Genomic DNA, 72,089 nt, shown 5'->3' with positions numbered 1-72,089 from the left:
GGGACGACAGAGGATGAGATGGCTGGATGGCATCACTGACTCGATGGACATGAGTCTGAGTCAACTCTGGGAGTTGGTGATGGACAGGAAGGTCTGGCGTGCTGTGATTCATGGGGTCGCAAAGAGTCGGACATGACTGAGCGACTGAACTGAACTGAACTGAACTGAAACTTTCCTGCTAGGCCTTTATTTTAAATGACTCTATCATTATTTTCAGTTGTTATTATATTATACAAATATAGGATTATATCACCATCTGATGTTTAGAGTTTCTGAACATTAGCACTAAATGAATTTGGCATTCCATATCTGGTTATTATTGTGCCTTTTAAAAGGGAATAATTTGGGATGTGCATTTGATATCTGTGGGTTTCTGATCATTATCTTAAATATTCAAATGTTTTGAGAAGTCTCATTAAGACTTGGTTATATTACTAAGACAGTTTGATGAAGACACAGAGTAGTTTAATAATTATATATTTGATATTCTCTAACAAATTAGCTATTTACCACTTAAAATCTAGGTCATACTCATTCTGAAGAAATGAGCACATTTTGATCTGCACATGTTGATCAAAGAACTTTATTATTTTTTTTTGTCATGACTCACTCAGACTAGATGATAGAATGAGAAACGTCAGTCTAAATGTAGTTTTAAATTTTATTCCTTTAAAATTTCTTGGAAAAATAATTGTATTAATTAAATACAAATGATTATTGGGAAAACAAATTCCTTACTGGGAAGAAAAAGTCTGTTTTTAGTTCTGAAGAACTCTTCATTCAGCTGTCTCTAGAAAGGACCTTGTGAACTGATGAAAATTGGATTAAGTGAAGTCTGGTTAGTGAGAGTGAGGGTGGGCAATGGAGAAAAAGATTCAGACGTCTGGATAAATGCCTCTGGGAAATGAGAGATGAGAGAAAATAAAATAACAACAGTAATTCCAGGGTCAAAACCAAGAGCAAATATTTTAAAACTGATTTATATTGTCACCCTGCTTATTTAACTTATATGCAGAATATATCATGTGAAATGCCCAGCTGGATGAATCACAAACTGGAATCAAGATTGTCAGGAGAAATATCAACAACCTCAGATACACAGATGATACCACTCTAATGGCAGAAAGCCAAGAGAAACTCAAGAGCCTCTTGATGAGGTGAAAGAGGAGAGTGAAAAAAAGAGGACTGTTGGCTAAAAACTCAACATTCAAAAAATGAAGAGCATGGCATCCAACCCCATCATGTCATGGCAAATAGAAGGGGAAGAAGTGTTAGCAGTGACAGATTTTATTTTCTTGGACTCCAGAATCACTAAGGATGGTGACTGCAGCCACCATATTAAAAGATGCTTGCTCCTTGGAGGAAAGCTATGACAAACCTAGACACTATGCTAACCCTAGACACTAAAGCTGTGGTAAAAGTAGACACTTGGAATTTGCCCAAGTTCATGTCCGTTGAGTCAGTGATGCTATCCAACCATCTCATCCACTGCTGCCTCCTTCTCCTTTTGCCTTCAGAATATACCTTTGTTGGTATGCAGGAACTTAAAAGTTTCAGGAAGTTAAAAAATGTAGAGAAATCGTATGAAGGATTAAATGAATAATCATCCTCTTACAGAATTACATTTACTTAGTTTACAAGTTTAATTTAAAGAAGTAAAGGGAAGAGGAAGAGTGAAATAACTTCCCTTGAACACAAAATCAACTTGGTTTGTTCAAGTTCCCAAATTATCTTAGCTACTTTGGCAGCGTTTAAGGAGCAAAGGGTGCCATTTGCCTCTGCAAATCAGGAAAGGACTTGTTATGTCCGTATCACTTTCATTGTGTTGAAATGCCTCCACTAAACAACTGAGTTTGTATTTATGATTTGAGTAAGAGACCCTTGGAAGGTGTAAATCTGTCTATATACCTGGGACTGCTAACTATTAAGTGCCAGCAAAGAATCTGCTTGCAATGCAGAGACCTGGGTTTGATCCCTGGGTTGGGAAGATACCCTGCAGAAGGAAATGGCAACCCCCTCCAGTATTCTTGCCTGGGAAATTCCATGGACAGCAGAGCCTGGTGGGTATAGTCCATGCAGTCTCAAAAGAGTTGGACAGGACGTGGCAACTAAGCAACAATAACAACAACAACAACATCTAGCGTTGGTTGGATCTGTTGTAAAGTGAAGTCAAGTTTGTTTTTTGTTTTTTAAATTAAAGCACCCGTTTGGTAAAAATGGTTGAGGTAATTTTGGACAAACAGAGATTACAATATACACTTAGCATCTGTCTGATTTATATGACAAGCAAATTCCTCCAACATTTCTCAGGAAATTGAGCACAATGATTATATTTTGGTACGTAGTGTTTATCTGTATGCATTTTTATTGCAGTTAAGACATAAATGCTTTCTAGTGTAATTTATACTCTTTTCAAAAATGCTTTCTCCTAATACAATTTTTCTTTTGATAATAGGACAAATATTTTCTTTATACAGTGCACTCGGTACATCTGACTTACTTAGGATGAACTTTGTTCCTTGAAACCAAGATATATGTATTTTCATAACTGTAGCTATCAGTTAGCATTTTCCTTGATTTCAGATATCAAGAGCCTGTACTGTGAGACAAATGATAACTCCATGGTTTCATAGTTTACAAGTCTCTGTGGCAGACACGGAAAAGTCTCGTTTTCTGTCTCACAGCAGGGTTCAGGCCACTTCTGAAGGTCTTCATTTCTATCATTTACCTGCCTGCCCTTTAGCTAGACTCAAGACGGGAGGACGTCTTTTTCCACTCCCACCTTTCCCTTTATACCTGCAACCCGAGTCTGATGAGAGATGCTCCATTTTATTCCTGTGCTTCCCCTCATTACACAGTGCAAAAATATCTCCTCATCTCCTGCAATTGCTCTCTGCCAGTCTTGCCTTATTTTGCACTCACAGCCAGCAGACCAATTTTTCTGAGCACCAGTGCATAGCCCCCAAAGGCCCTGGGGGCTTCCTATTTCCTGAAGAAAACTTTAGATTTCAAGTTCACTCCTGTTATCATTTGTAGCCATCTTCTCCTTTAATGATTATTGCACAGCCCCTGTGCTGGTGCCTCAGGGGTCAGTTCCTGCTCTGTGTTCTGTTTCCAGGTTGATGCCATCCTCCTCCTTCCTTCCAGGATGTCGACATCCTTCAGCATTCGGGGTCGGGTTAACTCTTCCAGAAAGTCCTCCAAGACTTCCACAGTCCAGAATGATTTATTTTTCCCGATTCCCATTTGTTCTAAATACTGGAAAACTTAACTGTTCCCGCCACTAAGTTGGCAACTGGCATTTGAGAGGGAGAGGGCAGAGGGAGAACAAGCATTTATTGAACATCTGTCAGAAAGCCCTGTGCTGAACCCATCCATACGTGTCAGCTAAAGGTCCCCATCTGTGGAAACAGAGGCTAAGGGAGATCAAGTGATTTCTATGCAGACAAAGAGCTGAAGTGCTTTGAATCCACCAAAGTTCATATTCTTTTTATATATCATGGGAGCCAATCACCTCATGAACAGAAAATGGAACATAGGTATGGTGTCTTTGATTTGGAATCCTCACTTATAATTCATTCGGCCTGTACCCACTTGATGAGCACCTATTACGTGCTAGACGTGACTGTATGTGCTTTGAAGGGATTCAAAAGATGATGATAGAGGTAGTGGTGTTAGCATATATATTTTACTGTCTCTGTGCCAGGCACTATTCTGAACAATTTACATATTATATCTAATTTATTCTTTGCAATGATTCTGTGGGGACAGTTCTAGCATTATCTTTCTTATACTCAAGAAAATAAGTATAGTGAGGTTAAGGAACTTGTTCAACATCATATAGTTGTTTTAAACCCAGGAGCCTGGTTCTTAAGCATATTACTACAGTCTTCCTCAAAGGAAGGAGACCTAGTCCCTGTCTTCAAGGTGATAAGACACATTTATGTTCCATCAGTATATTCTTGTTTCTGCACATGAACAGCTATTAGGTCAATGAGTAATAGGTATAAGTGTTTAATTTATTCTCTAAGATTTGGATTCAAGACTTTATTTATTCTTCCATATATCTTAAGTATATGACAATTTAAACAGGTGGCTTTTCCCTCAATCTGTAAAAGGCCAAACTTCAGATCTTCATTTCAAAGCAAACTATCCCTAGGACACCATTTGTCCCACGGCCCTGTCAAGTTTTGAGTAAACATTTATTTACTGACTGACATCCAACTTCCCTCAAGTTGGCAAAATCAACAAATAATGTCAGAAGTAAGCAGTTTCACATCTAATTTGGATTAAATCTATGATATTCATGAAAACTTTTTTGAGTATGAATATGCATATTCTCCAAACTGTTTGCTTGTATTGTGTGTTTGCTCAGTCGTGTCCAGCTCTGTGACCCCATGTGCTGTAGCACGCCAGGCTCCACTTGCTGTGGAATTTCCTAGGCAAGAATGCGGAAGTGGGCTGCGGTTTCCTTCTCTAGGGGATCTTCCCAACCCAGGGATCGACCCGGGTCTGTTGCATCTCCCACACTGGCAGGCAGATTCTCTACCACTGTGCTGCCTGGGAAGCCCCTTGCTTGCAATATCCAATCCCAACTAAAGCAGATGTTGACTAACAAAGCACTTGGTGAAATAACGAATAGTGATATTTAGCAAACTTTGTAGAGATCACAACCTGGGATGTTCTTCCCCTCATGGCTTGAAAGCTATTGTTAAGGAAGAACAGAGAGATTTTCTCACAGAGGGGAAGTCTGCCCCCACTTCGATGACATGGCAGCCGGAGCACAGACTGTCACTCAGATACTGTGAGAAATGTGAAAAGGGTATTCTTGTCTTTCCAGTTGGCTTCAAAACTCCTTTCCCACCTCAAACAATGTCTGTATCTACTCTGACTCATATGTTTGGGTGAACTTTGCTTGGTACTCATCTGTATGGCAATACCAAAAAGTATTTCCAGGCAGAAAATCAGCATTTTAGTGGGTACATTGTTTTGTGTTTGGTGACCATTTTGTTCTCTGGGTTCTAGAGTTATAGGCACATTTTGAAGGCTAGGACTTCCCTGGTGGCTCAGATGGTAAAGCGTCTGTCTACAATGCGGGAGACCCGGGTTCAATCCCTGGGTCGGGGAGATCCCCTGGAGAAGGAAATGGCAATCCACTCCAGTACTATTGCCTGGAAAATCCCATGGACAGAGGAGCCTGGTAGGCTACAGTCCATGGGGTCGCAAAGAGTCGGACACGACTGAGCGACTTCACTTTCACTTTCACCTTTGAAGGCTATCTTGGCCAGATTTCGGTTAGTCTTTGGCAGTAGGGGACAACACAGAAAACCATCCCCATCTACTCTTTTCTAGAAAGAACACTTCTATCAGAAGCACCATTTTATTTCCACACCCACCATCGGGCTCAGTAAAGGAAAGGCAAGTAACAGTTACTAAGTATAAGTACCTGCCATAAATGATACTAGCTCTTAATGTGCTTGTCTTCAATTATTCATAGGCCCTTGAGATGCTATATTATTATATTCATTTTATAGAGGCACAGGAGAGGCTGAGAGAGTTAAAGTTGCCTGAAATCAGCATATCTGAGGCAATACAAACCCACGTTTGGGAGTGCCAGGGCCTGGCAGGGGAAGAGTAGAACTTAAGCACAGATTGATTCGTCATGAGTATTTCATATCACTCTCATTCCCACTTGCCCTCCCCCCTTTCCTCAGCTGCATTTTCCTCCATGAGTTGGCCCTAGTTCTTTGCAACAACCCATGGGCTTCCTCCATGAAAAGGCAGTTGATAAAGGGGATGGAGGCTAAGTTGCCGTTAACCCTCTGAGACTTTGGTTGAGAGCCCTCTGTTCTCTCAGAAGCCCCATCTGTTAGTTGCAGGGTTGGAACTGAGGTCATTCCCCTTCTCTCATTCTTAGATGTCCACCAAGGAACCATACACATCCTTCCTTCTCATCTCATCTTGTCTCTTCTCGCCTCATCTCATCTTGTCTCACTTCCATAGATGCTTCTTAATATTTTCTGATTACCCTTAGCTGTGGTCACCCAGCAGAACTGCAGTCGCTTACCTGAGTTTCTCTGTTTGAAATAAAAAAGTTAAGCTCTGAACCTGAAAGGGAAAACAAAATCACACTATGATTAAACAAAAACACTGTGGTCAAAGAGCTTGTGAATTGTTGCCCCATACATGTACTGGGGAAATGTTGAAAGAACGAAGACAAGTCACTTAATTGAACTTCGGTTGAAATTGCTGCTTATTTCCAACTGGCTTTGACATTGTGCTTTATAAGTAGAAATGACTCTCTTGGGTTATGTCCCCATTTCTAAACCCATCACTGTGTTTAGGGTCATAGGATACTGTGATTAATCAGGCCTGCGTCGGGTCAGGGGTCCCTCCTAGTGGGCTATACACATATGAAAAGGTTTTCAGGAAAATATATATAAAATTAATGCTGAAGATAATATTTGGGGCTTCAGTGATTCTTTAAACAATAGTTTTGACATGTTTCAGTAGTAATGGATAATGATCACAAAGTGTCTAAAGATAATAATTGATTTGTTATAAAAATGACTATTTAATTCCAGTCTTGTAATTCATCGCTCAAGTGAATTTTTAGAGAAAATGAGATGCCTCTTCCAGCAGATGTACTTTGGGATGTAGCATAGATCATTACAGGAAAAATTAAAACTCAAAAATTCTCCTGAGAGGTAATCCTTCTCCGATTTATAGCAAGAAAATGTTACTCTGTGACTCATTAATTACAATTAAGCAAAATAAATTTTAAATAGAGTCATTATACAGATATTTTCACAGAAACTTATTTTTCCAGTGACATTTACTTTTTGGATAGCAAGAGGACCTAAAACATTTTCAGGGGAGGGAGAATAATTTTGCATTGCAATTACTGCTATTGTTGATGCTTCTCTTGTGTAAACTTTTCAAAAATGAAAGCCTTTTCCTAAGGCTTTAGGAATTGTGGTTCAGAGCATGTCACTGAGCATGAAAAAGAGAAGGAAGGGACTAGTCCTAGACAGGCATGTCTTGAAAACAGGATTTGATAGCTTCTTAAGGTTTTTAAAAAATACAATTCTTTTTTCAAAATGAATGCCATAAATGACCAATATTATGTATTTTGAGGTGATCTCAGTGATCTGAATGCAGCATGATCTTCAGATGAAGGAGATTAGTCTGTAATGTGAAGTAACTAAAACTCCCCCCCTCGTTTTTTTGTCAAGACAGGACATTTTCCCCAAGAATAATCACTCTTCAGTCATGGTCAGGAGGGTGCTAGTAAACCAGACTCTGAAAACTCAGACTGCTCTGGAGAAATCATTAACCTCCATAGCTGTGGTCAGACTGAGGACACACGGAGAGCATGGCTTTGTCCAAGACATACATCCGGGCCATCTGACATATCCTGGCAAGCGAGGGGGTGGTTCTCTCAGACCTGAGATTTATTGCAGGCCTTGATTCTAAGCTATCTACAGGCACAAGCAAGACCAAGATGGACTCTTGGACTTAATTCTATGGCATTTTTTTCATCCAGTCTTATTACTTTAACTGCCCTCTTAGAGAACTTCCTTTACCTGGACTAGAAGGATTAGTGCCGGAGTGGGAAGAAGTGGCTGGACTCAGAATGTATTCCAAGGATAGAGCAAATGATCGCTGAGGAGTTGGGTATAGGATGCAGAGAAAGAGGGGCAAAGATAGTCTGAGGTGTGGAGTTATCATTTGCTGATATGATTAAGACTGAATGATATGATCTAGTATATGCGAGGCAGGCTGTGGAGTGGGGCTGCTACTGCTACTGCTGCTGCTAAGTCGCTTCAGTCGTGTCCAACTCTGTGCGACCCCACGGACGGCAGCCCACCAGGCTCTCCCGCCCCTGGGATTCTCCAGGCAAGAACACTGGAGTGGGTTGCCATTTCCTTCTCCAATGCATGAAAGTGGAAAGTGAAAGTGAAGTCGCTCAGTCGTGTCCAACTCTTCGCGACCCAATGGACTGCAGCCCACCAGGCTCCTCCATCCATGGGATTTTCCAGGCAAGAGTACTGGAGTAGGGTGCCATTGCCTTCTCCGAGTTCAGCTTTGGATACATTGTTCACACTCTTGTGCACACACACATGCACTTAAGTAGATAGCTGGATAGATGCATCTGATATTCAGGGAAGAAGTCCAGGTGGAGTGGGAGTTGTCAGCATATAGGTGGTGTTTAAGGCCATGGGACTACATCAGGCCACTCAGGGACTCAGAAGAGTGAAGTTTTTGTGACCTTTAGACCAATAGATTATGAGTGAAAAAGTGTGGGGGAAACACAATATCATACTGCCAGTAAGGTATTTATTTCAAATCAAAGATCATTCATTCATCCACTAACATTATTTAACAAATATATATTTGGTGCTCCGTCAGGCTATACCAGGTACCAGGGACAGGTACAGTGAGGAGAAACAGTGACATACTTGCTTGGATAATTCAATGCTATAAAACCCATCTCTAGCATACTCCAAAGTACAAAGACCATTATGATGTCAATGGTTTCCCTTTAATAGGTATTTTCTCCTTTGATGCTTATTTCTTCTTATCATATCTGTCCCTAAAGAATAGTGATACCATATTGTTAGAATTATTGGGTATATGACTATAAATGCTTTCTTTGGTTATATATGGGTGTAGTCCTAATAATTTGAGGGGAAATAAGATTTTGAATATTCAAATTTTACAACTCTGAAGGGAGTTTATTTATTTTTATTTTTTAAAATAATCTTGAAACTTTCAAATATTAGAAAATAGCACATACTTCTTTTGGTCTACCAGATATAGAATGCTGAGTTTGGAATTTTTGGCTGTCTTTACTGAAATAAAATTCAGGAGGAAAATGAATTCATTGTAGTATAGGCCAGGAATGTCTGAAAATAAGTTAACTGCACATTTTCCATATAGTTTGTAATATATGGTTTCATGGCTCATGAGACGAGGTGAGCTTTAATAAATCCACTGGGTTGAATAAACATGAGTCTAGAACAGATGGAGTTGGAGATGGAGCTCCAGGAAGTTAGCAGAAGGAAAACGTGAATGATGATGCTTATTTACGATATAAAAACCTGCCCTAGTCTGATTGAGACTCACCCGTAGCCTGATCTTTTTCTCTTGTAATTGAGGTTGTTTCCCAAGGGATACCCAAGCTTAGACCGGAGTCTCTCCAGCCAGATTTTTTTCCCTGGCTCAGAGAGACTGCCATCCACTCCATGAAACATTTGTGACTGACACTATGTGAAAGGCAATAAAATTACTAGAAAGAGAAATTGGACAGATGCTCAGGCCATTTTCAGATATTTACAAAACTGAAGTCCAGTTAAAGCTCCTTCAGCAATAGGTCTTACTAAATAGATCAGAGATGGTTGGCTTGCATCACCAGCTCAAAGGATAAGAGATTGAACAAACTCCGGGAGATGGCGGAGAGGGAAGCCTGGTGGGCTGCAGTCCATGGGGTTGCAAAGAGTTGGACATGACTGAGCAACTGAACAACAACAAATAGAGCAGAAGCCACTTCCTTCTGATTTTGGCTCTCAGCCTTTAACCCTAATTGCCTGTGATTTTAATCAGTTTGGATGGTTGTTAACCAGTCATGTCAGGAGAGGAGAGGAGAGAGGAGAGAGACACAGCATGCACATAAATAACGAAACAAACAAAACTGATTAAGAGAGTTTTTGACTCACATGATTTATTTGTTTGGAAGCTTTGTTTAAGTTCACCTGTCTGCTGCAGGAGGTTACATGTCTACCCCTGTGGGCCCTGTGGTGGAATCCAGATGGTTCTGCCGCATCCTGCCAGAATGATTATTCCAGCATGTTGTCAAACCCAAGTGGCACAATCTCTTTTGTTGTTTAGTTGCTAAGTCATGTCCGCCTCTTTGCGACCCCATAGACTGTAGCTCACCAGGCTCCTCTGTCCATGGGATTTATCAGGCAAGAATACTGGAGTGGGTTGCCATTTCCTATTTCAAGGGGATCTTTCCATTCCAGAGAACCTGGGTCTCTAGCATTGGCAGGTGGATCCTTTACCACTGAACCAGCAGGGAAGCCCAAGAAATCTTTAGTGCCTCCCCATTGCCTTTGCAATGAATTTATGCTTTATAGCCTGACATTCGAAACCTCCGTACAAGGTGGCCCCAAGTTACCTTCTGTTTATTCAACAATATTTGTCAAGTCACTACTATACACTGGGCGTCGTGCTTAGAGCTGGATATAGAAGAGTGAGCATGTAGAGTGTAGAAAGTGACATGTCCTTATGGGACCTTGTAGTCTAATGCGGCAAGGCAGGCGTTAAACAGTCATGCAAATGATTAATTACAAAGTTTAAACCAGGATACACAATGAAAACATTACGAAGGCCCTTGGCTTTGTCAGTTAGGTCATGGACACCGGTCTCTTAAGAGTGCAGTTGTGGGAGCAGAAGGCTGGTTTTAGGAGTCCAAGGAAGAATCTGGGAAACACATGGGCTTTGGAGAGAGAGGAGTGTGAATTCTGGATGCACCAGGGCCTCACCGATCTGTGGCCTAATTCTGACCATATTCCCTTACATTTGCTTTGACGTACTGCATGCCTTTCTTTCATTGTTTAGCGGTTACACTGGAGGTTAACACTTTTCCAAAAACTGTCCTCAACGTGGGACCGAAATAAATCTAAAGCTCTGCTGCTCAAGCTGGGCTGGGTGGGACTGTTATCTTCCCAGCAACTGCCAGTTCCTAGAATACTTGCGCCTCAGCATAGAATATGCTCTGACATCCCTGTAGTCGGAACACTGGGTGTGTCCTAAGTCAATACATCAAGTACTTTTGCTCATGAGTAAGGAATCCCTTTTAAATTGCTCTAATATAACTGACTAGCTAGCTATAAGATGTGTGCGTCCACATATTTTTATAGTATTTTTGAAGAAAATTTCTGACTCCTTAACAGAATCGTCAATATCATCTTCCCAGTTTGTCACTGGAGAATCTATATATCTATTGTGGGAGTGTTGGACCTCATAGTTCCTATTCTTACTCTGCCATGAGGGACCTTCTTGGGGGATTTCACCCTAATTAATACCATTATGACATTATGAAGGGATGTGAGTTTTAAAGCTGTGCATTGACTGGATACTAACAGGTGAGAGCGGACTTGCACATTAAAATAAGACATTATTAACTGCTTAGTGCAAATGAAAGGGAAATAACCAGAGAGCGGCATACACTTAGAGAAGATACTTTGCCAGACAAATTCAGTTTCTCCTCACTTGTAATTCCTACAGTGACGACCCTCTCTCAGCCAGTTACCTGATTCCCTAGGGCAGAGGGAACCTGTGGTCCTTAGAGCCGCCAGTTTATCAAACAAATTGAATGCTAGCTGCAAAAAGACGACAATGTTGTTGTTCTCACGGCTCTCCACTAAACTTGTTTTGTCAAATAACTCCTTGGCTGTGCCTGGGACTTGCCCAAGTGCTGTGATGTTTCTGGTTATTGTTAAACAATGAATGGTCCATTTCAGTGTAATCACGTTATCCCCCTCTTTAGTGCAGATTCAAGTTTTTCTCTTTCCCTGACTCAGGCACATTTCAGGCTTAGGAGAGAGCAGTTGAAGGGGGTTACTAAGGTTAGTGTCTATTCTTTTTTTTTTTTTTTTTTTTTCATTTTCTCTACTCGTTTTCCATCATTCGGTATGGCACGCAGGCTCCCCTGAGTTCTGAGCAGGAGAGGTGAAAGTGAAGTTGCTCAGTTGTGTCCGACTCTTTGCGACCCCATGGACTGTATCCTACCAGGCTCCTCTGTCCATGGGATTTTCCAGGCAATAGTACTGGAGTGGATTGCCATTTCCTTCTCCAGGGGATCTTCCCAAACCAGGGATTGAACCCAGGTCTCCCACATTGTAGACAGACACTTTACTGTCTGAGCCACCAGAGAAGTCCCTGGTGGAGCAGGAGAGGGAGGAGATGTAAATGTGGAAAGTCTTACTTGAAGTGAATCTGGTATTGATGCTCTCTGGATGTAGCTAATTCAAAATGATGATGGTTTTTATCATTTTTGATGTTGCTGTGATAATGGAGTTTTTAGGATTCTTTGGAGGACTCCCTCTCAGTTCCTTTTGACCTAGTAGATACTTCCTGTTGTTAATTGCTTGCCGTCTTCCTCCAAGATCCCTGGATACTGGTACATGGAGCTGAGCACCCCTGCTGGATCCTCCTGTGCCTCTGGGCCTTCCTCCTCAGCAACCCCGCTCAGGATGACTCAGGCCAGCTTCTTTCTGTGGAGTCCACATCCGACCCTAGGATAGCTCTCACAGCCTTGCATGTCCAGACCGCTCCCATCTCAGCCACCTCTTCTTGCTTGAATAACCCAGGGTGATTAGTTAACCCAATGCCTTTCTTTTTGGGAAAGAGACTAATTTTAGTCCCCTCATCTGTCAAACTTCAGGCAACATAAAACAAGTTATCTGAAGTTGTCCTATTCCATGCCACACCCCATTTCTTCTCTCTCAAAAGAGGAAAAGAAAAATGCACTACACCCTGACAATCTCTGCAAAGGAATTGTCACTACCACCTTACTCAAACTCTTTAAAATTTCTCAAATAAATTCATCTTCCTTATTCATTTGTGGGTCTACCTAGTAGCACAAGTGGTAAAGCATCCGCCTGCAATGCAGGAGACCCAGGTTCAATCCCTGGGTTGGGAAGATCCCCTGAAGAAGGAAATGGCAACCCACTCTAGTATTCTTGCCTGGAGAATTTCATGGGCAGAGGAGTCTCACAGGCTACAGTCCATGGGGTCACAAAGAGTCAAAGCCTGAAGGTGGGTGGTGGCTGAGGCTAGAAGAATCTGCTTTAAAATTCCACAGATCTTCCTGTATAGGTGACCCAGTTCTTTGCTTTAACAAATAAAGGTACCTTGTCTTTGAAGCTCTGAGAAGACAGAAAATATTACATTTAGCATCCATTGTCCAGGGTTGGTGGTGGTGATTTAGTTTCTAAGTTGTATCCGACTCTTGCGATGCCATGGACTGTAGCCCGCAAGGCTCCTCTGCTCATGGGATTCTCCAGGCAAGAATACTGGAGTGGGTTGCCCTTTCCTTCTCCAGAGGATCTTCCCAACCCAGGGATCGAACCTAGGTCTCCTGCACTGCAGGCAGATTCTTTACTGACTGAGCTACCAGAGAAGCTCATTTCAACACAAGTCTAGATTTCATGAAGTCCAAAGTCAAGTTTTGGGGGGGAAGCACTAGAAGAGACAGAATACCCTCTCCTGCTGATTTAAAGTCTGCCCCTGCGGTTCTGATAGTTTGCCCATGAATCTGCTTCTTCTCCATTCAGTCAGATCAGGAATGCCTTTTGTTCTGGGAGACTCCAGTACCTTTCCACATTGGTCTGTCCTTTAAAGTCTCATTAGGATAATACTAGAGTGGTTAGCCATTCCATTCTCCAGGGGAATTTTCCCAGCCCAGGGGTCAAACCTGGGTCTCCTGCACTGCAGGCAGTTTCTTTACCATCTGAGCCACCAGGTAAGCCCAAGAATAATGGGATCAGAGTACAGTGCAGTGATGCTCACAGGCAGGCAAAAGCACAATAGCAACTGGTTCTCTTGATACAAGGAATTTTGGGGATTTCCCTGGTGGCCCAGGTGTTAAGACCTCACCTTCCAATGCAGGGGGTGCAGGTTTGATCCCTGGTTGGGGAGTTAAGATTCCACTTGCCTCGTGGCCAAAAATCCAAAACATGAAACAGAAGAAATATTGTAACAAACTCGATAAAGACTTTAAGAATAGCTCATAGAGCATTTTTTTTTAAAAGAAGTCTTTTTCTTTTTCCTGTTAGCTTGTTCATCTCCATGATATTTGGCACTGATCAAGACTACAGTATATTGTCTTAGAATAGCCTGAATAAAGCTAACTGGTTCACCAGGGGATTATATCTGGCCTCATAATTCTTTAACAAACTGAGCCAGCCAGAAACAGCCTCCTCATAAGGGAATACATTATCCTTACTTCATGGTTGGATTCAAGACAAAAAAAATATTAGAAAAATTTAATTAGTTTTTAACAAATTGCCAGCATTAAAAAATGTCTCTCTTAAAAGATTAATGTTTTTGGAGATGCTTTTCAAGAAAATGGAAGCGGAAAATTCTTTCGTGGAACACATTTTGTCTCATATTCTGTAGTGTTTAACTAGTATCCTAACATTCTTGATAAGTGAAGGAATGAATCCTTCTACCTGTATATATGCAAATTTCCCAAGATAGGATTCTTCCATTGCATTGCAATTGCAATTCTTGCAAACACTGACATTGAGTGACTGCTATGTTGTGACTCTATACTGAGAAGTTTTGTCCCTAAGTCTTGAAACTTCGGCAATCAGTTGTATTCTTTCTGTTTTTCAAAGTATATGCCTCTAAATTTTGGGAGAGGAGATTGTGTATCTTCATAATGCTCACAAGCATGGATTTAACTGGGAATTTTATGCTGCAGTGCTTCAAGAATTGTTTCTATATTCATGCTAACCATACATTTTTATTTGTCTCATTTGGAGGGGGAAAAAAAAAAACCAGGTCAGATTCCATTTACTGTAACTTAGCTTTATATTTCCTGCCTTTCTTCACTTCAGTGTCTCCCGAATGGAGTCACCTGCAAGCTAAGTCTCAGCTGAATCTCCAAGTCAGTCCCACCTTGTGGTAGAGTCTGGATCCTGCAGAGTTCTGTAAAGATACCTGGTCACCTCTGTGGTTCCATTGCATTTCTCCTTCCTTTTTTTGTTTCTGTCCAGTTGATGAATGGGTGCTTTGTTGGTTCATCAGAGCCTTGATATCCTGCCTAACTTTCCAATGAGCCCTGCCTTATACCATTGCCACTGTTATTGGACCAGTGTCCTTCACAACCTTACTCACTGCTTGGAACAAAGGCCCTCCCTGTTCCCTATGTTGAGACTTATGGAACCTCTCGGACCCCCTCGACTGAATTTGATTCCATTCATATTCGTAATATGCAAAGTACGTCTGAATTCAAGCTTGCCCCAAACATCTATTCTTGGAGAGTTTATTCTCTAGTCCCTCCTTTTATTCTCTGCTCCACGCTTCTAAGATTCCAAAACACCTGTGTCTGAGCTGTGGCACTATAAAATTATCATTGGCATAGAATATCTGGAATTTCTAGGAATTTGGCAGATGTGGGGAGGGAAATCATTGAGGAAAGGGAATAAAATAGGTTGAAGAAGTATTATTTGATGGTCAGTGTGTCTTTGGAAAGAAGAGCTTTCTTGTTGAACCAATCTGGGTTTGGATTTCAACACTGCCAATTTCTAATTTAGGGAAAGTTACTTTGCTACATTGAACTCCAATTTCTTCACTTATCAAAAGGAGGTTTATAATAGTTAGCTGCTACCATGACTAATATGAGAATTAAATAGGATAACATACACCATGAAGTCATCACATTTAGTACTCATGTATACAAGATGTCTAATAAGAATTTCTTTTGATGCTGACCTGGAGTGTGGTCTCTAGTGGGGTTCTAGGAACTCAGATTGGGGTCTAATATGTTCAATATTTTTCCCAATGCCTTAAATGAAAACATGCTTGTAATATATTTAGATGACATAGAAATAGGAATATATAATATAACTAACAAAGTTAGACTGGAGTCATTAGACAAAATTTGAAAGGAATAGAGATCTTGGTTTGCAGAGGAAAAAGTAAAGCAGTTTATGTGAAAGTGACTTAATACCTATAATTAATACATTTACTGTTACTGGCTTATTGAAAGTGTTCACTATATTCTTTGGGTATAAAAGCATGAAATGGGTTTATTTCTTCTAATACTGGCTCTCAACCCTGTTATTCATCCTTTTCTCCCCTGCTAAATGTTAGGTTCCATAAGAGCATTTTGGGCACCAGCACAGGAGTATAAAAATGAATTACTCATTTGGAGAAACCAAGTTTCAGCAGACAGGATCAGGAAGGTTTTTCATCAGAAGGTGTTGAGAGGAATTATATAAACAAGGCAAATGTTGCCTCTGTGTATTGGCCCCTATGTTGTTTATTTCTTCCCTGTGGGCTGAGACCTGTTAACTCAAAAGCCCACTGATGCCAAACTCAAACTTTCCCATATCCAATTGTTTAAACAGTCGCCATGCAAGCAGATTTTTAGCCAGTTGGACTCTGCCTGTTTTGCCCACTCTGCAAAATCTGGCCGCACACAGTGGCTAGCAATAGATAAGCCCCTGCTGTTGCTGCCCTCTAGAACTCTTTGCCCTGGAGACTCCCCATCTTGTGAACATATATCTCCCAGACACAAGCTCCCTCTCTGATCTCTTTCTCCCCAAGGAGTCCCTTTGCCCTCCTTCTGCATGGGCACTCCTGCACCATACCCCCTGGACAGACTTTACTGGGAGAGGATTTCCCCCACATGCAAACCTGTTCAAGCATCGCCTAGTTAAAGCTTGTGATGGGTTACTGCCGCACATGGTCATTTTTTTTTTTTTTTCTCTTGATCAGCTCTCAAATACTTTCAGCTCCCTTATCTCTAGGCTGGGGAAGCAATAGAAGTTAGCTGGAGACATTGAGATATTATCTATAAATAGTGTAAGCAAGAGAGGATATATGCCTTTTATATTTTAGGAGGTTCTCTCTTTGAGAGTCCCTTGGATAGCAAGGAGATCAAACCAGTCAATCCTAAAGAACATGAACCTTGAGTATCATTCAAAGGACTGATACTGAATCTGAAGATCCAATACTTTGGCCACCTGATACGAAGAGCTGACTCATTGGAAAAGACCCTGATGCTGGAAAGGATTGAGGGCAGGAGGAGAAGGGGGTGACAGAGGATGAGATGGTTGGATGGCATCACTGACTCAGTGGACATGAGTTTGAACAAGCTCAGGGAGATGGTGAAGGACAAGGAAGCCTGGCATTCTAGCAGTCCATGGGGTCACAAAGAGTTAGACACAATGACTGAATAACAACTCCCACTGTAGTATGGAGGATGGGTGGAGGGGGCAGGAATGAAGGCAGAGAAACCGATGTCGTAATCAAGAAAATAATGCTAAGGACTATAGCTAAGAAGAAGCAGTGTGTAGGGTTTGGTGGCCAGCTATGGCTAGGGTTGGTGAGTAAAAGAGAATGAAGAACTGAGGTGACTCTAAGATTTCTGGCTTGGGGATATTAAAACTGGTACTGTCATTAACCCTGGGAGATCTGATGTGGGAAAGATGATTGAATCAGTTCAGGCAGTTTTCATAGGAAGAGGGGAGTTGAATCTTGGAGAAGATGAATCTTTTCAAAAGAGTGGGCAGAATGAGATGTTAAGAGGACTGAAGACAGACACTTAAGAAATGCTAGGATATAAGAAAGTAATCGCACCCCACTCCAGTACTCTTGCCTGGAAAATCCCATGGACGGAGGAGCCTAGTAGGCTATAGTCCATGGGGTCCCTAAGAGTCGGGCACGACTGAGTGACTTCACTTTCACTTTTCACTTTCATGAATTGGAGAAGGAAATGGCAATCCACTCCAGTATTCTTGCCTGGAGAATCCCAGGGACAGAGGAGCCTAGTGGGCTGCCGTCTATGGGGTCACACAGAGTCGGACACGACTGAAGCTACTTAGCAGCAGCAAGAAACCTGCAGAAGATCCAGAGTCCACAAATGAGGCTGGGAAAGAAGGATGTGAGAGGAAACTCAGAACTGAGTGCTGTGGCAGAAGCCAATGGTGGAATATTTAAAAAAAGAGCAATGATCAATCATAGGTCAGATGCCACAGAGTTCAGATCACAGACAGACTGGAACTTATCCATGGAATTTTTCCAGCCTTGAGGATATCTGGACTTGTTAGAGAGAGAATTTGTATCTCTGATTACTTCACCAGGAGATAAACAGTACATGATTAACATTCATAAACAATGATGAGAGATGTGAATAATTGTTAATATGTTATATAAATGAAGTGGTTACATCAACCATGTGAAGTAAACATCACATTCAGTTCAGTTCAGTTCAGTTGCTCAGTCATATCTGACTCTTTGCGACCCCATGGACCGCTAACTTATTAATAATAACAATCTATAATTTACTGTGGGGCTTTCCAGGTGGCGCTAGTGGTAAAGAACCTGCCTGCCAATGCAGAAGATGTAAAAGACGCAGTTTCAATCCCTGGGTTGGGAAGATCCCTTGGAGGAGGGCATGGCAACCCACTCCAGTATTCTTGCCTGGAGAATCCCACGGACAGAGGGTTGCTAAGAGTCAGACATGACTGATGCAACTTAGCACGCATGCACATAATTTACTGTATCCAAGAAAATAACACTCATGTATTGATTTATCTGAACTTTGCATTTGACCTAGAAAATTGAAAACCCCCTAGTGATATGAGACAATATGGAAAATGGTGCTCTTTTCATTCACATTAACATATGCACCTAATTATGATTATTGCCATAAAATGTGTTTGAAAGAAGAAAGAATTTTCCACAAGAGTTCGTAATGTTTTACATCAGTACACATTTAATGGTTGCTGTAGATAATTTATTTGTTTTACTAAGGTGATTTTCAAACTTGATGTTTAAGCAATAAAAATTGCAGTAATGATTTTTCTTCTTTATGCACTTACTGTATTAAAATATTTGCATATAGTCACATTATGTCAAATGTTACTATCGTTTGTATTTTCTTCCAGAAGAACAATATGTAGATACCATTCCAAAATACTACTTTATCATTATGTTCCCAACTGTTTTCCTTCACTCAGATTTTTGGCTCCAGTAAATATTTCCCTTGCACTTGAAAAAGTGCTCTGCATTGTATCTGCATGTCAGTTACAAACCACTTCTTAGTTCTGATTTTTCTTGAGGGAGGAGAATAGAATCATATAAACCAGAAAAATCAAAACTACCAGAGTTAAAAGGGACCCAGTGTGACAGTGGCAAATATTTCCAGAATCTTCCTGGAATATTCTTCCTCTCTCTTCCTCACCTCCAATCTCATTCTTTACCTTGCAAATCTTTATTTATTCTTTAAAACAATACAACCATTCTGCTTCCTCTGTTGTATCTGCTGTGTCTGAATCAGGCAATACTGGTTGCTCCCTTCTTGAGCATTTTAGTACACTTTCCACATTGTTTTGCTGACATCTATTTGTATATTTGTCTGTTTCTCTAAACTATGACCACTTTGAGTTACTTTTCAAAAAATATACGCCGACATCTGCCAAAAGTAAAGGAAAAAAATCTAACAATTATTTTAAGCAAAATCTTTTGATCTTAATTGCTTTTGTTACCCTGTACAATGACACTTGTAAATAGCAAGGAATAAAACTAAAGTTTTAAATTCTAGTGTAACAGATGGACTGTGTCCATGTATGAGCTTAGAACACAGTTTATGACCTTCATTCTGAATCTGGAAAACAGCACTTAATATTTCCTTTTATAATATTTTTGGTAATACTTATTTCCAGAAGTAGTTTTTACTACGTTTCTGTATAAGACTTGGCATGTGAAAATTTTAAAATGTTGAACTCATTATTACCATTTAAAAACTTTTAATAGGTATTTTGGGGAACTAAATGAGGCAAGATATTAGAATGACATTTAAAACTCTTCTAATACTCTTTAGCCTATGACAGTTTGTGTTCCATACTACATGTAGTTGTATTTACATAAATGAGTTTACTTGGTCCAGAAATAACCTCAGGTGTTACTTCTTACCTGGTAGGTTTCAGTATTGACTGCAGAGAATTCTTCCACTCAGAACCTTAGGGGTCAGTGCAATCCATCATTGATACAGTAGAAAGGTTGTACCATTTTGCCACCGTTGCTGCTAAAGATAAATAAAATGTAGTTTGTAAATATGTTCAAGTTTCTAAAAGTGAGAGAATTCTACAGGAATTGTCTGCTACCAATATTCAATAAGCTTAAGCTACACAGAATTGCTGAATATTTGTCCCTTAAGATCCATTTTCAGTAAGGATAATAATCTTGGGCAATAGGCTTTATGTTTTACAAACAAAGACAGCCAACTGTCCCAGTGATTCCTTTCTGTTAAGTCAATCAGTGCTGTCTGTCTTCAAAATAAAATTTGTGCATCTGTTCTCAACATGTCTGGTGACTCATGAAACATATTTCCCTTCCTCTAAGCCCTATGATTAGTAACAAAAGACTTTTTATAATTGTGTAACAGTATAGGAGTTTGTGTAAATTCTTTTTTTTTAATTTTCATTTTTTATTTATTTTTATTTTATTTTATTTTTAAATTAAATTTAATTTAATTTTTAAACTTTACATAATTGTATTAGTTTTGCCAAATATCAAAATGAATCCACCACAGGTATACATGTGTTCCCCATCCTGAACCCTCCTCCCTCCTCCCTCCCCATTCCATCCCTCTGGGTCGTGGTTTTGCCATATATCAACACGAATCCGTCACACGTGTACATGTGTTCCCCATCCTGAACCCTGCTCCCTCCTCCCTCCCCGTACCATCCCTCTGGGTCCTCCCAGTGCACCAGCCCCAAGCATCCAGTATCGTGCATCAAACCTGGACTGGTGACTCGTTTCATATATGTGTAAATTCTAAAACATGAAAAAGAACAGATTTACAAATTGTGCTTTTAAAGGCCCCAGAAACACACTCACTAGTTCAGCATGAGTTGAGGTTAGAGTCAAAAAGTGAATCTTTTAATTTCCTAAGACCTAAGTTATATTTATCATAAGCATGTGAGACAAATTCTTTCTTTTGCTGTATTCCACTAAGATAACTGATAAGGTATTTGATTTTGAATGAAAAAACAATTTCAACTTGAAACAGTGTGTGTAATTCAAGATTGAACTGAATTTAAAAAATTACAATATTGTAAAATTTAAAAAAAAATTAGTGAGGGAAAGAAGCAAGTGATCCTTTCTTACCTTAATAAGAAAGAGGAACCTCCATTAAGATGTAGGGAAATGCTTCCTTCTTTGGTACCAGCAATGGGCAGATTGACTTCCAGGCAAATTCCTTGTTTAGGAAGAAGGATGTGAACGGGAGTCAGAGCGTCAGAGCATCTCCTGCTGAATTTGGTGTCAAAAGAGGTTCCTCACAAAGCCTTTAAGGTCCCAGCTGAAAGAAACGAGTATCTTCTGTGGGAAATTTAATTAATGTTAAGAACCATCCTTTACACTGTGATTATGTTCTTCTTAGTTGTTGGTAAAATGTATGGTTTCTTACATGAAATGAGAATCATAGTGGATGGAAGGGTGTTGTATATCTAATTCCTTTATCCTCCCCCTTCTCTCTCCCCCTTTTTTTCTATCTTCTTCCTCCTTGTTTTAATTTGTTTGTTTTGTATGTCCTAGCCTTACCAAAAAAAAAAAAAAATTCTCATTCCTATCAGTGAATAACCTTGAATAAATTCTTTACCTTCTCAAAGCCTGAAATCACTGCTTAAATTGGGACAATAATAACACTCATTTATAGAAGAGACAAATAATTGAGTATGGCCAAGTCAGAACTGACTCTGTCTTTCTCTCCATCTGCAACATTAACTTAATCATATCTTCAAAACCTAATCATATCTTCAGAACCTCTGTTATCTCATAAGGTAACAGATTCACAGGTTCTGGGGTTTAGGATGTGGATTTTGGGGTAACCATTATTCAGCTTATTACACTTGTGGTTATTTTGCTCCCACATCTCTCTTAAAAATAAAATTATAGGATAGAAAACCATCTAGGATAATAATAGGGACCAACACGAACATTCCCTGAAATATATGTAACATCACAACAGACTGAAGAGTCAAAGAACATACAACCTTGTGTTCCTTCTCACTTGGTGGATGTATGCATGGCAAATACTTAGGGCTTAGCCAAACATATGCGATTTAATTTTTTTCACATAAGATGTTTATTAACTTGATGCTTTGTTGTGCAAACTGGTTAATCTTTATCTGATGTTGAAATATCACTTCTTATGTCTTTTTGTTTAACATACTCTTGGGAAAAGTCATATACTGAGAAAAAAGTCACTGACCAAAATGTAGTATACTTTTATAAGTACTGTTTAGGCAAAGAGATGTACATTGAACAGTTGTTCAAGTGTAGTCTCTATTTATTAGAAGTTTATGTTAACTAATATGTTAAGTAATCCCAGCGAAGGCAATGCCAAAGAATGCTCAAACTACTGCACAATTGCACTCATCTCACATGCCAGCAAAGTAATGCTCAAAATTCTCCAAGCCAGGCTTCAATAGTACATGAACTTTGAACTTCCAGATGTTCAAGCTGGAATTAGAAAAGGCAGAGGAATCAGAGATCAAATTGCCAACATCCTCTGGATCATCGAAAAAGCAAGTGAGCTCCAGAAAAACATCTACTTTTCCTTTATTGATTATGCCAAACCCTTTGACTGTGTGGATCACAACAAACTCTGGAAAATTCTTCAAGAGATGGGAATATCAGACCACCTGACCTGCCTCTTGAGAAATCTGTATGCAGGTCAAGAAGCTACAGTTAGAAATGGACATGGAACAGCAGACGGGTTCCAAATCGGGAAAGGAGTATATCAAGGCTGTATATTGTCACCCTGCTTGTTCAACTTATATGCAGAGTACATCATGAGAAACGCTGGGCTGGATGAAGCACAAGCTGGAATCAAGATTGCCGGGAGAAATATCAATAACCTCAGATATGCAGATGACACTACCCTTATGGCAGAAAGAAAAGAACTAAAGAGCCTCTTGATGAAAGTGAAAGTGGAGAGTGTAAAAGTTGGCTTAAAACTCAACATACAGAAAGCTAAGATCATGGCATCTGGTCCCATCACTTCATGGCAAATAGATGGGGAAACAGGGGAAACAGTGATAGACTTTATTTTGGGGGGCTCCAAAATCACTGCAGATGGTGATGCAGCCATGAAATTAAAAGATTCTTACTCCTTGGAAGAAAAGTTATGACCAACATAGACAGCATATTGAAAAGCAGAGACATTACTTTGCCAACAAAGGTCCATCTAGTCAAGGCTATGGTTTTTCCAGTAGTCATGTATGGATGTGAGAGTTGGACTATAAAGAAAGCTGAGTGCAGAAGAACTTATGCTTTTGAATTGTGGTGTTGAAGACGACTCTTGAGAGTCCCTTGGATTGCAAGGAGATCCACCCAGTCCATCCTAAAGGAAATAAGTCCTGAATATTCATTGGAAGGACTGATACTGAAGCTGAAACTCCAATACTTTGGCCACCTGATGCAAAGAACTGACTCATTGGAAAAGACCTTGATGCTGGGAAAGATTGAAGGTGGGAGAAGCCGGTGACAGAGGCTGAGATGGTTGGATGGCATCACTGACTCAATGGACGTAAGTTTGAGGAAACTCTGGGAGTTGGTGATGGACAGGGAGGCCTGGTGTGCTGCAGTCCATGGGGTAGCAAAGAGTCAGACATGACTGAGCGACTGAACTGAACTGATGTTAACTAATCCAAAATGTTAAATTTAGTACAAAAGAAATTCGAATGAGCCACAGAAGAATCATACTGATACTTACATCCAGCATTTTAAAGTACTTAAGAACATTTTCAAATCACTTGCATCTGTGGTCTCCATTTACACCTACATCATCTTTAAGAATTTTGGAGACAAATCATAGAGACACAAACCTTTTCTCCCACCACTCAATTCCTTTCCAGCCCATATTACTTTCTTAGCAAAAATTCTCTCAGTGACTCTTTGCCTCATGACTTCATCCCTTCCTGTTCTTTGCTTACAACTGGTAGGACCAAAGGGAGAAACATGACCTAAATTAGGCAATAACATTTTCTCTCCCTGGAGCTTGAATTGGAGTTTGGAAAGACTTGCTCCCTTAGTTGTGGGTGTGCTATTTGTAAGGATATATGAGTGAAGATGGTCTTATTTGGGGCTTTGTGCTGGTAAATAAACCCATGGAACCAAGAAAGAGGGAGAAAGGAGAGAAACCACACAGAAAAGAAACCCGAATGAAACATTTGGCTACACAGAGAGAAAAGTGGAAAATAAATGCCTTGGTTCCCAACAGTTTTATTTCCTGGTTCTAGTTCTTCTGTTCTTGCTGAATTTCACTCCTTTAGGTTTTGTGAGGCATCCATCTTGTCATCCAATAAATTTATTTTTTTATGTAGATTTAAGATATTTGCCTGGTGAAGGAAAAGGCAACCCACTCTAGTATTCTTGCGTAGGAAATCTGATGGACGGAGGAGCCCAGCAGGCTACAGTTCGTGGGGTCGCAAAAGAGTCAGACAGGACTTAGCGACTAACCGACAAAAGCAAGAAGTTGTTTGCATTTAGTCATCTTTTGACTAATATATGGGGGAAATCTAAAGCATGGATAGGGCAAGGATTTGGAAGGTACAAAAGCAAGTTATCAGAAAAGCTAGAACAGACTCAAGACTTGAGATCTCTGTGTTAGAATTCCATGCCAGGGAATCAATGGGCAAAATTGAGGGCAGGGAAAAGTATTCCTTCTGAGCATCCATCTGAACACTTACGTAAAGGGCTCTCTGTTTCCTTAAGAATTCTGTGAATGTTCTTTAATTTTCTGTATACATTTTCTCACATGTTTGTGTTTGGTACTCAGGTTTTTCAGGTTATTGATTCCTGAGCCGAATTCTCTTGTGGAGGCTAATATATAATTAGAAGTGGAGACAGCTCCCCTATTTAAAGTACATACATTCCTAGAACCAGCAAATTGGAGAAATGAACATCATAAAATTTAACATCACTACCATAACAGAAAAGTTTGAATGACATAAATGACATGTTTTCTGTTAATATACCATAAATTCTAGAGGTTTAGTACAGTAAAAGTAATTTACTTTCATATATGAAGTATTTGCAGTTTCCTTAGCATGCATTCCCGAGATTTTTCACATTAAAATGAATATTAAAGCAAGGAAAAGTTAAATTCTTCTATTTTTCTCCCAACTATTTATGAAAATAAACTACTGAATCTAGTTCAGAAAATATGGTTACCATTTAGATTCCTTTTTTGGAAATTTGAAAGAAGTGTTGAAAAAAAAAGCGCAATAAAATTTACTGTTAGAACTGCCAAATTGTTACATAAAGCAATCATTTATTGTGAAGCATTTTTTTTAGGATTAACTAGAAACATGCTTTTGAAAGTGGAAATTACAATCATTCATTAAGACAGTTTTGATCATTTCTTTTTCCGGAATTAGAAATTTAAAAAATTATTTATTTTCATTTGTTTTAAATTGTCAATTGTGGTAGAGTGGCTCCCCATTCAGCATAATATTTTTTCTCAACTATGTAACAGACCTATGTTTCACTCATGGAACTAAATATATGCATATACCCACCTGCATGCACAAACACACACATGTATAGATCAATGTAAAGATATATATATATATATATATGTATATTTTAATGAAATTTGAATATAATTTGATTTAACGTTAAAATGTTTTTAAGATTGAGAAAGTTTTTATGTTTTCTATTTTGCTTTCAAATTATTTTTAAAAATAACAGCTGATAATTTCTTTTTTAACTTAGTGACATTTTAGGAAGAAAACAAAAAAGTTTCACCTGTCTCACTAGTATTTTACATACATGTGGTGTTGGTAGTGATCTTAATAAATACAGGATATATAGCTACAGAATAGCAAAAGAGAAATGTGACTAAATTGAGAAACACTGATGCAGAAATGGTTTCAATGTTTGATGACATTTTGGATCTCTTCCTTTGAGGAGATGGTCTTGTACCTTTTCATTGATGTGAGGAAAGTTGCATTATGGGGAGTGAAAATATTGCTACTGTTATTTGGAAGTTTAAGTGTCAGAGTTAGTGACTCTACTGATGTAGGGTAGTCACAGGGTGGGATGTGATACATGAGGCAGTGCTTACTCACACTTCCTTGTCATGTCTTCCTGGAGAATGCAAAGACTAAAGACTGGAAAACGAAAGACAATATTTATCAGATTTCCCTTCACCTATGGTTGTACTTACGACCTAGGCTTTAGCCAAGTGGGCATTTCCATGGTGGCACTCATGAATGAAGAGATGGGATATTCTGACAAGAATGGTGACAAAAGGAGTCAGTTCTGCTTGGGTTGAAACAGTGGCCACAGTTTCCTGATTTGATTGCTTTCTAATCATTTTGTTGCTAAGTCACTTCAGTCGTGTCTGACTCTGTGCGACCCCATAGACGCCAGCCCACCAGGCTCCCCTATCCCTGGGATTCTCCAGGTAAGAACACTGGAGTGGGTTGCCATTTCCTTCTCCAACGCATGAAAGTGAAAAGTGAAAGTGAAGTCACTCAGTCGTGTCCGACTCTTCGCGACCCCATGGACTGCAGCCCACCAGGCTCCTCCATCCATGGAATTTTCCAGGCAAGAGTACTGGAGTGGGGTGCCATTGCCTTCTCCGAAAAGGAAAGTGAAAGTCGCTCAGTCGTGTCTGACTCTTTGCGACTCCATGGACTATACAGTCCATGGAATTCTCCAGGTCAGAATACTGGAGTGGGTAGCCTTTCCCTTCTCCAAGGGATCTTCTCAACCCAGGGATCGAACATAGGTCTCCTGCATTGTGGGCAGATTCTTTACCAGCTGAGCCACAAGAGAAGCCCTTCTAATCATAGGTCAGGCCATGATTTTAGCTGCTCCTGGCTGCTCCTTTACCTAGAAAATGTTACCTTGTGATTCTGGGAATTATTAAAAAGTGATTCTCTATAATTTTACTTCATTTGTACCAAAGATAAATGTCTAGTAATTTCCCTCAAATTAGCTAGAGTGGATTCTAGCTAATTTATAAGAATTAGCTGGTTAATATAATTATTCTTGCCATGTTTATCAGAATGTTGATTAACATAGATATTCTTGCCATGTTTATTGAGCAAATGTTTATTGAGCCCCTAGTATGTGCCAAGTAACACAGAAATTGTCAATAAATTTAATAAGTAAATTAGGTAATATATTAGAAAGCATTATATTATATGGAAAAAAAATTAAAAACCAAAGCAGAGAAACAAGATATGGAGATAGAGGGGAAGTAAAAGTGTGGAGAGCAGATTATAATTTTAAATTAAATCATCAGAGCAACTTTCATTGCAAAGAAGGGATTCAGTAAGCACATGGAAGAAACAAGAGATTAAATCATCCCAAGCAAAGGAAAGAGCAAGTGCAAAGGCCCTGAGGTGGGCCTACACCTAATGTGTTGAAGAAACAGCAAAGAGGCCAGTGTAAACTGAGCAAGACGATGAGATCAGAGAGGCAATGGTACATCGTTATAAGAAATTTGGCTATGTCCCTAGTGAAATTGGAAGTCTCTGGAGACCTTTAAGAAGTGGCATCTAACTTATCATCTTATTCATATTTTAAAATAAATCACCTGGTTGCTTCGCTGAGCATAGGCTCCAGTAGGATCAGGATAGAAGCAGGAGATCAATTAGGAGCTCAGCCATTAGCAATGGGAGAAGGGGAGCTAGCTGAGGAGACAGAAGGAGCAATGGGTGAGCTAAGTGAGGGGCCACTGAGAGACTCATGAAGAGTGTACTTAGGAAGAGAAATCGAGTGCTTGAGTTGGGTACTATTGAAGAAAGAGGAAACCTGAGAATGAGCTATTATGTTTAATTACTGGGAAGCCATTGGCAACCTTGAAAAAAGCAGTCAGAGTGGTGGGTGGAGTGAGTTTAAGAGAAAGTAGATGGTGAGGAATTGGAGACACTTAATATAGACAATTTCTCAGGGATTTTTTTTTAATGTTTATTTATTTATGTTTGGTTGTATTGGGTCTTAGTTGCTACACGCAGGCTCTTTGTTGGGGCATGATGGCTTTGTTACTCTGTGGCATATGGGATCTATTTCCTAGACCAGGGATTGAACACAAATCTCCTGCACTGAAAGGTGGATTCCTAATCACTGGGAAACCAGGGAAATCCCTCTCAAGAGTTTTTTGATATAAAAAGGGAAAAAATGAAATGGGTCAGTAACCCACAGGAAGGTGAGCAGTCAGAAAAAGCCCAGTGATCAGGGTTGGACACTGGATCCTGGAATAAGTCTTTTGCCTGAGTGACTTAGCAGGACTTTCTACAGGGTAGTTACACAAGATGCTGAGCAAAGCTGGAATGAATACAGGTAAGATGCTCTGCAGATGCCAACCAACTGTGTGAGACACAGGGTCACAAACAGACAGTGGCCAACTCAGTGACTTAACCCACAGGGACGTCAGGGACCATATTTGAACTGGATTAGTATGAAATTGAATGAAAAATTATCTGACAAATGTAAAGCTGTTTAAATAATCAAAGAAAAACATGGTGGTCACAAGTTATATATTTGAAGTCAAATTTAAGTGAGAACTTCACCCTGGAAGCTAGCATGTTATAAAGCTTTCACTATCCAAAAATGGGAAGCTCAGAAATTTATCAAGTATATTTATATCTTTAATCTGGCCCTGAGATTAGAGAGAAATTTTTCATGTGGATGTTTTCATAAAGAACAGAATGAGCGATAATATTTTTACAACAATTGGAGACAGCTTGTATATGAGATCAAGCATAGCATGTTCCAGTTTTGTGGTTTTATGGATTCTGGTTTAATGCAGGAATCAAGCTTGGAGACTTTAGATGAATATGGAGCTGCTACAATGATCAGATATTTGAGTTGGGCATTTACCAGAAGCAGAATGAGGTCACTGGAGATGAAAGTCGCTGGTGAGAAGCTACAGCAAGTTGATCCATGTTGGCTGTTTGATGACAGAGATGATATTTTGATGTAGAAATTCCAGACCTGGGTTCTTATCTTTATAGAGAGCTATCCCGTCTCCTTATGAAGGTGGGCCAGAGGAATGCCTGCAGCCTCTTAGGGCTTTCTCCAAAAGTAATGTTCAGTGTGTGCTCAGTCATGTTTGACCCTTTTGCGATCCCACAGACTGTAGCCGACCAGGCTCCTCTGTCCATGGGATTTCCTAGGAAAGAATATGGAAGTGGGTAGCCATTTCCTCCTCTGGTAGATCCTCCTGATGGGGATATTCTTCGCCAGTGCTTCTCCTGCATTGGTAGGTGATTTCTTTACCACTGCACCATCTGGGAAGTCCCCAAAATAGTGCTAGAGCATAATAAATGGATGAAAAGGGGGCACAGGGTTTTATATCCAAATAATCTCAAATGCTTACATCTACCATAGCAGAAACAGAAGATAACTCCTATGGCACATTGATTTCTTATTTTTTAAATTCTTAAAAATTTTATTTATGTATGGCTGTGCTGGGTCTTTGTTACTGTAGGATTTTTCTCTAGTTTTGGAGATCTGGAGCTACTCTCCAGTTGCAGTGTGCAGGCTTCTCATGGCAGTAGCTTCTCTTGTTGCGGAGCACAGGCTCTAGGGCATCTGGGCTTCAGCAGTTGTGGCTCCTGGGCTCTATAGTAAAGGCTCACTAGTTGTAGCTCATGGGCCTAGCTGCTTCATACATGTGGGATCTTCTCAGATCAGGAATTGAACCCATGTCTCCTGCATTGGCAGGCAGATTTTTTACCACCGTGACACGAGGGAAGCCTGGACACATTGATTTTGAGCTATGACTGTGTGCCATTGAGCAGAACTGCAAAGGAGTCCTCCGCATAATCAATCTCTTAACATTTGAAAAATAGATGTTTTCTATGTAGCTGCCATAGTGGATCTGCTAAAAATCATCACCACTACCAACATATTTATGACATAATTTGTGACTAGATGTTTTTCTGGGCAAGAATTAATATCAGTATCTAACATTAGTTGACTACTTATACTATAGGCCATGCATAATGTGCAAAGCTTTATAGAGACAATGTAATTAGATCTTTATAATGACTAGAAATTGCTTTATTTCTCCATTTTGCTGATGAGGTTAATAAAAACCTCCCTGCTGTCTCAGAAATAGTAACTAGAGCCTAGACACTGACTTTGGGGCATACCTTACTTATTTCCTACTTCACCTGCTTCTTGGATGGTTCTGGAAACATGAAATTTCAGATTCTAGTGGTCCTTTTGTCTTCCTGTTTGCTATAATTGAGGAACATAGAATGATACTAAATAGATTGTGTTGTGCTACGCTCAGTTGCTCAGTCATATCTGATTCTTTCTGACCCCATCGACCATAAACCACCTGTCTCCTCCGTCCATGAGATTCTCCAGGCAAGAATACTGAAGTAGGTTCCCACCCATCTCCTACTCCAGGGGATCTTCCTGACCCAGGATTGAACCCACATCTCTTGCCTATCCTGCTTTGGCAGGCTAATTCTTTACCGCTGCACCACCTGGGGAGTCCACTAATAGACTAGATACAGATTAAACACTGAGGTGTGTGGGTGTGTGTGTGTGTGTGTGTGTAGGGGTTGGAGTGTTGGGTAGATGTTGGAAAGAGGAAGAAGAAGCAGAAACTATAATCCATCCCTGTTTTAGGCCCTTTTAAAATAGGAATTAATTCTACATAAAATAGAATTAAAATATGGAAATACCTAAGATTGGAGATCTGTTGGCCATGACCACTATCAATTGGCCATGAAGAAAATTATTTATATTGCAGCACAGGGAAGCAGAGAGTGGAATAATTATGTGAATGGGCCCTGAAGTCAGATTTCCTAGGGTCCAATCCTTTTTCTGTTTATTTCTTGCCCTATAAATCTTAGTTTCCTCATTTCTTCCTGAATCAAAGGATGATGAGGATTAAATGAAACAGTCCACATAATGCATTTACCATAGCATCAGTTGCTTTTAGCTTTTATCATAATGAGGAATTTTGATTTAATATTGGGAAGTCATTTCTGATGACTTTTTAAAACTGGGATTTGTTAGGAAGGATGATGGTAGGGCGTCTTTTACTGGGTTTATTTTAAAGCAAAATATACTCCATAGTCTGAAATGACTGATGTGTGATTTTTCCTGGATCTGGGTGCACAGACAAGATGACCTTCAGAGATTCTCTTTAACCTTGTGAGCTTTTTATTTTTTTTTATCAAATTACTCCACTTTTCTTCAAAATATGATTGTGTTGTCTATTCCAATTCTAATGCTTAGAATATTTGTTAACTTAGGCTCTCATAGACTTTCTTATGGACCAGTATTAAAAGTTTTGGCTACAAATAAATACTCAAAAACAGTTACGTGAACAAAAGACACATTCATTTTTAAACACAATAATATATTCAAATAATTTTAAATGAATTTGAATAATATTTTTAAAATGAAATAATAGTGAGAAAATTGCAAAAAAAAAAAAAAAAAAAAAAAGCTAGGTAAAAAATGTCAAGCCATTGCATTTAGGTACTCTCCTGTATCTTCCTTTATTCACTAATTCATGGATTCATCTTACTCATCTGCTTCTGCATACAATAGTCACAAATCTCTCAAGTGACTCCTACATGCTATGCTGGCTACCATCTCCACAGCCTGTGATTTCTACTCTTGTGGAGCTTGAAAAAACTTTGAACATGAAGTACAAATGTTAAATAAAATTTCAAGAAAATAATGCAGCTGATATTTAAAAAAACCATATAGCAGTTCTCATCTTTCTTTCAAAACATGAATAAACATAAGACTTAACCATGACTCATTTAGCTCAGCCACACTTAGGTCATCTTCCCCTCCTTTGGTTCCTAAATGCAGAAAACTCTTTATGACACAGATTTAACGTGATAGAGTAATTCTTAAAAGCTTAATCCTGCTCTGCTCAAACTAAAGTCTCTGTATTTAGGCTGTTTGGATGAATTAATTATGGACGAAGACCAGGATACTAACTTATATCAGAAGTGGAGATATAGAAAATATATGAATTGTGGTTTGAAGCTTATTAAGACTTTCATATCAGTGGTATGCTGATAATAGTTTTTGATCAAGCTTGTTATCTCCAGTAAATATAAAGTCATGAAGGCATAGCAGCATGTTTTTGTCCATGTTTGAGTGTAATCAATTCCTTCTGTAGTAAGTTCCTGCTGCTGCTGCTGCTGCTGCTAAGTCGCTTCAGTCGTGTCCAACTCTGTGCAACTCCATAGACGGCAGCCCACCAGGCTCTGCTGTCCCTGGGATTCTCCAGGCAAGAACACTGGAGTGGGTTGCCATTTCCTTCTCCAGTGCATGAAAGTGAAAAGTGAAAGTGAAGTCACTCAGTCATGTCCAACTCTTTGCGACCCCATGGACTGCAGCCCACCAGGCTCTTCTGTCCATAGCATTTTCCAGGCAAGAGTACAGGAGTGGGATGCCATCGCCTTCTCCGCTAGTAAGTTAACATGGTCCTGCTGCTGCTGCTAAGTTGCTTCAGTCGTGTCCAACTCTGTGCGACCCCATAGATGGCAGCCCACCAGGCTCCACATGGTCCTAAAAGTGTCCAACTCTTTGCAAACCCATGAACTGTAGCCCACCAGGCTCCTCTGTCCATGGGATTCTCTAGGCAAGAATATTAGAGTGGGTAGCCATTACCTTCTCCAAGGGATCTTCCCAACCCAGGGATTGAACTTGGATCTCCTGCATTAAAGGCAGATTCTTTATTGTCTGAGCCACCAAGGAAGCATGGTCCTAAGATGCCTATTGTTCATGAGTGAGATTAAAACATTAACTTTAGAAATCATTAATAAAAATAAATGATAAAAGTTCATGTTACCACTTTTTTAAAAAAGAAAAGGAACAAATTATAAATCTATAAAAAAGGAAACAAAGGAGGAAAACAAGGAAAAAACTCAGTTACCCCTAAAATAGTAAAGAGATAGAATTAGTTTAAATCCTGAAAGATGATGCTGTGAAAGTGCTGCACTCAATATGTCAGCAAATTTGGAAAACTCAGCAGTGGCCACAGGACTGGAAAAGGTAAGTTTTCATTCCAATCCCAAAGAAAGGCAATGCCAAAGAATGCTCAAACTACCACACAATTGCACTCATCTCACACGCTAGTAAAGTAATGCTCAAAATTCTCCAAGCCAGCCTTCAGCAATGAATTTCTAGATGTTCAAGCTGGTTTTAGAAAAGGCAGAGGAACCAGAGATCAAATTGCCAACATCCACTGGATCATGGAAAAAGCAAGAGAGTTCCAGAAAAACATCTATTTCTGCTTTATTGACTATGCCAAAGCCTTTGACTGTGTGGATCACAATAAACTGTGGAAAATTCTGAAAGAGATGGGAATACCAGACCACCTGATCTGCCTCTTGAGAAATTTGTATGCAGGTCAGGAAGCAACAGTTAGAACTGGACATGGAACAACAGACTGGTTCCAAATAGGAAAAGGAGTCCATCAAGGCTGTATATTGTCACCCTGTTTATTTAACTTCTATGCAGAGTACATCATGAGAAACGCTGGACTGGAAGAAACACAAGCTGGAATCAAGATTTCTGGGAGAAATCTCAATAACCTCAGATATGCAGATGACACCACCCTTATGGCAGAAAGTGAAGAGGAACTAAAAAGCCTCCTGATGAAAGTGAAAATGGAGAGTGAAAAAGTTGGCTTAAGGCTCAACATTCAGAAAACGAAGATCATGGCATTCAGTCCATTCACTTCATGGGAAATAGATGGGGAAACAGTGGAAACAGTGTCAGACTTTATTTTTTTGGGCTCCAAAATGACTGCTGATGGAGATGCAGCCATGAAATTAAAAGACACTTACTTCTTGGAAGGAAAGTTATGACCAACCTAGATAGCATATTCAAAAGCAGAGACATTACTTTGCCAACAAAGGTCTGTCTAGTCAAGGCTATGGTTTTTCCAGTGGTCATGTATGGATGTGAGAGTTGGACTGTGAAGAAGGCTGAGCGCTGAAGAATTGATGCTTTTGAACTGTGGTGTTGGAGAAGACTCTTGAGAGTCCCTTGGACTGCAAGGAGATCCAACCAGTCCATTCTGAAGGAGATCAGCCCTGGGATTTCTTTGGAAGGAATGATGCTAAAGCTGAAACTCCAATACTTTGGCCACCTCACGTGAAGACTTGACTCATTGGAAAAGACTCTGATGCTGGGAGGGATTGGGGGCAGGAGGAGAAGGGGACGACGGAGGATGAGATGGCTGGATGGCATCACTGACTCGATGGACGTGAGTCTGGGTGAACTCTGGGAGTTGGTGATGGACAGGGAGGCCTGGCGTGCTGCGATTCATGGGGTCGCAAAGAGTTGGACACGACTGAGCAACTGAACTGACTGAAGCTCCTTCCGAGTCCTGAGAGTCCATATTTCTATGGCTTGATACTTAACCTACAAATCCCTCAAAACGTATTTCAATTTTTCCCCTTTTTCTTCTTTAGCTTTCTACTACTCATCAGTAAATATTTAAGAAAGAAGCATTGTGATAATTGGGCTGCATGTAATATGAGTACCAAAATATCAGTGATTTAAGTAGATAAAAATAAATTGTTTCTCCTTTGGAAGTTAGGATTTCAAGTTCAGGACTGGTGAGGCAGATCTATAGCTGTCTGGGACTTAGGCTATTTTGAGATTTCCACAATGTGATTCCTAGGGCATCATCTTCATTCTTAAGCAGGGTGGAGGAGAGGCAGAAGAAACCTGCACTTGCCTTTAAGATTTGTCTTGGAACTTACTTCCATCATTTCTCTAACATCCTATTGGTCAGAACTTCCCATAGGGTCACTGCTAGCTAAGAAGACTGCAAAGGTTATCAACTCCCCACCCCTCTCCCTGCCTTTCTGCTCCCAGATTAGCCACATGCTATTTTTGCTGAGGATTTCTATTATTGTAAGAAAGTTAGAATGCTTATTAAAATACACATAACACAGTCAAACACTACACACATGTGGTGTGCTCAGTCACTCAGTCATGCCCTATTCTCTGTAACCCCATGGACTGTAGCCTGCAAGGCTCCTCTGTTCATGGGATTCTCCAGGCGAGAATACTGAAGTGGGTTGCCATTTCCTTCTCCAGGGGATCTTCCCAACCCAACGATCAAACCCATGTCTCCTGCAGTGGCAGGCAGATTCTTTACCACCGAGCTACCTGGGAAGCCCAACTACATGCACACAGACACACACACAAATGAATTTTCCATAAAATCTCATCATTTTTCAATCTTTAGCATCAGGAAGAATATATGTTTTCCAGATGCCAATTAAAGTTTGATTCAATAGCCATCAGTCGCATGCCTCTTTAGAACTGCAAGTTAACCCAGTATGTAAGAGCATCAGTGTCTGCCTTAGATGGCTATAGTCTTGTTAGTTACCCTGTGTGTTATGAGCAAGTTTATCTCTGGGATTTTCCATTTCCTGACCTGAAAATGGGTATAATATGTAACTTGCAGAAGTAATCATATTTAAATGATAGAGCTTATATAAATCTCTTAAAACAGTATCAAGTACATACCAAGTACTCAATAATGTTAGTTTAAAAATTAAAAAAAGAATTCTTAAGTTCTCTGACAATAAAAGATAAATGAATCACAGTCTCTCCACTAAATGACTTTATGTGGCAGGCCAGATGTACTGTGGAGAAGAAAAGAGTGAAGGTTAGAAGTAGGCAAGACATTTTTATAATCCTTATCTGATTGTATGAGCTTGAGCAAAGTTATTTCTCTTCAATTTGAGTTTATTCAGCTGAGAACATGGCAAGAATTATGTGTCAGAGTTTCTTAAGCATCAACTGACAATGGGTATGATATATTGTGAAAACTCAGAAATACTAAGCTTAGTAATGATATAATATCTGGTATTAACTAGTATTAATTCATACCAAATTTGTGCTGAGATCTATACCTGTATTATCTCATATAACCTCTATAAGAAATCTGTATCATGGTATTTTTCTTTCCACTTTAGGATGAGAAAAAGGAGCCTTAAACTCCAAAGATCGCACAACAGTTTGTTGGAGGAGCTAAGAATTCATACCTAGGTATGAAGCCATTATTGTAAAATACATCCTACGGTGGAGCGGTTTGAAACAGGGGAAAATGTGCTGGGAACAGTGAATGTTTTAATTTAACCAGATCACAGTGAATGCAGTGGATGTGTGGACATCAAGACCAGAGGTTAGACTGGAGACACATTTGGAGAGCTTTGAATATAACAGTGGGGATTCAATACTTAACTGAGAAACAAAGGAGGAAATGTGGAGGATTTTTATGAATAGACAAGCTGTGGCTTAGAAAGGGTGGAATAGATGAATTAAAGAAGGAAGAAAGATTTTTTTTTAAGCAGGAAGATGACTAAGAGGCTATTTTAATGTTCTGCTGTGGACGAGATCTAGGGCACTGGTCACGGGAAAATGCAGTGAGTCTGTGTCTGGGAATGTTAAAGTCCTCACATGTCACTTATTAAGCAGTGTGTTCAAGAGGAAGCTGTTAGTGTGCTGTTTTAAGGAAACTCTCCCTTATTAGCCGGAGGGCACCCAAGTTATACCACAATCAATTCTGGGCTTACAAGAATTCTACCTAAGCCATACATTTGCCACATTTTCCCTGCTTGCATCTTACCTCTGCTTTTCTCTTGTTTGCTATAACTCTGTCTCTGACTCTGGCACCTTTAGTTTTCCTGGCCTTTGACCTGTTTGTTGTAAAATGTAAGTATCTCTATTATTCAAATATGGTGAGGCCAACAGATGCAGAAAGGACTGCCACTGAAGAACTATTTTGTTACTCACTGTATCCAAGTGGAGGGAGGACATTTGCCATACAGGGCCACATGGAGAAGCACCAGGGTTAGTCAGGAGGCAGAGAGCCTGAAGGGAAATGTAACAAGAGCCTCTACTGTGGTTTGAGTCACAGGCAAGACAGAACAAGCAGCTCTAGGTTCAGTTAGTTTGATTAGTTTCAGTGGGCTCTGGCTGTTGGCACTGTCTCTGGTTACCTGGTACCTGGCCAGAGGGTAGTTAGGGCAGGGAGCTAATGGGCTAGAGTGTGGGAACCTGATAAACAGGAATTAGCTGGGGTGTGGGTTCTGGTCATTCCTTTACTATCTTTAGGAGCTGGCTAGTCCTGGGAGGAACAGTCCCTGCAGAGTCTGCAAGACCCCAAGATGTCAAAACATCTAATACAGAAACTGCAAAGCATAGTTATTACACTCTGACCCACTGCTTTTCCTCCTAGCTTATAATAAAGGCTTTTCTTCTTGACTCAGCAAAGTCAGACTTTTTTTTTTTTAAATAAGCTAGTATTTTTTTGAGCTTTCTGGCTTAGTCAAAGGCACTTATTAATGGGCGGAAAGAAGTGTGGGGAAATGGTTTAGTGAGCAAATAGTCCCAGATCAGCATAATGGGATCACTTATGTGTTCACTAATCACTATGTGAATATCACTAATGTGATATCACTAATCACTTATGTCTACTGTGATGAAGACACTGAGAACTTGAATTTAGATGGATTCAAAATGGTATATCACAATCTGAATGATCTGTGGCACTGGTTAGTGGTTAACATACTGAATTGGTATATACAATCCTTTATGCAGGAAAGTCATGCTACATTAGAAGTTGGGGAAATACATTCTGTTCTCTATGTTGACGCTCTATGACTCTAAGTAATTTGCTTCAGAAGCTTTCAGATTTTGCTTTTATAAAGAAGGGATTGGATTAGGTGATCTGTGAGGTCCTTCTAGCTTCAGCATTCTAAATGTTAATGCTGACACTTAAAAATAAAATTCTGAAATACATATGGTGCAGTATTCATAGGGATTTCTTTTCATTTTTAACTTGATACGCCAACTAGACAAACTCTTTTAGCTTTCAGCTCAAAATATTCAATTACATCCCTCATCTTTCCCTTCAAAAGAAGTGCAATGTTAGGGAATTTATTGCACATAACATAACATGTGTTTATGGTTCAGTATGAGAGAACCCACTATTTTTTCCCCCAATTTTGGGTAAAAAACAGCAGCTTAATCAGTGATTATAAATTCTGAGTCCAGCTTTCCATTTACAAGCAGTGAGGCTGAAAGCTATAAACATTCTGACTTCTGCCTGGGGAAGAGTGAGTGTTCCAGCAAATGTACATTATTGTTGGAAAATTCAAGATTCAATTTTAATGTCTCCATAGCATGCTGTTTCCATAAGTACTGCTCGAGTTTACAGAATGTCCTCAGGACTTGGGACACCACTTTGCCTCACAGAATTCATACTGCATCCATAGACCTGGACACATTGAAATAAAGTTCTCATGGAGTTAAGAAATTGTTTATCATCCTCTCTTCTTTTTTGGTTGAAATGAGGTGGGAAAATTGATCTATTGACTTGTAAAAGTCAAAGAGATTGATCTTTAAAAAAAAATCTTTTATTTTTTATATAAAACATTTGACACATGTATTTACAACTTGGATGAGGAGAGGCGGGACTGCTTACTTACATTGGTTGAATAGCAGTCTTTAAATTAATATTATAATTTTGGTGGCTGAAACAGGGGAAGGCAAGTGGTAATTTGTAAACAGTGGTGATGAGAAGTAGGTGGACGGAAGAAGGGAATCTAGTTCTTGAGAGCTACTTGTTTGGAGATGTTTTCTTAACCTGGATTATAGGAGCTCAAGAATATTGCTCTTTTGCTTGTAAATTGTTAAGAGGATGTCTTGAAGGTCAAGTACTCAGAAATGTAAATAAACAGATTTTTAGTGGTAGATTTTCTTTCTGAACAGTATGTCCCATGTTTCTCATACCTCTCTGTCAGAGGTGATGTTCCAAGGAGTTTTTGAAGCTAAAGAATAAACATGCCCATTTCCCTGGAACATCAGTTTTTGCTTGTTTCTTAATAATAAAATAAATGTTATGAAAATAAAACAATGTCTATATTTTAGTAAAACAAAAATTGAATAACATTTTCACCAGTGAGAAGCTTTTCTGGTTATACTCCCTAGCCTAGGGGTGATTGCTGTCCAGTGCTGGGTATCTGTGGAGAATTGCTTCAAGACCTCAAGATCCACTGGCGCACAAGTTCCCTATAGAAAATGGTGCAGTACTTGCATGTAACTTACACCTTCCTGTATGCTTTTCATCCTTTATAGATTTCTTATAATAGTACAATGTAAATCCTAAATGAATGGTTGTAAATACAGCATAAATGTTATTTCAATAGTTATGCTGCTACTGTTAAGTCACTTCAGTCGTGTCCGACTCTGTGCGACCCCATAGACGGCAGCCCACCAGGCTCCCCCATCCCTGGGATTCTCCAGGCAAGGACACTGGAGTGGGTTGCCATTTCCTTCTCCAATGCATGAAAGTGAAAAGTGAAAGTGAAGTCGCTCAGTCGTATCCAACTCTTAGCGACCCCATGGACTGCAGCCTACCAGGGTCCTCCGTCCATGGGATTTTCCAGGCAAGAGTACTGGAGTGGGGTGACATTGCCTTCTCCGTCAATAGTTATGGGCACACCACAAATTTAAATTTTGCTTTTTGGAACTTCCTGGAATTTCCCACCCCCCAAATATTTTTGATTAAGGGTTGGTTGACTGCAAGGATGTGGGGCCCTTAGATGTGTATTTTTTCTTCTCTGTCGGTAGTGTAAGAGTCACCAATCTAAAACTACCCCTTTTCCTTTAGAGTTTAGGAAATTGTGCCACAGAGATGTTAAGCTGCCATGGCAACCCAGATTTGCACACTTTCATGCTAATCACCCCATTTGGTCAGTAAATATATAGCATCCCCTTGCTATGTTCAAAGTTTTGTGGTCAGACAGGCTGTACCCTCCTGGTCACATGATGATGGGTACCATGCTCCAGACCTTACAATATCTAATGTGATATCTAATAACTAATGTGAAAAATGAAAAATCTGTTTTCTACAAATAACAGGAAGATTTTATTGCATTGCACCAGGCCTGTTTTGTTCATGTGCTTATGACAAAACCAATCACTTTCTGGGGGATTATCATGCTTTGATTGACTTATGCCAGGTCAAATGTTGCATCTCTTCCTGGTAGAGGGGAACTCATTCAAAACACATACTCAGAAAATAGAGGAAAGATTGGCTGCCCTGAAGGAAGAATGGATTTTGATTAAGAAAGAAATAGTGACTAAATTCTAGGTGTCAAAAATAAGAGTGCTGAAATGATAATATTTCAATGACAGTGATGATTATTTTTTATAATTTAAAAAGTTTACTTTTTCATACCACTATGGCAGAGGTTGTAATTCGGCAGCCTTTGGGCCAAATTTAGCCTTTATCGCGTCCTTAAAGGACTTCCCAGGTGGCGCTAGAGAACTGTAAAGAACCGGCTTGCCAGTGCAAGAGATGTGAGAGACATGGATTTGATCCCCAGGTGGAGCAGATCCCCTGGAGGAGAGCATGGAAACCCACTCCAGTATTCTTGCCTGGTGAATCCCCATGGACAGAGGAGCCTGGTGGGCTATAGTCCATAGGGTCGCAAAGAATCAGGTACGACTGAAGTGACTTAGCATGCACGCATGCAAGTGTTCTTAAAAATAAGTTTGTGTGCTTCTATCATTCACTTCTTATTGTCTTTTTCTTCATTCACACACATTACTTATGACCTATGACTCCATTCAAGAGGGACTTTAGGGACTCTTCAAAAGGTCATAATTAAAGAATAATTATTTTAAGAATGGTTATCATCCTGTAGACATAAACATGATGCTTTCTGTACCTTAAGTGATTTGTTAAAATGACCTCTCCCCTACCCATGATGTTTTCCATATCATGGGTCAATTCTGTTTTGAAATTTAGCACGAGTTAGCAAATGGGCCCATGGGAAAGGTCCAAAGTTTGTACCAGAACACACTCTCATCACTCATGTGCTCACTCCTCATAACTTTGATAGTTTTCCAGGCAGTCTGTCCCTTTCTGCCACATCTCATTAACTTGGAGTAAACATAGACTGGGCCTGGAATAGCTCACAGGCAGGGTCGGTCTCCAGGCAGTCTTGTTCAGTGTCACACAGAAGATAACCCTAGTAGGATGTCAACTCCACGTGAACAGGAACTTTCCTTTGTACACCATCCTTTCTTCAGCTCCTGAAATAGTACCAGGCATAAAGCAAGTACTCAATATTTATTGAGATGAATGAATGAGAGACATGTACCTAATACATGAGGCCAGAGTCAATAACATGGAGGTAGTTGTCTTTCTCTGTCTTATCTTCTTCTCAATGTGAAAATTTGGCATTGTTGTCTTCCTTGATTATTCTCCTCTCCTGCGAGGTGAATGTCATCAAAGATTTTAGAGAGAACTAACTGTTATTCTTGTACCATACCACTGATTTCCAATAGACCCTGGGGCCAAGTCTGGGTTAGTCTGGGGAGGGTGAATGTCATCAAAGAGAACTGTGTTGATGCCCAAGGATATTGTACCACACGGCAATCACAGATTTTAATGCAAATTTCTGATATTATGAGGTACACTAAGACCAAGACCAGATGAAGTGGTCTCTTGTACATATTTATAGTTGCCTATGTGTTGAATAATTTCACCATTTGTAAAAAGGATATGTGTTTATGAAGCTGGGTCTTATATCCTGGAAGCTGGGCTTCCAGCTAAAGACCTTATCATTTCAGACACTTTATTTCCATCAGTATAATCCTGCTGTGGATTTGGGGGTTCAGAATTTATGCTTCCCTCTATCTTGGACAGTGTGACTGGCCTCTCTGCCCTGTATCATGAGTGTGCTTTGTTGCTCAGTCATGTCCTACTCTTTACCACCCATGGATTGTAACACACCAGGCTCCACTATCCATGGAATTCCCCAGGCAAAGTACTAATTTTCTTATTATAATATAAAGTAGAAAATTCATATATACACTTAATATGATAAGTCAATCATTCAATTTTATTGGAAATTAACACAAAGCTACTGCTCATGGAAAATACATTTTATTTCCAAGATATTATCAGTTCAGGTCAGTTCAGTCACTCAGTCGTGTCCAACTCTTTGCGACCCCATGGGCTGCAGAATGCCATGGCTCACTGTCCATTGCCAATTCCCAGAGCTTATGCAAACTCATGTCCATTGAGTTGATGATGCTGTCCAACCATCTCATCCTCTGTTGTCCCCTTCTCCTCCTGCCTTCAATCTTTCCCAGCATCAAGGTCTTTTCAAATGATTCAGTTCTTTGCATCAGGTGGCCAAATTATTGGAGTTTCAGCTTCAACATCAGTCCTTCCAATAAACACTCAGGACTTATTTCCTTTAGGATGGACTGGTTGGATCTCCTTGCAGTCCAAGGGACTCGCAACAGTTTTTTCCAACACACAGTTCAAAAACATCAATTCTTTGGAGCTCAGCTTTCTTTATAGTCCAACTCTCACATCCATACATGACTACTAGAAAAACCATAGCTTTGACTAGATGGACTTTTGCTGGCAAAATAGTGTCTCTGCTTTTTAATATGCTGACTAGGTTGGTATTATAATGCTTTATATTTTAGTAGTGACCTCAAAAAAAAGGGCATATAGTTTAGTTTGTTTATAACCACAATATCTAAGTAATGCTACTTTAAGGGAAACAAAGACAAAGATAATCGATCAAAAATTCAATACAGAATTTCTTTCTGATTAAACGAAACAGTTTTTTTTTTTTTTTTTTTGGTTTAGTGAGAAAAGAAAAGAAGTAACTACACAGATTCTCTGGCTGTTGTTTCTTTTAATTTAAACACACATTGACTTCTTGCACGCTAGTAAAGTAATGCTCAAAATTCTCCAAGCCAGGCTTCAGCAATATGTGAACCGTGAACTTCCTGATGTTCAAGCTGGTTTTAGAAAAGGCAGAGGAACCAGAGATCAAATTGCCAACATTTGCTGGATCAGGGAAAAAGCAAGAAAGTTCCAGAAAAACATCTATTTCTGCTTTATTGACTATGCCAAAGCCTTTGACTGTGTGGATCACAATAAACTGTGGGAAATTCTGAAAGAGATGGGAATACCAGACCACCTGACCTGCCTCTTGAGAAACCTATATACAGGTCAGGAAGCAACAGTCAGAACTGGACATGGAACAACAGACTGGTTCCAAATAGGAAAAGGAGTCCATCAAGGCTGTATATTGTCACCCTGTTTATTTAACTTATATGCAGAGTACATCACGAGAAACGCTGGGCTGAAAGAAACACAACCTGGAATCAAGACTGCCAGGAGAAATCTCAATAACCTCAGATATGCAGATGACACCACCCTTATGGCAGAAAGTGAAGAGGAACTAAAAAGCCTCTTGATGAAGGTAAAAGTGGAGAGTGAAAAAGTTGGCTTAAAACTCAACATTCAGAAAACGAAGATCATGGCATCCGGTCCCACCGCTTCATGGGAAATAGATGGGGAAACAGTGGAAACAGTGTCAGACTTAATTTTTCTGGGCTCCAAAATCACTGCAGATGGTGACTGCAGCCATGAAATTAAAAGACGCTTACTCCTTGGAAGGAAAGTTATGACCAACCTAGATAGCATATTGAAAAGCAGAGACATTACTTTGCCAACAAAGGTCCGTCTAGTCAAGGCTATGGTTTTTCCAGTGGTCATGTATGGATGTGAGAGTTGGACTATGAAGGCTGAGCACCCAAGAATTGATGCTTTTGAACTGTGGTGTTGGAGAAGACTCTTGAGAGTCCCTTGCACTGCAAGGAGATCCAACAAGTCCATTCTGAAGGAGATCAGCCCTGGGATTTCTTTGGAAGGAATGATGCTAAAGCTGAAACTCCAGTACTTTGGCCACCTCATGCGAAGAGTTGACTCATTGGAAAAGACTCTGATGCTGGGAGGGATTGGGGGCAAGAGGAGAAGGGGATGACAGAGGATGAGATGGCTGGATGGCATCACTGAGTCTGAGTGAACTCCGGGAGTTGGTGATGGACAGGGAGGCCTGGCGTGCTGCGATTCATGGGGTCGCAAAGAGTCGGACACGACTGAGTGACTGATCTGATCTGATATGATCTGACTTCTTGCACCAAAAAAAATACTAATACCATGTTGAGGTTAGTTGTGTAGTGAATCAAACTTTAAACAAACCAAGAAGAAGGGGCTGTTTTGATCAATCACATGTGGCTATAAAATGTGGTATAAAATAGCTTTTAAGAAAAATATTTGATAAATATAGCAGATGTTCAGAAAACTGACTTTTTAATATACCCTTAAACTAAAGCACACTTTTATTTCTTTCTATAAAACAAAGGTGTCGCCTCCAAGTTGAAGCTATAATTATGTATTTACAAGAAGGATATACAACCCAGGTTTCCGAATAATGTGATTTTCAAATCCAACTTACAGAAATAAGCATGACTAGTAATTAACAATAGCTTGAGCTCCCATTAAGTACAAAGAAATAATTTAGATTTCTGGGCATCTTTTGTTGATTGTTATTTTCAAAAAAAGTATTCCCCTCTAGTTGAAAGGATTATGAAAGAATGGAACCAAATGGAGTCACTTCCGTGACGGGCTGCCTCTGACTTCAGCATCTGAGTGCCTTCAAGCTAACCATGTGTCCTGCCAACAGTGGGTTGGGTGGGGAGGGAGCAAGGGCTGTGGGTTGTGGAAATTGTGGAGAGTGTGGGAAGAGAAATGCACAGAGAGGCAAGAAAGAGTTCCATGAAATTAGAGATGGCAGTGGCATGAGTTGGTAAAATGGGTGATCCTGCCTGGCGTGTGTGTTTTCTTCCTTGGTCTGGGCTTTGCCTTCTCATCACCCCCACACAGCCTTGGATCCCTGGCCCTCACTTGAAGAAAAAGACTGATTCAGGGGAAATTCTAGATGAGCTCTGATGTTCCGAGCACACGGCTGATACTTTCTGTCCCACTGTCCTTCCCTTCATGTTATTTCTTCTGCACATAGGTGTGGTTGAGAAGCCAGATGTCCAATAGGACACTCAGTGTGTGTGGCCGAGAATGCCACTTCTTTCAAGGCTGGTTTGAAGTAGTGCCTTTTCAACTTGGTGTATAAAGACATTTAACAGCTTGACAAAAAGTGAAAAAGTTTTTTTTTTGTTGTTTTGGTTTTTTGAACTGTGCCCGTATAGTATCGGGGATCTTAGTTCCCTGACCAGGGATCGAACCAGCACACCCTGGCAGTTTTAACCACTAGACCACAAGGAAAGCCCCTAAAAAGTGAAATGTTTTGTTGATACTTTTACTTTTATTGTTTTTAAATATCTAATTGTAGCTCATCTTATAGCCCAAATACCTGCCTAGTGGGCTGTTTCTGCTCCCTTTCCTTTCTTATGGTTTGGACCCATTCAGTATATGTACCTTTAAACTCATGACTGCCTCTTAAGTCTTTGCGTTCATCATTCAGTGCAGAATAGACACTGTTCAGTTTCACCATTTCCATTCAAGTAATGTAAGCACTTGTAAATATTGCTTGTAAAAAGTCTTTAAATATATTTTGAACTTTTGTTCCATTGACTCAACTTGACTTGCATTTAACTCTAGCCTAAGATAGAAACCAGGTCCTCTGGGGTTAGTTTCTTTTGCAGTTGTTGGTATCTGTGCCTCAAATTTACTTGTGGACCAGAAGAGTCAGATAAATCTGGATGTTAGTAATGAGAAAATTTGGGGATGGCATTTGTTCAACGTTCGTAGGACAGCATAACCAGGGAAGAAATTCCCTGATTCTCTTGGGGAAATTTCTCAACTTCCTTTCCCAGTTCACAGAGTTATGAATCAAAGCATAAAAGAATATTCTAACTTGGCTCCATCTGTGACCCTTGCTTTTGTCCCCACATTTCGCTCCACTGAAATTAGGACGTCATTCAAAGAATTATGTTTGTCGCACATTATTTTTGTTTCACCAAGAACGATACATAAGCCCTCTGTTTAAGTTTTGCCATCTGTATTTTCCTCTCAATATCTTCATTTTCTGATGATGCCCAATTGCATACAAGTTACTGTTTGATTGGGGGTACAGTGGTTTTTGCATGAGTGGCAGAACTACTGTTGCGTGTAGCTCAAGTTGCATTGCTTCCTAGAAACTTTGGCCAACACAGAGAGGTATTCTTCTGATGTCAAAAAAAAACACACACACACACAAAAAAAACAAAACACATGTCAGAAAAGGAGACATTTTCATGTGAACACACCCAAATATTACTACATAGCCTTCACTTAAATGGGGCTTCCCAGGTGGCTCAGTGGTAAAGAATCCACCTGCCAATACAGGAGACACAAAAGACATAGGTTTGACCCCTGGATCAGGAAGATGCCCTAGAGTAGGAAATGGCAAACCACTCCAATATTTTTGCCTGGAGATTCCCATGGATAGAGGAGCCTGGTGGGCTACAGTTCTTGAGGTCACAAAGAGTTGGACATGACTGACCAGGCAAGCATGCATCATTTAAAATAGTGCTCTTAACACAGTTTAAGCCAAATTTAATTATCAAAATATAATGAAATATATTTAAAAGAACAAAGAAATAAGAGATGATTTCAATTGAGAAGTCTTTATTGAAGGACGGGATTTTAAATTGGGCATTAAAAAGAAATAACATCTTACCAGATAGAGGAGTAGAAGTAACTTCTGAGCATAGTGCATACAAATGTATGACTTTTTAGGGAATTGGGTAAACCACAGAGAGCCCGAGCATGCACCAGTGATGAAAAGTGGGGTGGTTATAGTGGGAGAGGAAGACCGAGCAAATTTCTGTGGAAGATTTTGAATGCCATGCTACAGACTCTGAAACTTAGATAATAGAAAAAAGCTTTAAGATTTTGTTAAAATAGAGTGACATTGGTTTTTGTTTTGCATAAACAACTTTGTCATCAGTTAGGAGACATGATGCATTTAACTCAAGTAATTGGAGAAAAGTTTAATAAAGGGATTCTGGAAAGGAAATTGGCAAAGAAGTTGGCAAAATTCTGGAAACGAAAATCAAGAGGAATACAACCTCTAGAACTTGGAACTGGGACTAAGCTCAGTGTTTTGTCGTCCACAATTCTAGATGATACAATCTGGAGAGAGAGGTGTGTACAGAGGGCCACCTGATAGGATAAAGACAGCAGGGCAGTGAACGACCTGAGTGCCCTCTGTCTGCTCCTTGATCACCTACCATCATTTCCCATGGGTCAAAACCAGCAGGAAGCTAGAGGACAAGAGCTCTGGTTGACACATATTTTAGCTTTCAGAAGGACAGGTCAATGTGGAAAAGGGTGGAGAGTAGATTTAAAGGGATAAAGGAAGAGATTTAGCAGAGTTGCAAGTGAATGAGGAGGGCAGTCAAGGAAATGAGAGAAATGATTGTGGTGTGAGGGCAAAGGACCTGAGTCTACACAGAGCGGCACTAATAACAGTGGAAGAGAGGGAAAAGGGCAGGATAGTTGGTGTATGGAGATAGAATCACCAGCACTTTACAACGGTTTGCATGTAGGAGAGGAAAGAGAGGAACACAACAAAGGCAACTGGTATATATTCTTGTTTTCCCAAAATACAGGTTACAGAAGAAAGGATTGATGTGTTTTAGAGATGATAATGAGTCAAGTGGGGGATCAGTGTAAACTGAACATTTGTCTCTGAGCTTGGGAAAAGAGATCAGAGCTGGAGAAGTATAATTAAGCATAGTTTACTCTGGAGTTGACAGCTGAACTCTGTGAATGTTGTCCAGGGAGATAACTTAGAAATGTGAACTAGGTCAAGCAGAGAACATCGGGGAATGCCAGCATGTCATGGGGCAGTGATGTGAACTGGTTGAGAAAACCAACAAGTAGTTATCAGAAAGTATGGGAGGAGAGCAGGCAGGAACCAAGGGGTGACAAACATTTCAGGGATGAAAAGTCCTAACTTTTCTGTATGCTTTATAGTTAGAGAAAGCTTGGGGAGAAGATTCAGTCTTCTTTTCTTCAGGGTAGAATTCTGGATGACTTTGCTATGATTTTGATTATGATTTGATTTTGATTATGATTATTTGATATTGCTTTGGAGAGTAGGCAATAATTTTAATCTTTTAAGTTTCTATTGAGCATGTACTTTGCATTGAGCTCTAAGATAAGCAATACTGAAGATATAAAATTGATATGAAATATACTCTTGCTCTTTAGGGACTTATAATCTTGTTGAAATTACTGGAACATAGCACAAGGGAGGAGAAGGCAATGGCACCCCACTCCAGTACTCTTGCCTGGAAAATCCCATGGACGGAGGAGCCTGGTAGGCTGCAGTCCATGGGGTCGCTAAGAGTCGGACACGACTGAGCAACTTCACTTTCACTTTTCACTTTCATGCATTGGAGAAAGATATGGTAACCCACTCCAGTGTTCTTGCCTGGAGAATCCCAGGGACGGGGGAGCCTGGTGGGCTGCCATTTTGGGGTTTCACAGAGTCGGACACCACTGAAGCGACTTAGCAGCAGCAGCAGCAGCACAAGGGAATATATCTATATCTTTCTATCTATATATGCATGCTCAATTGCTCAGTCATGTCCGAATCTCTACAGCCCCATAGACTGTAGCCTGCCAGGCTCCTCTGTTCATGGAGTTTTCCAAGCAAGAATACTGGAGTGGGTTACCATTTCCTACTGCAGGGGATCTTCCTGATCCAAGGATCGAACCTGCATCTCTTGCATTTCCTGCATTGACAGGTGAATTTTTACTACAACACCATCTGGGAAGCTCATCTGTCTAGCTTTACTTGGATATGTAACAAAATAGATGCATCAGGATCTCTGGTTTCCAGTTCACTAGAATATATTAAGGCCATCACAAAGAAATACTGCTGACATTTCTTTTGAGTAACAGTGGTTTCTTTTCCACTCTAAAATTTGAAAAAGCTAAACTGAAGTGTGAGTTAACAATAGAACTGCTTGCGATGAGTAAAATGCAAAGGAGACCCTTGGACAGAGGCAGGCACATGAGAACTCCATGTGAAGAGTGGAAGTGTGCAGCCACAGCCAAGGAACTTCCAGAAGCTAGGGTGGAAGCCTGGAATGGAGCCTTAGCACTTAGAGAGGGGGCGTCCCTGTTGACACCTTGATCTCAGGCTTGTAGCCTCCACGACTGTGAGACATTCAATTTCTGTGGTTTAAGGGTTCTCACTTCACAGTACTTTGGCACTTTGTTAGTTTGTTAGAGCAGCCCTAGCAAACCAATACACTGTCTTATCCACATGTAGGATTTCAACCACCATTATAAGCCTACTGTTTTCTAGGAAGATTTCCAAAGTGTGTGCCTCTGAACACTGGTCCCTGGAGAGGCTCCATAGAGAAGTGCATTATGACCACATACCTGGAGCCCTATGACATATTGGAGAAAATTTTTCTCAGGAGTCCTGTAGCCACGAAGCCAGAATTCCTCCCATAATTGACCAAAGAACATTTTTTCATTTGAACATGCCTTGAGGCTTTTGTTCTGGAGATATGCAGCTTTAGTGAAATGAACTGCAGCCTTTCACATTTATTTTATTTGATTAAAAAAAAAACCTCTTATTACAAAGCAGATGATGTCACAAATATGTTTTAAATTACATTGTTTTAAGGATTTGGAAAAAATTAACGCTCTTTATAATAGCTTGTAATGCTTTTGCATTTCCCCAAACACATCTTGCTAATTGCTTTGTTAAGAGACATCTTAACAAACATGATTTCAAATGCGGCATGCTGTGTTCTAGAGCTCAGAATTATATTTTTGGATCTCTAAAAACATAATGACTTTTACTCAAAGAGTGACTTGTCTCAATTTATCTCTGTAAATAAATTGGATAATTGAAATCATTTGGGATGAGCATATTAACCTAAGAATTGCAGTTCTCCAAAGAATTTTTTTTTTTCTAATAAAGCACTGCTTTAAAATAAGCATATTGTTGGGAGGAAGTCAAGTGTCAAGTTTTCCTTTCTGCAGGATATCACCAACCTCTTGCTAGTTTTTGCCCAACATAATTCTGATAAACATCAAGTTCCTCCCCTCCCCCTGCCCTTGGGAATGTTTGCTTTTATTTTCAACAAGAGGGAGTTTTCCCTAACCGGCATCTTAGAGGTCATTTAGTTCTGCTGAGACCTAATTGGTGATCATTTTATTTTTACATTCATTTTGCACAGTTACATTTTCTGTCTTCTCATTGTTTTTGGTTTGGTTGTTTTATGTGTATGTGAGATATCCATTATATTCTACCTGCTTGAACTTATTGCTAATATGCTCCATTAGGGCAACTGAATGGACTGCTCTGCAAATATTTCTTCAGCCACAAAGAGGCAAATTTAGGACAGAATAAACAGGCAACCATGACCACAGAGACACTGAGAATGCAGAGCAATAATGATCATTCCTTATATCAGTCATGGTTTACTACTTTAGGACATAAGCTATCACATTGTGTCACGATAGCACTTTGTGAGAAATACTCATGCTGGAAATGTTAGGAGACACCCATAGCTTTGATAGCTTCCCTGATAGCTCAGTTGGTAAAGAATCTGCCTGCAATGCAGGAGACCCTGGTTAGATTCCTGAGTTGGGAAGATCCCCTGGAGAAGGAATAGGCTACACTCCAGTATTCTTGGGCTTCCCTTGAGGCTAGCTGGTAAAGAATCCACATGCATTGCAGGAGACCTGGGTTTGATCCCTGGGTTGGGAAGATCTCCTGTAGAAGGGAAAGGCTACCCACTCCAGTATTCTGACCTAGAGAATTCCATGGACTGTATAGTCCATGGGGTCACAAAGAGTTGGACATGACTGAGTGACTATCACTTTCACTTTCATAGCCTTGACTACTTTGTACTTCAAATGAAGGGTTTGGCTCGTGAAGTCAGCAAAGTTGGGTTTACTAGAGGAAAATGACTATTCATCACCCCATTCTTTTCTAGATGAGTAAAGTAGCTTTAAAAGAAGTCTGGCATTGCCTTACACATAGTGAAAGGAATCCAAGGACAGAAGATAATTTCCAGCTCTCTGCATGACATTGTGGGTCTCATGTGTATAAATGTGGATGTTTCAAGGCCAATGAAAACAAATATATAAAACCCTTGGCCTTTTACCCATTAGTTATATTGACAATTGTTAGGGGAGAAAGAGCATAGCAAATTAAGGTTGTGGTAAACTTTTGACTCTAAGGTCTAGTATTTTCTTAACCAAACATCTTTAGACTATTTAGTCTATTCCTTCCTAATCATTGGGCTTCCCTGATGGTTCAGATGGTAAAGAATCTGCCTGCAATGCAGGAGACCTGGGTTCAATCCCTGCATTGGGCAGATCCCCTGGAGAAGGGAATGGCCACCCACTCCGGTATTCTTGCCTGGAGAATTCCATGGACAGGGAGCCTGGCAGGCTGCAGTCAGTGGGGTTGCAAAGAGTTGGACACAACTGAGCAACTAACGCTTTCACTTTCCTAATCATTAGTTTTGCCCACAGTGAGGTTGCTTTTCCCCTGAATCTAGACATCTCTCAAGGGATGCAGTGTAAGAGGTATGACTGAGCATGTATCATTTTGCCCTTCTAGCATAGGGGTGACTTTAGCAACAGTCTGTACCACTTGGGGGTTTAATTTTTGTGTTCTGAGTTCCCTAAGTCAATTGTGTTCTTTGTTTGCTTTGCTACTGTGGAAAAATTTTAGACTGCAATTGTTCCTAACTCGGCTGGCCAGGGACTTGGCAGCATTTGAAGGTCAACCTTCTCAACCTCCATCTAACCCCAAACAGTTGCCAGAGATCCTCCCATTGAGTTGCCAAATGTTCAGGACAGCCCATGATGGACTGAGAAAGCAAGAACCTCATGTTGCCCGTGGATTCATGTCGCCATCTTTGTTGAGAGGGACGAATGCATCATTTTCTTCACCTTTCCAACTGAACTCCCTTCAAAGAAATATGTGTCCTTTGTTATAATGCCAGGTGGATTACCTAGCTTTTATTTTGTAGAGAGCAGTGAGCGATCTGGATGGATTTTATAAGAGATGTGTGTTGAGGTATGCATGTGTAGTTGTGTCTGTGTGTGTGAGTACTTGTAGGGAATGAGGAGGGAGGGAGAGAGCAGGAGAGAGGATGAGAAGGAGAAAGTGGAAGATGCAGTAGGGAGTAGGCACTGGGTGAAAGAGCAGGTGTCTATAAAGGAGATATTTGGGGAGCTTGATCCTGTCGATTTATTTCCCTTCTCTATTTCATCAAGAAAGATTACTGCAGATATCTGTGCTTATTTAATGTTCCCTGGTTTTTCACTTTGGAAATAAAAACAATTGAAACCTGTATACCCTTTATATAGACCCACTTGTTTCCATGATTTTGCCAAATGTGGCCCTCTCTCTTCATTCACACGTATTACTTGGTGAATTACTTGAATGTACATTGCCAAAAGGTACAACTCCAATACTTTACCATGTAACTTCTAAGAATAATGACTATCCTGGGTAAACATTATTACACATAAGATAATTAGCAGTAATTCAAAAATGTCAAATCATATACATCTCATAACCAAATTTCTTCAATGGTCCCCCAGGTTTCTTTTATTAGTCAGTTCAGTTCAGTTCAGTTCAGTTGCTCAGCTGTGTCTGACTCTATGTGACCCCATGAATCTCAGCACGCCAGGCCTCCCTGTCCATCACCAACTCCTGGAGTTCACCCAAACTCTTGTCCATCAAGTTGGTGATGCCATCCAGCCATCTCATCCTCTGTTGTCCCCTTCTCCTCCTGCCCCCAATCCCTCCCAGCATCAGAGTTTTTTCCAATGAGTCAACTCTTCGCATGAGGTGGCCAAAGTACTGGAGTTTCAGCTTTAGCATCAGTCCTTCCAAAGAACACCCAGGACTGATCTCCTTTAGAATGGACTGGCTGGATATCCTAGCAGTCCAAGGGACTCTCAAGAGTCTTCTCCAACACCACAGTTCAAAAGCATCAATTCTTCGGCTCTCAGCTTTCTTCACAGTCCAACTCTCACATCCATACATGACCACTGGAAAAACCATAGCCTTGACTAGATGGACCTTTGTTGGCAAAGTAATGTCTCTGCTTTTCAATATGCTATCTAGGTTAGTCATAACTTTCCTTCCAAGGAGTAAGCGTCTTTTAATTTCATGGCTGCAGTCACCATCTGCAGTGATTTGGGAGCCCCAAAAAATAAAGTCTGACACTGTTTCCACTGTTTCCCCATCTATTTCCCATGAAGTGATGGGACTAGATGCCATGATCTTCGTTTTCTGGATGTTGAGCTTTAAGCCAACTTTTTCACTTTCCTCTTTCACTTTCATCAAGAGGCTTTTTAGTTCCTCTTCACTTTCTGCCATAAGGGTGGTGTCATCTGCATATCATCTGAGGTTATTGATATTTCTCCCGGCAATCTTGATTCCAGCTTGTGCTTCTTCCAGGCCAGAGTTTCTCATGATGTACTCTGCATATAAGTTAAATAAGCAGGGTGACAATATACAGCCTTGACATACTCCTTTTCCTATTTGGAACCAGTCTGTTGTTCCATGTCCAGTTCTAACTGTTGCTTCCTGACCTGCATACAGATTTCTCAAGAGGCAGGTCAGGTGGTCTGGTATTCCCATGTCTTTCAGAATTTTCCACAGTTTATTGTGATCCACACAGTCAAAGGCTTTGGTATCATCAATAAAGCAGAAATAGATGTTTTTCTGGAACTCTCTTGCTTTTTCAATGATCCAGTGGATGTTGGCAATTTGATCTCTGGTTCCTCTGCCTTCCCTAAAACCAGCTTGAACATCTGGAAGTTCATGGTTCACATATTGCTGAAGCCTGGCTTGGAGAGTTTTGAGCATTACTTTACTAGCATGTGAGATGAGTGCAATTGTGCGGTAGTTTGAGCATTCTTTGGCATTGCCTTTCTTTGGGATTGGAATGAAAACTGACCTTTTCCTGTCCTGTGGCCACTGCTGAGTTTTCGAGATTTGCTGGCATATTGAGTGCAGCACTTTCACAGCATCATCTTCCAAGATTTGAAGTAGCTCAACTGGAATTCCATCACCTCCACTAGCTTTGTTCGTTGTGATGCTTTCTAAGGCCCACTTGACTTCACATTCCAGGATGTCTGGCTCTAGATGAGTGATCACACCATTGTGATCATCTGGGTCATGAAGATCTTTTTTGCACAGTTCTTCTGTGTATTCTTGCCACCTCCTCTTAATATCTTCTGCTTCTGTTAGGTCCATACCATTTCTGTCCTTTATCGAGCCCATCTTTGCATGAAATATTTCCTTGGTATCTCTAATTTTCTTGACGAAATCTCTAGTCTTTCCCATTCTGTTGTTTTCCTCTATTTCTTTGCATTGATCGCTGAGGAAGGCTTTCTTATCTCTCCTTGTAGTTGCCTTTAAAAGCCAAGATCCAATCAAGATTCATGTTGTGAATTTCAATTTTTATGTCTCTACAGTATCTTTCCACCTAGAACAGTCCCCTGACCTCAGCAACTTTTTTTTTTTTTTGACATTAACTTTTTGGGACATTCAGGGAAGTTATCATGTATAATGTCTCACATTCTAGGCTTATCTGATCATTTATTTATGATTAGATTAAGGTTAAACCTTCTTGGCAAGAATTCTAGATGATGCTATATAATTTTTATTCTATTGCATAATGACCAGATGTTCAACTGTCTCTTGGGTAAGTTGTTGAATGTTAGATTTCTCCTTTCTAGTTATAAGCAATTTGTCAGGCGGTGCCTTGAGTCCTGGTAGCTCAGTGTTAAAGAATCTGCCTGCCAAAGGGGACCTGGGTTTGATCCCTGCTTCAGGAAGATCCCCAGCAGAAGGAAATGGCAACCCGCTCCAGTATTCTTACCTGGGAAACCCCATAGACAGAGGAGCCTGGCTGGCTACAGTCCGTGAGGTCGCAAAAAGGTTGGACACAACTGAACGAGTAACAACAGCAATCTTGAGCTCATGTTACAATTTTGTCCTCAACAAACTTTCATTAGTTTTATATCCTTGCGGAGTCAATTATTGTAATATAGGTTATAAAAATCCACCTTTAAAAAGTTATTTCAATATTTCTACATACATTAGAGCCCTCTCTCTCCCTCAGTCTCTCAACTATCGTATTTATTTATGGCCTCCCTAAGTTAGTATCTAAACCTTTATTATTTTTGTTGTTCAAATTATACAAAATATTTCCAGTTAGAGTCTTCAAATTCAACACTTTGTTATTGTGGTAAAAAACACAAAACATAAAATTTACCGTCTTAAACTTTTTAAGTGTAGAGTGTAGTAGTTAACTATATCCATATTGTTGTGCAACAGATTGCTAGAACCTTTTCATCTGGCAAAACTGAAACTACACCCATTGAAGAGCTCCTATTTTTCTCTTCTCCCTAGCCCCTAGCAACCACCATTTGACTTTCTATTTTTAAAAGTTTGACTCCTTAGATACTTCTTTTAAGTGTAATCATGCATTATTTGTGTTTTTGTGGCTAGTTTATTTTACTCGGCAGAATATCCTCAAGGCTTACCCACGTTTAGCATTTGATAGGATTTTCTTTCTTTCTAGTTTTTTGAGGCCAAAAAACTCTCCACTGTATGTTTATAACACAGTTCCTTTGTCCATTCATCCTTTAGAGGACATGTAGGTCACTGGTACCTCTTGGCTTCTGTGAATAATGGTTCTTGTGAACATGCCTGTACAAATATTTCTTTGAGATCCTCTTTTCAGTTCTTTTGGATACATACCAAGAAGAAGACTTGCTGGATCATATGGTAATTCTGTTTTCAATTTTTTGAGGAATCACCGTACTATTTTCCATAGCGGCTGCACCATTTTACCACCAACAGTATGACCATTCCCACTAACTGTGCACAAGGGTTCTCTACATCCTCACCAGCGCAATGCTTTTGTTTTTGATAGTGGCCATCCTAGCGGGTGTACGGTGTTCTCTCAGTGCTTTGATTTGCATTTCTATGATAATTAGTGATGTTGAGCATCTTGTTACATGCTTGCTGCTAAGCCACTTCAGTCGTGTTCGACTCTGTGACCCCATAGACGGAAGCCTACCAGGTTCCCTCATCCCTGGGATTCTCCAGGCAAGAATACTGGAGTGGGTTGCCATTTCCTTCTCCAATGCATGAAAGTGAAAAGTGAAAGTGAAGTTGCTCAGTCGTGTCCGACTCTTAGCGACCTCATGGACTGCAGCCCACCAGGCTCCTCTGCCCGTGGGATTTTCCAGGCAAGAGTACTGGAGTGGGGTGCCATTGCCTTGCTGGCCATGTGTATATTCCTTTGGAGAAATGTCTGTTCAAGTCCTTTGCTCATTTTAAAACTGGGTTATTTTGTTGTCATTGTTGTTGAGTTTTAGTTCTTTTTAGAGTCTAAATATTAACCCCTTATTGGATATATGTTTTACAATTTTTTCTCCCATTCCATTGATTGCTGTTTCACTCCATTGATTGTTTTCTTGCTACAGAGAAGTTTTTAATTTAGGTGGAGTCCCATTTGTCTGTTTTTGCATTTGCTGCCTATAGTTTTGGTTCCAAGAAATCACTGCAAGATCCAGGGTTATGAAGCTTTTCATCTATGTTTTATTCTAGGCTTTTAATAGTTTAAGATCTTAAAATTAGATATTTATTTCATTTTACGTTACTTTTTGAGCTGTATGGTGTAAAATAAGTGTATACCTTCCTTTTTTTTGCATGTAGATATACAGTTTTTTTAACATCATTTGTTGAAGAGATGGTCCTTCCCCACTGTGTAGTCTTGGAACCCTTGTTGAAGATTATTTGGTCATATACTAAAGGGTTTACTTCTGAGCTTTTTATTATGTTCCATTGGCCTAAGTGTGCATGCTAGGTCATTTCAGTCATGTCCAACTCTTTGCGACCCTATGGACTGTAGCCTGTCAGGTTCCTCTGTCTGTGGGATTCTCCAGCAAGAATACTGGAGTGGGTTGCATGTCCTTCTCCAGGGAGTCTTCCTGACCCAGGGATGGAACCCTGGTCTCTTATGTCTCCTGCATTGGCAAGTGGGTTCTTTACCACTAGTGCCATATGGGAAACCCTCTGCATCTGGCTTTATGCCAGTACTGTGCTGTTTTGATTAGTTGTTTCATAATATGCTTTGAAATAAGGAAGAATGAGACCCCTAGTTTTGTTTTTATTCCTCAAGATTGTTTTGGTTATTTGGAGTCCTTTGAGATTCCATATGTATTTTGGAAATTTTATCTATTTTTGAAAAAACTGCCATTAGGATTTTGATGACAGTTACATTGAATCTGTATTATACGTCCAGTAGTATGGACATTTTAACATGTTAAGTTTTCCAATCCACGAACATGAGCTGACATTCCATTTATTTATATCTTTTTAAAAAATAAATGTTTTTTAGGTTTCAGTGTACAAGCTCCTCTGTTTCCTTGGTTAAGCTTATTCCTAAGAATTTTATTTACCTTGATGCTATTGCAAATGAGATAATTTTCAATCCCATAATTTCTTTTTTGAATTATTCATTGTTGGTGGATAGAAATACCTTGGTTTTTTTGTACATTGGTGTTTTATATCTTATCTTTGCTTAATTGCCTTGCTAGTTATAACAATTTTTCATGTGAGTTTTCTACATGTAAGATCATGTCTTATGTGAACAGATAATTTTCCTTCTGTTTTCCAAACTGAATACCTTTTATTTTTCAAATAATAATTTTTTTTCAAAATAATAAAAATATTTTTTCAAAAATAAAAATAGTTTTCAAATATTTTTCAAAAATAAGCACTTTTCAAGCAAGAAACAGTATTATAAATTGAATACCATTTATTTTTCTTGCCTAATTGCTCTGGTTAAGACTTTTGGTACTGTGTCAAACAGAAGTGGTAAGAGTGGGCATCCTTGTCTTTTTCCTGTTTTTAGAGGAATAGCTTTCAGTTTTTCATTGTTGACTATTATGTCAGCTGTGAGCTTTTCATATATGGCCTTTATTATATTAAGGTAATCTCCTCCCATTCCTAGTCTGTTGAATGTTTTCATAGATTGTTGAGTTTTCTTGGAGGCTTTTTCTGTGTGGGTGGAGATGATCATGTGGTTTTTGTACTTCATTTTTAAATACATAGTATTACATTGATTTGCAGGTGTGGGTTTCTTTGTATTCTAGGAATATATCCACTTGGTTATGGTGTGTGATTTCTTTAATGAGCTGCTGAATTTAGCTTCATAGTATTTTCTCTTTTTATATTATTAGACATTTGTATCAAGGTAATGCTGGCTTCACGAAATGAGTCTGGAAGTGTTTCTTTCGCTACAGTATTTTGGAAAAGTTTGAGAAGGATTGCCTTTAATTACGTTTTTTAATATTTGGTAGAGTTCACAAGTGGAGCCATGTGATACTGGACTTTTCTTTGTTGGGAGATTTTTGATTACTGCCTCAATATCTGTATTACTTTAGGTCTGTACAGATATTTTATTTTATTCTTCATGATTCAGTTTTGATAGGTTGTGTGTTTCTAGGAATTTATCCATTTCTTCTAGGTTATTCAGTTTTTATTACATAATTATTTATAGTAATATCTTATGATCTTTTTTATTTCTGTGGCTTCAATTGTAATATCTCCTCTTTCATTTCTGAAATTTGTTACTTGAGTCTTTTTTTCCTCAGTCTCATAAGGGTTTGTCAAAATTGTTGAGTGTTTCAAAATGCCAACTCAAATATCAATGCTCTTGCAGTTAAGTTTGTGTGTGTATTTTGAATCAACATCCTGGGGGAAGACTCGGTGGCATATAGTAGTTTCCATTACATTAAGATCATGATTTAAAAAATTCTTTCTAATTTTTCGGGAAGCAGACTATATAAATGAAACATAATATCACAAGAGAAAGACGTTAATGCAAATGTTGAAAAGTAAGCAAATGGCCAATACCAAGGTGATGCTTAATGAAGAGTATGTTCAGGCTAATAATAGTATACCATCTGGAACCTCAGAGAACTGTGCTATTTTGTAAGCAGTTTTGCTGAATATTTTGTCTGTGCTTTCTCAACCTTATCTCAGTCTGCCTCTTCTTATGGCAACTGGCTTTACCGAGCCCTAAGTCATCATACTCACAGACTGCCATTTTCTTTCCAAAGTTCTTGCCATCAACAATACTTGTAACCACTGATGTTTATTTCCTTGTGATTCTTATGTTAAGGGGGTGAACTGTGTTACCTCTACAGAGTCCTAAAATGACTTCATCTATGAAAGACAATGCTTTGTAGTCCATTCATGGGATCTTACTTCCCAGGTTTCTTTTCTAGTCTCTTGTGTATTTAATTTGCCCTTTAGTCACCTCATGGCACCCCACTCCAGTACTCTTGCCTGGAAAACCCCATGGATGGAGGAGCCTGGTAGGCTTCAGTCCATGGGGTCACTAAGAGTCAGACACGACTGAGTGACTTCACTTTCACTTTTCACTTTCATTCATCAGAGAAGGAAATGGCAACCCACTCCAGTGTTCTTGCCTGGAGAATCCCAGGGACAGGGGAGCCTGGTGGGCTGCCATCTATAGGGTCGCACAGAGTTGGACACGATTGAAGCGACTTAGCAGCAGCAGAAGCAGCTCCCCTTGTAGCCTTTTCCCAACACAAATCCAGTTCTCATTCTATTCCAAGTGTTTATCCTTGATTTGGAAGTTCTGGAGGAATAACCTGGGGCCATACTGTATGGAGCCTTGAAAAACTTGGTAAGGAATTTGATTTTTTTGTTCTATTTTTTTTTATGTCCTAATACCAACAGACTCTAACATGTAGGAAGGAACAAGGTCCATGTTATACTAGTTCTCTTGTTATACGGAGCATAACAGTAGAATACAGATAGAACTCTTTTTATTAAAATTAAAATTAATTTTTTTTTTTTTTTTTTTGCTGCAACACATCGCGTGTGAGATCTTAGTTCCTTGACCAGGGATTGATCCTGCCAGATAGAACTCTTCAAAATGAAAACCAGTCTGGAAATCTTTTGAAAGAAATGACCATGTTTTATCACATTTCAGTTGGGTTATATTTGGACAGCATAGAAAGATAATTAATGTTCTTAAATAGATGAATATGTTAAAGTAAAATCCCTACTTGTAGTGAAGAATTTTCAAATCCTTTAATCCTTGGTTCAAATTGTGAGTGTAAGTATGTGTGTATGTGTAAAAGAGGGAGAGAAATATAACTGAGTTATTGCTTCTCTGTGAACCAGTAAGGGAACATCTATGTAGAATTTAAATGCTCATTGCAAATAGTCACTTTTATTTTTGCCAGGATTATAAAGAAAATAAGACAACAATAAACCAATAGTAATGATTTAAAAAAATTAATTAATAACAAACATCATGATAAATTCATGTATCATGTTGTGCTTAACAAAAATGTTTCTGATGTCAATTGTGTTTCTAATCTCTGATAAGATCATTAACCCCTAGAAGGCAGGACCAATAGTTTTTAAATTGTAAAATACTGCAGATTTATAATGAATTATTTATCTTCTGTAGCAATGTCTTATATGCAATATGTGCTAAAAAATGTTTTACTTATGATTAAGTGCCTTGTGTATTTTTAGTATTTTATAATTTTTTAAATTTAATTTTTTTAAAATTTTATTTTATTTTTAAACTTTACAATATTGTATTGGTTCTGCCATATATTGAAATGGATCTGCCACAGGCATACATGTGTTCCCCATCCTGACAAGATCTTATGGGATGATATTCTTTTTTTTGGTCAGTGAACAATCAGGTTCACAGTGGATTTTGTGTCTACATTTAACACACATATACCCACAAACATACACTGTGGTGCCTGATATGTTTATATATTTGCTGAGTTCTTATTCTTGAAAATATCTCAAATTGCACTGAAAAACTAGAAGAAAACAGAGAAAAAAGGAGACAACAGTAAGAAGATCAACTGCCCGCTCAGCCCCTCTGACACTACCACAGCAGAAAAATTGGAGCACCAACTGCTTCCCCCAGGAAGCAGATGGAAAATAACCTTCCTCCTCAGATGGGAGAATGGACCCTGCTTCCATGTATTTGGGGTGTGGATCCACTCCCCACTTGGCCACTGAAACTGCTGTAGTAAATCAACTATTGCTGAAATTTTTAGATTACCCTTTTCCTTAGTTTATTGGCTAGGGGAAACAGACTTTTCTTGGAGCTTATTTTATCTGTGTGTTGTCTGTTCAGGGTTGGAGGCTTCTAGACCACTTCTTTGAGATGGTGAGAAAACTCAGGGAACCCATTCACTTCTTTTTTATCTTCAAGTTCTGGGGTCCCTTGAAATAGATTCAAGGGATTAGGTCTGATAGAGTGCCTGAAGAACTATGGACAGAGGTTCGTGACATTGTACAGGAGACAGGGATCAAGATCATCCCCAAGAAAAAGAAATGCAAAAAAGCAAAATGGCTGTCTGAGGAGGCCTTACAAATAGCTGTGGAAAGAAGAAAGCAAAAAGCAAAGGAAAAAAGGAAAGATATATCCATTTGAATGCAGAGTTCCAAAGAATAGCAAGATGAGGCAAGAAAGCCTTCCTCAGTGATCAGTGTAAAGAAATAGAGGAAAACAATAGAATGGGAAAGACTGGAGATCTCTTCAAGAAAATTAGAGATACCAAGGGAACATTTCATGCAAAGATGGGCTCAATAAAGGACAGAAATGGTATGGACCTAACAGAAGCAGAAGATATTAAGTCACAAGAATACACAGAAGAACTACACAAAAAAGATCTTCATGACCCAGATAATCACAATGGTATGATCACTCACCTAAAACCAGACATCCTGGAATGCAAAGTCAAGTGGGTCTTGGGAAGCATCACTGCAAACAAAGCTAGTGGGGGTGATGGAATTCCAGTTGATCTATTTCAAATCCTGAAAGATGATGCTGTGAAAGTGCTGCATTCAATATGCCAGCAAATTTGGAAAACTCAGCAGTGGCCACAGGACTGGAAAAGGTCCGTTTTCATTCCAATCCCAAAGAAAGGCAATGCCAAAGAATGCTCAAACTACCGCACAATTGCACTCATCTCACATGCTAGTAAAGTAATGCTCAAAATTCTCCAAGCCAGGCTTCAACAGGACATGAACCATGAACTTCCAGATGTTCAGGCTGGATTTAGAAAAGGCAGAGTAACCAGAGATCAAGTTGCCAACATCTGCTGGATCATGGAGAAGGCAAGAGAGTTCCAGAAAAGCATCTATTTCTGCTTTGTTGACTATGTCAAAGCCTTTGACTGTGTGGATCACAATAAACTGTGGAAAATTCTGAAAGACATGGGAATACCAGACCACCTGACTTGCCTCTTGAGAAATCTGTATGCAGGTCAGGAAGCAACAGTTAGAACTGGACATGGAACAACAGACTGGTTCCAAATAGGAAAAGGAGTATGTCAAGGCTGTATATTGTCACCCTGCTTATTTAACTTATATACAGAGCACATCATGAGAAATGCTGGGCTGGAGGAAGCACAAGCTGGAATCAAGATTGCTAGGAGAAATCGCAATAACCTCAGATATGCAGATGAGAACACTCTTATGGCAGAAAGTGAAGAAGAACTAAAGAGCCTCTTGATGAGTGAAAGAGGAGAGTGAAAAAGTTGGCCTAAAACTCAGCATTCAGAAAACTAAGATCATGGCATCTGGTCCCATCACTTCATGGCAAATAAATGGGGAAACAGTGGAAACAGTGACAGACTTTATATTTTGGGGCTCCTAAATCACTGCAGATGGTGACCACAGCCATGAAATTAAAAGATGCTTACTCCTTGGAAGAAACATTATGACCAACCTAGACAGCATATTAAAAAGCAGAGACATTATTTTGCCAACAAAGGTCCATCTAGTCAAAGCTATGGTTTTTCCAGTGGTCATGTATGGATGTGAGAGTTGAATTATAAAGAGAGCTGAAGAATTGATGGAAGAATTGATGCTTTTAAACTGTGATGTTACAGAAGACTCTTGAGAGTCCCTTGGACTGCAAGGAGATCCAACCAGTCCATCCTAAAGGATATCAGTCCTGAGTGTTCATTGGAAGGACTGATGTTGAAGCTGAAACTCTAATACTTGGGCCACCTGATGTGAATAACTGACTCATTTGAAAAGACCCTGATTCTGGGAAAGATTGAAGGCGGGAGGAGAAGGGGATGACAGAGGATGAGGTGGTTGGATGACATCACCAACTCAATGGATATGAGTTTGAGTAAACTCCGGGAGTTGGTGATGGACAGGGAGGCCTGGCGTGCTGCAATTCATGGGGTCGCAAAGAGTTGGACACGACTGAGCAACTGAACTGAACTGAACTGAACTCTGGGGTCCCTAGGCTGTCAGATTTCTTTTTTTTTTTTCCTTTTAAGGTCTTCCTATACTTGTTTGTTGAGCTATATCCAGGGATTCTAGTTTTAAGAAGGAGGACCTTGGAGAAAAGGGGCTACTCCATCTTGACAGAAGTGGAAAATTTCCAAGTACTATGCTTTCTATCATTGCAGAAAGTGAAAGCCTACCTCATTCTCTCTTCTGTGCTTCATGTTGGGGAAGGTGTTCCCAAATCATGCTGATGCATTGATGTTTTCATGAGAAACTTTGACATTGTTACTTCCAGTGGCTGCTTTCTCCAGGACACATGGATGCTATCAAGGAAGGAGGGGACTATGTTGGAAACAAGCATAGCATGTAACACTATACTTAGTTCTTCTCCCGTCCACTCTGGTTCTTTCTCATCTTGGAGTAAACTCTTTGAGTAGGCTTCTTAGCTCTTAAGCAGTAAGACCTCCATTTGCCTGGTCCAACATTTCTCAACCTCTGCACTATTGACATTTTCGACTAGATAATTCCTCTTTAGATTGTTCTCCTAAGCACTGTATGGTATTTAGCAATAACCCTAGTTTCTACCCACTATATGCAAGTAATAATCCCCATACAGTCTGCCTTTGTAACAGTGAAAAGTCTCCAATACTGAAAAATGTACCCTGGGGAGTACAATTGCTGAGTAAGAATTGACTAGACATGCTCCAGTACTCTTGCCTGGAAAATCCCATGGACAGAGGAGCCTGGTAGGCTGCAGTCCATGGGGTCGCTAGGAGTCGGACACGACTGAGCGACTTCACTTTCACTTTTCACTTTCATGCACTGGAGAAGGCAATGGCAACCCACTCCAGTGTTCTTGCCTGGAGAATCCCAGGGATGGGGGAGCCTGGTGGGCTACAGTTCATGGGGTCGCACAGAGTCGGACACGACTGAAGCGACTTAGCAGCAGCAGCCCAACGTGTCTGAATACCATTGGATTTTAAGAGATGATCTTCGCGGAATGAATTCTGCAAATAACATAAGCTCGCTCTCACCTTAGAACGTATATTCTTACTAATGTGGGTAAAGGTGGGAGAGATCACTTAGGAAAGCCTATCTACACTTTTGTAGAAAAGAGTCCTCCACAAACACTGTTGTGTTTTGACCAAGTTGTTTAAAAAAATAATTCAGTGAATTCAGTGCTCACTCTGGAGAACAGGAGGAATGGTTTTGGCCATGTTATAAGTTGATACTCAAGAGCACATCCATCGATGATCCTCTGAGAAAGTGAAAATTTTCCTTGGGAAGTCTGTGCAGCCTATGAAGAAACAAGAAATTGTTTCTTCATTTAAGGGCAGACCAAGTTGAAGCAGAAATCTAAAAAAAAATAGCAAGATTTTATTCCCTTTATTATGTCTGTTGAGTTCCTATCTCTATGCCCTAGTGTACTTACCAGCTGAAAGAGATTTGTGTCCAGTATTGTTACTTGATTTCTAGGAGCCCCAGATGCTTCCCTAATCTCTCCTACATTTGCTATTTTCTTTGGAAATTAAATATTTTTTTAACATTTGGGAAGCTTTTTATGTAATTTCATTTTATCCTCCAAAGAATTCTATAGGCATTCCAAAACATAATATTCTCAGTTGATGTGCCAAAAATGAATAAAAAATAAAATGTCTAAATTGAATATAGAACCATAAAACATAACTTATTCTGAAATGACATGCCTACGTTGATGTTTTAAACAAACCACAACATATTAAAGCATGATTTGCACACTATAGCCTGAAACAAAACACAGACACCACCTGAACCTAAATCTCCATTCCCTGTGTTAGCCGTTAGGACAACATTTTGTCTCAGAATAGAATATGGCCTTGAGTTGTCATTTGAGAGGTGCCTTGGGCCAGGCTGGACCAGTGGACAGCACACCCTGGAAATCTAGGGCCACTCATGAGATAGGGCAGGAACTTAGGCACCCACCTAACAAGATCTAAGTGAACAGTACTGAAGTTTGATGGGGTGGTGGTTTAGTTGCCAAGTTGTGTCCAACTCTTGCGACCCCATGGACTATATAGCCTGCCAAGCTCCTCTGTCCATAGGATTCTCCAGGCAAGAATACTGGAGTGGATTGCCGTTTCCTTCTCCAGGGGTACTGCAGTTTAGCAGGACAAATAACAACTACAGAGCATATGACAATGCTATTATGGAACAACCCCGGCAGTAGGCTCTCTGACGTTTCTAAGTAGGCAAAGCAGCAGAAAATGGTTCTGAGGCTCTTGGTGTCAGGCAAACAAGTAAAGGTCCCTCTAGGTGTGGTCACATAGCAATTATAAGGTGCATGAGCTGGGATCTAGTTCCTAGTGGGATTAAAAGATGGCAAGTTGGAGATATGGAGTAATAGGAAGGTTGTAGGGCAAGAAGTCTTTCTTAGAGAAGCCACAAGACATAGTTCACAGGATGGAAACTAAGTGGGGTGTAATTTCAAAAGCAAGGTAGAACCTCCATTTCAAAAACTGTGTGGTCAAAGGAAGCCTATAGCTGACTCATGTGAGTTATTGAACTAGGATTTCTTAAATTCCTTATATTCAAGATAGGATTGATGTATGTCAGATCCTTGACCAGTACTTAACAAGGGTTACCCCTAACCATGGAGGGAAGATTGTATGAGATCTGTCAATGTAAAATTGCACTGAACAGTTAAACAGGCAAGGGAGATGTTATTTAAGACTACTGGAAAAGAAGACAGAGTGTAAATTCAACTCCACTGAAACAAAAGCAGAGTTTTTTTTTTTTTTTTTTTAAATCAAGAACAAATATTGCTTTTTTATTTAAAGGAGAGAATATATGTGTAACTAAAAATTAAGCAATGTGGCACATAGCTTAAATTTTAAGTTTTGTTCATAGGCTTTAGGAACTGTTAAATATCTTATGGAAAAACTTAATTGACTAAATTGTATTATTTGGTCAATTAAATAACTGAAGTAATCTATATTATTATTTTATCACGCAATTAGTAAAATATTTCCTAGCTACTTCACAGCTTACACCAAATTTACACACATAAATTTTGAAAGAGATTACACAAAACTTTGTCTATATGTTGTATCCAATATGCTATAAAATGTCTGGTATTTCCAAAATCATTCTAATTATATTTAAAAGAACCAGTAGCAGTAATTTATGGTATTTAAAAGGCAGGAGAGTTGTTTTTTTTTTTTAATATTTATTTCTTTGTGTCTGTTCTTATTTGCAGCATGAAGGATCTTTGTTGCGTCATGCAGGATCTTTCCTTGTGGTACAGGGACTCTCCAGCTGTGGTGCACAAACTCTCTAGTTGCTCCATGGCACGTGGCATCTTAGTTCCTCAACCAGGAATTGAACCCACATCCCCTGCATTGCAAGGTAGATTCTTAACCAGTGCCCACCAGCGAAGTCCTGGGCAGGAGAGTTTTTAAGCACTGGTGTAAGCAATGGAGAAAGTACTAGAGGGGGTTGAAGAGGGTAGTCTATGGGATCAGGCCATCTGTGTTTGCTAATCGGTGCTTTGGAAGTTAGACTACTTCTCTCTCACCGAGACTAGGAGACAGGAGCCCTATCTTTATTTTTTCTTAAACTTTATATTTTTAGAGCACCTTAAAATTGAGAGGACATTACAGGATTTCCCAAATAATCCTTGCCCCTATACATGCATAGCTTCCACCATTTTCACCATCCCCCACTAGAGTGGGACATTTATTAAATGATGAAATTTCATTGATGAAGCATAATCATCCCAAGTCCATGGTTTATATTATAGTTCACCTTTGATATATATTCTATGGATCTGGATAAGTGTCTAATGACATGATTCTACCATTATAGTTTCAAAGGAAGTATTTTCTCTGTCCTTAAAATCCTCTGTGATCTACCTAATTCATTACTTTTCCTTCCTCAAAGCCTGGCAACTGCTGATCTTTTCACTGTTGTCATAGTCTACTTTTTCTAGAATGTCCGAAAATTGGAATCATACAGTATGTAGACTTTTCGGGTAGACTTCTTTCATTTTGTAATATTCATTTAATGTTCCTCCATGTCTTTTCGTAGCTTGATATCTCATTTCTTTGTAGTGCTAACATTCCCATTGTCTGGTTGTACCACAGTTTATTATGCATTCATCTGTTAAAGAACATCTTGGTTGCTTCCAAGTTTTGACAATTATGAGTAAAATTGCCATAAACATCCTTGTGCAGATTTTTGTGTGGATATAAGTTTTCAGTTCCTTTGGGTAAATGCCAAAGAGTATGACTGTTGTATTTTATGGTAAGAGTATATTTAGTTTTGTAAAAACAGTGAAACTGTCTTCCAATATGGCTGTACTATTTTCCATTCCTAAGAGCAATGTATGAGAGTTCCTGTTGCTCTACTTCCTTACCAGCATTTGGTATTGTCCGTGTTTTGGATATCAGCCATTCTGATTGGGGTGTAGTGGTATCTTATTGTTTCTATTTGCATGTCCCTGATGAAAGTTATGACCAACCTAGACAGCATTTTAAAAAGCAGAGACATTACTTTGCCAACAAAGGTCCGTCTAGTCAAGGCTATGGTTTTTCCAGTAGTCATGTATGGATGTGAAAGTTGGACTATAAAGAAAGCTGAGCACTGAAGAATTGATGCTTTTGAACTGTGGTGTTGGAGAAGACTCTCAAGAGTCCCTTGGACTGCAAGGAGATCCAACCAGTCCATCCTAAAGGAGATCAGTCCTGGGTGTTCATTGGAAGGACTGCTGTTGAAGCTGAAACTCCAATACTTTGGCCACCTGATGCAAAGAGCTGACTCATTGGAAATGACCCTGATGATGGGAAAAATTGAGGGCAGGAGGAGAAGGGGACGCCAGAGGATAAGATGGTTGGATGGCATCACCAACTCAATGGACATGGGTTTGGGTGGACTCCGGGAGTTGGTGATGGACAGGGAGGCCTGGCATGCTGCAATTCATGGGGTTGCAAAGAGTCGGACACGACTGAGTGACTGAACTGAAATGATGATATATAATGTGGAGTATCTTTTCACATGCTTATTTTCCATTTGTATATCTTCTTTGGTGAAATGAAGAACTTTTAAAACTCAACAATATGACAACAATCTGATTTTAAGTCTTTATAATTTTTGGATAACAGTCCTTTATCAGATGTATGCTTTGCATATGTTTCCTCCCAGTCTGTTGATTGTGTTCTAATGTACATTTCCCTGATGATTAGTGAGGTTGAGAATCTTTTTGTGTGTCTGTTGGCCATCTCTATGTCTTACTTAAAAAAAAAAAAAGTCTATTCAGATCCTCTGATCTGAATTTTTAATTACAATTTTTAAATTAAATTGTTTGTGTTTTGCTATTGATATTTTAGACCTTTCAACTTCAAAAAGCATTGTTTTGTCATATAATTATGGTGGAAATCTGTGGACATATACACCTTTTATTATTTTTTTAAAAATAGTAGAGGCAGTCTCTCATTCACTTACTCATCGTATACACTGATTATTTATAAACACTTATAAGATCTGCATTTATCTAAACAATCTGATCTCAACATATGGGGATGTGTCTTAGGATTAGCCAGGATGTTTGGAGAAAGCATGACTTTTTTCAGCCTAGAGATCTGAAAAAGGAGACTGTGACTTCAATTGGAAAAAAAAACTTATTGTGCTAACCATAAATATGTGTCTCATTATAAGCCTATTGTAGACATCCAGTGATGATTGCTCACAGGAGTGCCATGACACGAATGCACATAATAACATGGATTTCAAATGAGACAACCTAATTACACCTAAGGCATAATGGCTAAAATAGTACTGACACATGTAGTTCTTTGTCCAATATTGCGATTGCATTTCATGGGACAAATGAACAGAAAAATGCAGCCAACATTAAGAAAGATTTCCTACAAGTGTTCTAGGATAAATTGTTTACACATTTTTATTCTCCTTTTCCACAGTTGTTTAAACAGAAATAAAGTGGGGGGAAAGAGAAGACCTTTACAATAATCACACATCAAGTCTAATTTATGTTGTGGTGTCACCAAATTTGGCAAAAATATCATGACCAGATCCAGTTGTCATTGTCCAAATATGCTGTTCTTAATGATGCCCTGAATTGTAAACAATAGAAAAGCACATCATTTCTAAAACTACTTCATTATCACAGAGTTTAGTAATTAAGAGTGCTGCTATTTGAAATTTTAACTAATGATAAGTAACTACAAGTCATTTTCACCTAGTTTTTGATAAATATATCTAGAACACACCTTTTTTTTTTTTTTTTTTTAAGTGCCTCTCCTAGTTCTGGGCCTCCCTGGTGGCTCAGTGGTAAAGAATCTACCTGCCGATGCAGGAGACGTGGGTTTAATCCCTGGGTCAGGAAGATCCCCTGGAGAGGAGAATGGCAACCCACTCCAGTATTCTTGCTTGGAAAGTCCCATGGACAGAAGAGCCTGGGGGCTACAGTCTGTGGGATCTCAAAAGAGTCTAACAGGACTTAGCAACTAAACAACAACAAATCCTAGTTCTAAATGAATATTTGTATTTCCTTCTATCTTAGGTATTTGTACTCCCCAGTATCCTTTTTTTCCCTGGGAAGAATTCTCCGCTTAATCTCTTTTGTCAGTTCACAGTGCTTTAATGAGATGAGTGCAGTCAGTTCTGTTTCTGACTCATCATACTTCATTCTTATGTACTTGCTTTTGATGCGGAACATACGGTATGGCCTGTAGGTTTTTCCATTCTTTGATCTAGTAAATTAGCAACGTACATACTCATAAGCTGCAGCAAAGGCCCTTGCTCAAAAGCTGCCAGATCTCTGGGCCCAGATAACATGTTACATGAGCAATGCACAGGCGGAGGGTGGAAAAGAGAGACTCAGAGCCATGGAGAATGCACAGAAGCCAAGAGAGAAGCTTATTGTTGAATCATTAGTGCAAGTGTGTGTGCGTGCATGCTAAGTCCCTTCAGCCCTGTCTGACTCTTTGCAACCCTATGGACCGTAGCCTGCCAGGCTCCTCTGTCCTTGAGATTTTCCAGGCAAGAATACTGGAGTGGGTTGCCATGTTCTTCTCCAGGGGATCTTCTCAGCCCAGGGATCAAACCCGAGTTTCCTGGGGCTCCTGCATTTCAGATGTCTTTTTTTTTTTTTTTTTAACCACTGAGCCACCAGGGAACCCCAGTTGAATCATTAGAGACACCCACAATCAATATAATCATGAAATGGGCTTGATCTCCACATCCCAGAGGATTAGTTCATATTTAGGTCATCTTTGCTCTTTCTATTAAAGTACAGACTGCTGCAATTTAGAAATAAGGTGGATTTTAATGATGCTGATATTATTAACAAGAAAACCAGAGAGGGATAAAAGATTGACATTTTCCCATTCCTCAGCAACAACTTTTTGTCCATCAAGCGTCATGAGAGAGTGCTTATAAGATCACTTCTGGTGTTGAATTTTTATAATTCTCTAAGTATATAGCTATAATAATTTAATTTATATTTAGATCTACATTAGAAACATTTTTATATTCATTTTATAAGGTGTATGAATTCAGAATATTGAGCCCTGTTTTATTTTTTTTGCATATTATTTTGTTTCACTCTACTTCTGTTTCATTCCCAATTTGTCTTCTCAGAATCTTCCATTTCTGAATCTCTCCAAATACGGAACAATCTTTACATGTCAGCCCTGCCATTAAAGATCACTGCAGTCAGCAAGTTTTATCTTACTGCCTTCTGTCTGGAAGATACCCACCAATGAAGTTCACTTTATTAGACCTTCAGTGCATATGTGGGGGCCTACTATTCCTTGGAAGAGGGTGTTTGCTATGACCAGTGCGTTCTCTTGGCAAAACGCTATTAGCCTTTGCCCTGCTTCATTCCATACTTCAAGGCCAAATTTGCCTGTTACTCCAGGTGTTTCTTGACTTCATACTTTTGCATTCCAGTCCCCTATAATGAAAAAGACATCTTTTGGGGGTGTTAGTTCTAAAAGGTCTTGTAGGTCTTCATAGAACCGGTCAACTTCAGCTTCTTCAGTGTTACTGGTTGGGGCATAGGCTTGGATCACTGTGATATTGAATGGTTTGCCTTGGAAATGAACAGAGGGCATTCTGTCATTTTTGAGATTGCATCCAAGTACTGCATTTCAGACTCTTTTGTTGACCATGATGGCTACTCCATTTCTTCTAAGGGATTCTTGCCCACAGTAGTAGATATAATGGTCATCTGAGTTAAATTCACCCTTTCCAGTCCATTTTAGTTTGCTGATTCCTAGAATGTCGACGTTCACTCTTGCCATCTCCTGTTTGATCACCTCCAATTTGCCTTGATTCATGGACCTAACATTCCAGGTTCCTGTGCAATACTGCTGTTTATAGCATCGGACCTTGCTTCTATCACCAGTCACATCCACAACTGGGTATGGTTTTTGCTTTGGCTCTATCCCTTCATTCTTTCTGGAGTTATTTCTCCACTGATCTCCAGTAGCATATTGGGCACCTACCAACCTGGGAAGTTCCTGTTTCAGTATCCTATCATTTTGCCTTTTCATACTGTTCATGGGGTTCTCAAGGCAAGAATAATGAAGTGGTTTGCCATTCCCTTCTCCAGTGGACCACATTTGAACAAACCTAATGGATATGATGGAATTCCAGTTGAGCTATTTCAAATCCTAAAAGATGATTCTGTGAAAGTGCCGCACTCAATATGCCAGCAAATCTGGAAAACTCAGCAGTGGCCACAGGACTGGAAAAGGTCAGTTTTCATTCCAATCCCAAAGAAAGGCAATGCCAAAGAATGCTCAAACTACTGCACAATTGCACTCATCTCACACTAGTAAAGTAATGCTCAAAATTCTCCAAGCCAGGCTTCAGAAATACATGAACTGTGAACTTCCAGAAGTTCCAGCTTGTTTTAGAAAAGGCAGAGAAACCAAAGATCAAATTGCCAACATCTGCTGGATCATTGAAAAGGCAAGAGAGTTCCAGAAAAACATCTATTTCTGCTTTATTGACTATGCCAAAGCCTTTGACTGTGTGGATCACAATAAACTGTGGAAAATTTTTCAAGAGATGGGAATACCA

The sequence above is a fragment of the Bubalus kerabau genome, chromosome 12 (assembly GCF_029407905.1).
Source record: "Bubalus kerabau isolate K-KA32 ecotype Philippines breed swamp buffalo chromosome 12, PCC_UOA_SB_1v2, whole genome shotgun sequence".
Lineage (NCBI taxonomy): Eukaryota > Metazoa > Chordata > Mammalia > Artiodactyla > Bovidae > Bubalus > Bubalus kerabau.
This window is presented reverse-complemented; position numbering follows the sequence as displayed.